This window comes from Phasianus colchicus, chromosome 3, assembly GCF_987193195.1.
Source record: "Phasianus colchicus chromosome 3, bPhaCol1.hap1.1, whole genome shotgun sequence".
Classification (NCBI taxonomy): Eukaryota; Metazoa; Chordata; class Aves; order Galliformes; family Phasianidae; genus Phasianus; species Phasianus colchicus.
This window is the reverse complement of record NC_143438.1, coordinates 46,333,867-46,405,955: the sequence shown is the minus strand read 5'-3', so window position 1 is coordinate 46,405,955 and position 72,089 is coordinate 46,333,867. Positions and strand designations below refer to the sequence as shown.

General features: G+C 39.3%; 1 protein-coding gene across 1 annotated transcript; it reads right to left on the bottom strand.

Moving 5' to 3' along the window:
- Positions 1-39,910: 39,910 nt before the first annotated feature.
- AKAIN1 (A-kinase anchor inhibitor 1) lies at positions 39,911-63,945 on the bottom strand. Its single transcript, XM_090137414.1, has 4 exons — positions 63,248-63,945; positions 46,838-48,681; positions 46,491-46,551; positions 39,911-40,501 (listed from the first exon to the last, which is right to left on the bottom strand). Exons 1-2 carry the CDS (start codon positions 63,261-63,263, stop codon positions 48,491-48,493), a joined length of 207 nt encoding a protein of 68 aa, XP_089993540.1. The 5' UTR covers positions 63,264-63,945; the 3' UTR covers positions 39,911-40,501; positions 46,491-46,551; positions 46,838-48,490.
- Between the last annotated feature and the right edge of the window lie 8,144 nt (positions 63,946-72,089).

Sequence of the window (72,089 nt, the reverse complement as noted above, 5' to 3'; positions counted from 1 at the left end):
AAACCATAAGCAAAATTTTGCTCTTTAAAAATGCATACATTCATGAACGGCTAAAAAAGCCAATTCCCCCATGGACATGCATCACTTATCAAGCATCTTGAAGAATCTGATCCCACAGTCCTTGTCATAAAACAGTCCCATTGAGGCCAGTAAGGTCAATCTCAGAGTTACAGAATCAGGTCTTCGCATCTGATACAACCTTAACAGGCAAAAAAACGTTTTGCAGACTACACTAAATCTACTGTCCTGAAATATCCTGAGCTTCCAGTGGTGATTCCTGGATAACCTCTCACTGCTGATCTGTCCTAACAATTTGGCAATAATCTCTACACTCAGAATTTCTAATCTACACTCAGAATTTCTAAACTACAAGTAGAGATTGGGAGGATCATCTGTCTCTCTGCAGCATGAGCATGATGTGTTCATCTCAGATAAAAAAAGCTCATCCTAAGAAAAGAGTACATCTAGGACAGCTAGGAAAGGAAGTCTAGTAGTCCTACCTCATCCACTTAGTTCTGGGTGCAATCTTTGTCTGGGGGTGAAAGTAGAAGGGGGGTAGAATTTTGTCCCTTCCTGTACATAAACAGTCTGGCACCAACCGAGATGTACTACTATCAGAATCAGAGGTTAACAAACTCTCTTTACCTCTTTCTTCTTTTTTGCACAGTCTTCTGTAGTCTATTGTATAATTTTATACAATTACATAAATATGCAAAACAGGTAGATTTAGGAATAATAAGCATTTTCTTTCTTGTTAATTCTTCAGGTACTTCTGAAAATGTCAACAACTACCCAGGCAGAACGTATTCAACCTAACAACTCTGAATGACCCAGTACTGGTCTTGAAAAAGACCAGTAAGGTAAACATGGTGAAACTTGGAGTTCTGAACAAGGTTGTGCTCTACTAGCCCTGTAGACCCTAGTGCTGAGCAGCTCTCCAGCATTCTTTCATAGAATCATAGAATCACAAGGTTGGAAACCTTGTGTAAGATCATCTAGTCCAACTGTCTTCTCATTACCATTGCTACCACAAGCACTAAACCATGTCTCACAGCTCCTCATCCAGACCCTCTTGAACACTGCCAGGGACGGCGACTCCACGACATCTCTGGGCAGGCCATTCCAGTGCCTCATGTCTAACCTAAACCTCCTCTGATACAACTTGCTGCTATTTCCCCGGGTCCTGTTCGTTGCCTGGGAGAAGAGGCCAAACCCCGCTTCACCACAACCTTTGTGGATGTCCTGGACACCCCACCACCACCCTGTCCTCAGAGGATTCCCAGCAGGAGCTGGGATAGGCAATGGCAGCAGACCCCTTCACATAGGGCAGGGACAGTAATCCAGACTCGTGAGGGTAGAGAACAGGGGGATAATCACCTCTCTTGCATTATTGGCCACACCTCTTTTGATACAGCCCAATACAGTGTTGATCTTCTGTGCTGCAAGGGCACACTGCTGGCTCGTGTTAAGTTTCTCATCCACCAGGACCCTGAAATCCTCAATAGGACTGCTCTCAAGGAGCTATTCTCACAGTCTGTAGTTATACCTGGGATTGTGCTGACCGAAGTGCAACACCAAAGTGCAACACCAAAGCACTTCGCCTTTGTTGAACCTTATTAAATTCACATGGGCCCACCTTTCAAGCTTGTTCATCCTCCCTTTGGAGATTCTTATTACTTCCTTTCGGCACATGAACTGCACCACTCAGCTTGGCATCACCCACTTGCTGAGGGAACGCTAGATCCCATCATCTATGCCACTAACAAAGATACCAAAGAGTAAAGAGTAACAGGACACACCCTTGGGATCATCACTTGTCACCAGCCTTCACCTGGACATAGAGTTATTGACCAAGTCATTTCCTGTGGAGCAGGTCTGCTGAAAGACTTCAATAGTCATAAATGATATCAAGTTGAACATGAGCCAGCAGCATGCCTCATCTACACAGAAGGTTATATAGCAATCCTAGGCCATATTATCAGGACCGCAATCAGTAGATCAAGAGAAACCATTATTCCTCTTTGCTAAGTATTCAGATTACTTAGAATGGTGTATAACAGTCCTGAGCTCCAGAGCAAGTTCAACTGAGAGCAATCAGAATGATCAGAGCTGAAGAGCCAGCCTTGTGAGGAGAGTTCGAGGAGAAGGGGACAGTTCAACTTGGAGATAAGACAGCTTCAAGGGCACTTAAAATCAGTACCTATGAGATTACTCTGTTAACAGAGAGATGTCAATCAAAGTAGCACATGGTAAGAAGATATGCATAAACAGAAACAAGATGCACAAACTGGATGTGAGGAAAATTTTTTTTTTTTTTTTTTTAATTGTGAGGACAGCCAAATGCTGAACCACATTCAGCAGGCTGTACAAGCTCTGTCCTTGGGCATTTTAAAGATCAGAAAGTCCTAAGCAACATGATCCAATGTCACAGTTCACTCTGCTTGGAGCAATATGCTGCATTAGAGACCTCCCAGTGTTTTTCCCAGGTATCCATTTCACTTCACCTTAAGCCCCTTCCCTGAACGTAGGTAGACATAAGCTAACTTCAAAAGACCATGTACTAGTTGCACTGCTTGCCCACTGCCAGCTCATTTTCCCTACAGGTGGGCAGACATGGCTCTAGCCTGATAACTGGGGCATTTCTTTGAGGCTAAGAACTGCAGATACAACAGCAGAAGGGTCTCCCACTTCCCAGACAAGAGGTGGGTAAAAACAACACAAACATCTCTGGCTGCCACCCCTCTTTTTGGGTATTTGAGGCAAATATCCTCAAATATCCTCATCGCAGCTGCTGCAAAGAGCAATTGGGTATAAGCTGGAAATGCAGGTCTCTGTGTTCAACAATGCAGAGCATCAAAGGTTGAGGAGAAGTCAACTCTGCCTCAAAAGCCAACCTATCTGTCAGAAACAAGTATGCCATAACTGAACAACCAGAGAACCTAAGCATTGAGGGCCACCTTCTTTTCCTGAAGGAGAGGCTCTGTTGAAGTTCAGAGGTCACCACTGGCAGATGTCACTCTACACAGGTTATCTGAGGAGCTTTCCTAGTCATAGGAGCCAACATTTCACCTAAGGTGGACCTATACCCCCTTGTAGGGGACCCATAGCTTTTGCTGAATTGAAATGGGGGAGCTGTCAGTATTCAGTGCTTATCGCACAGCAGAGCTCTCAGAAGAAAGAAAATCATAGGCTTATATTTAGCAAGTGAGCAATGAAGCAAAATGGCATAGCAAATGCTGACAGTAGTGGTGAGGCTGTGGGGGTGGGTGGGGGGGCGTGAAAACTGGCAAGAGTTTCAGGAGAGCGAGTTTTGGTATTTCAGTTTGAGAGGTAAGGACTAGATGCCTCTTACACCCTCTGCAGCAGGTACTGAAATTCCAGTGTTGCAGAAATTTAACACCACCATCTGAGATTTCTTCCATCTCCCACCCCTCTATCTTATTTGAAAAATATTTACAAGGAGATGAAAGGCCACCTTCAGACATGTGACCATAGCTGCATGCTGATGCTTTCTATAAATACAGTTTCGCTAACGCGCTAAGCTATGTTTTACTGCAGTGTGGCAGTATGGCTTCTGCATCACAAAAGCTGTTTCCTTCTCTTTTCAGACCTCTGCTACCCTTAGCATCCGGCTCTCAGCTACATGACTTTTGCCCTACTCTTCCAGGGCAGAGGAAAGCAAATATCCTCAAATATCCTCTTTGCAGCTGTTGCGAAGAACGAACTCAGGTTCTGTATCTCAGACCAACCTAATCGGCACAAATACAGCAGTGATTTAAGAAGTCTGATGATTCCAGTCTATATTTGGGGTGTTGCAAATCATTTTGTGTTTAGTCATCACTCATTCCGGTTTTCTGGTTGGATTCACACAGTTCTCTGATGTGTAATTCAGACAGTTCAGACAAAATGCACTCTCCTCATTTCCCTAACTTTCCCTTTGTATTTCCAACAGCCCTGTCACACGTATATGTTAGTAAGCCTATTTGAAACCTGCTTGCCCTTGCATACCAGCACAGATAAATTTGTGTGGCTGGCTATTCAGTGGTGGCAAGATGCTTTTAGGAGTTGCTTTTTTCCCTTCCCCCACTGCTCCATACTGTGAAGTAATTATGTTATAGAGATAGAAAATTTGTTACCGTAAAGGCAGAAAAAGGTTTGCACAAATGTGACAATTTGTATTTAACAGCACTAAGCTCAAAACAAAATATCGGAAACATCTAATAACAAATTTACAATCAGCAGACAGACAATGCTGTGCTGCCTTTTTGCATAATCTTCCTTCTTCCTCCATTTAGAAATCAAATAAAGTCAATAAAATGTGTTCAAGTGTTCTAAGAAGAAAGACAACCCAGTGAAAAACAAAACGCTCAAAGCAGAAGCCTTCCTATTCTTTCTTCTTGCTACTACTAAATATGCTGCTTTTCCTTTGCATTTTTTCTCCTTTGAAGTGAAAGAAGAATGTATGTACTTAGCTTAGTTTTATCTCTTAAAGAAAAAAAGCAACAACGAAAGCAGGTACAATTTCTTACTTATTTCATTTGGTTCATACACCATGAGTACAGAAGGCCTAGGCTGTTCATCATGAAGATTTCATTCAGACTATATGGGATTGCGTGATTCTGTCTGTACCCACTTACAAAATAACCTTACACCAGACCTAGCCACAAAATGACTTCCAAATTCTATTTGCTTGTTTTCACATCTGTGCAGACATGCACTGGTGGTCTGGCTAACAGCCAAGAAGGAGATAAGGTCTGTTTTATTTTAAATCACTGTCTCCAAACATCTGTTTTGGACACTGCTGGGAAGAAGCTTTGAGGCTAGATGGACCTCTGGTGTGGCTACTTTTACGCGTCATCTAAGGACTAGTACTCATGTAGTCTGTGAAAGACAGAGTTGGAAGACCTGCGCAAGAACTAACAAAGCACTGCAGATAGACACGTGAAAGGGACAGATGGAAAGAACAAAAGAAGACAATGAGAAAACAATGAATATTAGTTATTCTAAAAGTTCAGGATACAGATATTGAGAACAGATTTACTAATTGTATTCCCTTCCTTCCAGTATTTCGTTTTTAAATGTTATTCTAGCATACAATACTGGCTTCTAAAGATTAAAATGAAAGAAAGAAATGATGAAAACAATTCAGAAGCAAGAAACAGCTATACAAATCCAACCTTGAAATAAGCAGCATTTTACTAACTGCGAGGATAAATAGATACAGAAAGAGCTTATCCAGTACATAGTAGATTCCGCACAGACTGGAGCCTTTAAAGATTAGATATTTGAAGTGTCCTCAATCCAGTCAGGAGGAAAAAAAATAGTCACTGATTAGATGACCAGTGACTTCTGACCTTAGAATAAGTGAGTATATAGATATCCTTCTATCTTCCCTTATTCTCTAACCTTGTAGAGGAAAATTTCACAACCCAGCAAAGAGAAGAGTCATTCCCTTCTTCTGAGCTTTGAAATGCACTGCTAGATAGGAGCTCACCTGAGCCTCTGCAACCCCGTAGATAAATCTACCCTTGCTTCAGGCACCTCCATGCAGGGAACAGATAAAACTTGACCACTTGGTAACTGGATGGATATATTCTAGAGCTTTCATGTTATGTCTCATTTTCTGTCACTCTGCTCTGCTGAGACAACCAGCTGGCTGAAGGGTGGATCAGGTTGTCCAGTGCTTTGAAAAACTGCAAGAAACCACTTTCATAGGTGCCCAACTGAAGACCATGTCAAACAGCATGCATATTTTCTCCAGCTTCTCAGCCTCAGCCTTCTCAGAGGCTTTAGCCTCTGAGCAAAGGGGATTTTGTATTATCACTTATTGGCAGATTCCAGCATAATTCCCCTACTCACACAATCTGCACATCCCTGCACATGGAAGTTTTCCTGCCATTTCAGAAGTCCTACACCATAACAGTAGACATACTTTCTCCCTCCCTACAGCAGAGACTGAATTGTCCTGGACTAATGCAAGTCACTGGGCATAAATTAGGTCATTTAGGGGGAATCTGAATAGCTTGAAGCACAGAAGCATCCAGGTGAGCTGATGTAACTCTGGAAAGCCTATACAAGCTGCAGATTTGCTCTTAACTGCAGCTTTCTTACACATCAGAAGCAAAGCAGCAGAGGGAAAGCAGTGTGCTATTATGAGTCATTCCCCTGTTCTGCTGCATCTTTATTTGCATTTAACATATGACATTAAGGCCTTTTGAGAGCATCTAGAATCACAGAGCAAATTACGATAATGTCTTATCAAACAGTCTTCCAAGAATATCTTCAGTATCTTCTTTCATACGAGTCTTCCCATAGCATACATTTACACAGGTCACTATAAAGTAGTGCCTCCTGTGTATTTCCATGGAAACTACAAACAATACAAAGAGCATAAGAATTTGACATGTACCTGACAATGTGCTCTATTTTTTCATATCTCACCATCATTAGCTATGCATTTTCACCAGCCACGAACAAGAACTGCAAGCCATGCACACGAAAACCTGCACCAGTGGAGGTGACCTATTGTCACCACTGCTGAAGCACACCACCCACTGCCTCACTGTGCTCATAGCCACTGTTTGGTCTCCAGAAATGTTCAGCACAAGTCAAAAAATGTCAGCAAGTGCAATTTTTTTTCCCCCCCATGTGGAGGAATTCAGATCCCCCCCCAGTTTACCTCATATGCACTTCCATATCAGACATCATTCTGTCAGACCGCCTCCCTGCTGCCATCTGTCACATGGCAATGAAATGTAAGAGAGCACTGGTGGGAAGGTTCAACCTCTACTGCCATTTTACCAACATCCACCTCTGACTTTGTGGGCAAACATAATAACAAAAGAGATTAGTTTTGAGCAGCCCTCATACACAGCTTTAGAAAAAGCCTGTGACTATTTAACTGCCTCACAGCACTCCTGAAAACATTAAACGTCTATTCAAGACTCAGAAAAAATGTGTGTGAAAGATGAACATGTTGCAAAGCACCTGTTCTCCTGAAGCTACTGAGGACCTAAAGATATTTTTATCTTTTAAAATTTTCTTTTTCTTACTGTTTTTTCAGAAGGCCCATTGTCAGTTTCAGGTTTTCTGTTCTCACACACAGGCAGCAGTCACCACAGGGCTCTATTTTACTTTATTTTCAAGCTGTATCCCCTAGCATATCCAGTAGCAAGGGCAGAAGTTATCAAACGGTACAACTGACACACTTCATCTCAACAAGGCCTGACTATATGCAGCAAAATAGTTCTGTGCCAACAGTAAAAGAAAGCTCTTTTAAACAGAAACTAATTATTTTGCACCAACTGGTAAGTTACTTATGATTTAGTCATTTCTAACCTTAGACCATCTTAGTGCCTCACTGTTCAGCCCCTGTAGTCTCTCCATAGCAAGATGAAGCCTGGTGCAAGTGACCTGGTATTCTATTTCACACTGAGTAATTCAGTGCAAGAGCTCTTGAGACATGGTGCTCATCAAGAGCCCCACACAAGAGATCCTCCTGGTAAGCATGACTAAACACATGGAGAGGGGAAGGAGGACACTGTCACACTGAACAGGAGCTCCTGCTCTCCCACTCAGAGTAATTTGGCCAGGCACTGGTAAACCTCAATTTTCAGCCTCCAAGGACTGGCCAGCCCTCCACAATACGGCTTCAACACATCTTTTCCTCATTACCATTGTTTTTTTTTTTTAAAAACCCTTTGTTTATCAAGCTTACCTACACAAACTTCAAAAATCCAAACTCAAGCCTCCTTGGGCACTTTGTCTCCAGATCCAGGTGCATGCATCACAGCCTCGCAGAAGCAAAACATTAGCTGTTTTCTCTTCAAGAGCAACACGCACCATGATTGCCCACAAGATAAACATTAATACAAGTATTCACATAAGGGGAGGGAAGACATGGGGAAAAAAAGCATAAAATCCACATGGCAAATGTTAATGGGCTCTGCTGCCAGTGGCACAGCAGTAGGGCAGGCTGAACAGGTAAGGGCCCATTAGTTCGTATGATACCTATGCTCATCCCTGCAGATTTGTTTGGGCCTTGCATGGAGAATATGCAAAAGGTTTGATCATGGTTATCCTCCTCCAATATAACTGCAGTTTTTAGGTAAATGATACCCAGGAGATAGCCGAAAATACATTTTTACTAATAATACCAGAAAAAAAGAATAGAGCCTCTAGCATTTCAGACATTATAGCTGTGAGCTAGGCAGAAGATCTACACCTCTCACTTCTGTAGCTTACCCAGGAAAGATTTCCAACAATTTGGCAACTCTCAAAATCAATCTGTTACCGCAAAATGCTCAAAGAGCTCTGCCTGTCTCTGGTTTTAATGCAATATATAAAGTTTCTTACCTTCCTAAAAACAGAAGAGATTTCTATTTAATGACATCTGTTAATGAAAGTTTGGTACAAGTGAAATTAGAAGCAAAAGAAGAACGCACCAAAACAAAACTTAAGTGTTCGCTCATTTGCTTTTGTGACTTCAGAAGCTGTTCTAGAATATAGTTTCAGTTTAATCTCTTCTACTTCTTTAACTAGTGATGCAATGCTAGTGTCTCAAGACACAGGATGGTGCTATTTGGTACACCTTTATTCCATTATCAGAAGGCTCCTACTGATAGTTGTCCCACTTGCTGAATATGGATCTGGGGCCATTCATTACTTCTGTAGTGTTTTTTAAATGGCCACAGCCTGGCTCCTCAAGCGGTCTTGACCAGGTCAGTAGTTTTAATTCTGCTTTTTAATTCCCTGCAGTCACTGGGGCTTTGACACCTTATTCACTGTAAGCCTTAACACAGCTCCACAGCTTCCCGTGCACTCAGTACATTGGAACAATAAGGTCAAGGACTAGAATAGACTGAATTTGACATCCTGCTGCTGACCCAGGAGTTCAGAAGCTGCCCTTGTCAAGCCAGAAGGGAGCTGAAAGTAGCAAGTACAGCCACATCTCCCTGTTGCTTTGGGCAGGGGCTGCAGTGGTGTAACACAGCCACAGTTCAGCACCACGCAATTGATCACTCACTTCCTCCAGATGGGCTGGAAAGCACTCTTTCTTCTCTGGTTGACCAAGAACCTTCAGTCAGATGCCTGCCAACATTTTGCTGAATATTTATCTGTTAAAGGGAGATGCTGAAAGTCCTGGGAGAATGCATCAGAATAATCAGCTCTAACTACACTGTCTTTTAGATACTGATACATTTTGAATCGAGACATCTGTTTAGCAATATCTTGAGAGCTGACACCCTCCCATGGAAAAAAAAATTAAAGCAAGTGAAGACCTTTTGTACAAGTTATTCCAGCCAAAATATAGGAAAGAATAATTGAGATTTGTGATCTGCATTTCCCCCCCCCAAGTGAACATTAACAAGGCAAGGAAGATACACCAAATATCAGGTATTTTCCACCAAACTAAGTCACATTAAGTCACCCTAGTAGTTCTACATTAGCTGTATCCAGAAAATGGTGCCTGCCTTCATAAATACCTAAGTTTAAACGAAGGAGTGATTGGAAGGTGTTGATGTGACCACGGTATTCTCTAATCACAAATCCAAGATCTCTGCTGGTACACGTTCTTACTTAGCATGTGAAGTCAGTCCACACCACTTTCAAACACCCATTTCTGAAGTTTGCTTCATCTTATAATCAATATCAGCTGATGGAGAGCCTTCTAGAATTCCCTAGGAATTATGCCTTCCTTCAAATTCAGATCTCATACTTTGATTTGTATTTACTGACTTTCTGTATAGAAAAGATGGACCACCATTCCATTTCCTCTCAAGTTCCTATGTTAAAAAACTCAAATCTCCATTTCCTCCCCTTCCTTTACCCTCTTCCAACTCCTGATCATTTCTCTTCATGCTGTCTTCCATTGTTTATTGCACTCTAGCTCTGCTCCTTAGTGCAATAAAGCACTCCTTTTTGCAACCCTCTGGATTTTAGCACCTTAACTGCAGCTAGACATCAAATGAACAAAGCAGGGGAAGTGGGGTAGGATGAATAAACTAAAAACTGTGCCCTACTGTCTTCAGTCACAGAATTCTCCCTGCACCCTGAAGATGCAAATGGTCACATAAATTTTGATCAGCATGTAGGCACTGAGAGGGAGGAACAGTGGCTATTCACCAACAGCAGACAATACTCATCACACATAAGGACATATCCAAGGATATGCCAAAAAAACTTTTTTTTCCTTCAGGAATTTAACTAATTCAAGCAAAAACCTTCATTTCTTTTGAAGCCCTTTTTTTTTTTTTTGCCTTTCTTACTCAGAATCCTCTTAAAGGAATTATGAGCTCCTTCACAGAGGGGTGGGAAAAGGGAAACAAACAACAAACCAAAATCAACAACGTTCTGACTTACCTTTGCCTTTATCTAAGAGAATTCTGCTATTTCTCAAGATAACCAAAGTCAGTGTAAATCGGACAACTGGGAAGATCTTGAACAATTTAAAACTAGAAAAATAGTAAATAACTGAAAATATATCTTAAAATTAAAACTGCTGAGTATGCCCAATTGCCAGTGCACTGTCCAAGTATAATTCCAGTCATCACTGTGTCATCAAACAAAGATTTTACCATAGATAAATTCAAGCAACATAAGGTAACAAAGAGGAAAGTTGAGGCATGAGGTTTTGTTTGGTAATCATTCTTAGTATCCTACCTGGGAGGTCCATTTAAGTAGAGAGGAAAGATCCCTGCGATTTATTTCTGCTCTTCTGAACCAGAAAGTATAATTTATTCTCCCACCAAAAAGCATAACTGCATACATCAATCTCAGGTGCATTAGCAGGAAAAACATGTTTTGAAATGCAGGGAGGAAAAAAAAAAAAAGATGTAAATATGAATTAATCACCAAAACCCATAATCAGATGCTTTAGTGGTCACTCTTATAATTACACACAGTGCCCTGGAAGGCAGTCATACAGAAGTGAATACATTTTAGTACGTCATAGGGATAATATATTGCTAGCTCTAGCGAGAGCATTAGTCTATGATAAAAGTCAATATGAAGCATCTAAAGGTTTCTCTTTTTTTAAATCCTATGTACAGCTCTGATCAGAAATATTCTTCTTAGGCAAGACAGTCTTGCAACATACCAAGATTACTGCTGCCTAAAAATTCTTTTCAATCCCTTTTTACTAACAGCTTCTGGCCAAGCTAGTAACAGCCTTGTCACAAAGCAGTAGGTAAAACTGCAAGAATTAATTACATGTTATTTGTTTAACTTCTCTTGAAATCTGCCTCCAGCCCTTCTGTTTGAAAATTCATTGTTTCACCTAAATCATCTTTTCTTCATTTTTACTGTGCTACCTGGCCTCATAAGCGTATTAAGCATTTACCTCCTTTTGTTTAGGAAAGGAATGAATTTAAACAAACGGAAAACACTTAACATGTTTCTACTCCACTAAAACTTAATTCTGCTTTTAATCCTGGACCAGATTCCTGACAGATTCATTTCTGTTATTACTTTAAACTTGAGTCTCTTTCTTCCTCATGAGGCTAACAGGAAGATGCTACTCAGCACAAGCAGTGGTATCAATTTTTGCTCCTGCTATTTGATTCTACTTTATTAGACATACTCAAAGCTTTGTTTCATCTTGTAGCTTCCTTCTCAACTTCCTCTCTTTTGCTATACTGTCACAGCTCACACTTCTAACAATACACCATGGGAAAGCAATAACTACGAGATAAGTAACTTTGGAAGAAGAAAGTCAAAGGAGAGGCAGACAAGAAACACTTCTCTCTAATTAGAACACAGTTGACTGGCTTAAATATCGTTTCTGTCATGCCTAGTTATCCCTAACTAACTGTCAGATCCGACATACAGATCCAACCATTATTACTGATAGGCCACAACAATGATCCAACCAAAAATAAACAAAAATGGTCAATACGCCATGTTATGAAAAAAAAATGCCCAAGTATCTGTCAGCACACCTTAGCAACACTGCTTCCAGTCCCAATAAGATCATAAAAGCAACAAACATTCAGCCAAATCATGTTGTTTACTTAATTGTATAGCATTTAACTGGGTGGGTTTTTTTTCTTTTTTTTTGTATGTGTGTTTGTGGTGTTTTTTTTGTTTTGTTTGTTTGTTTTTTAAATGCTGCAATTCTTTTTCTAGGGCCCAATGTGACTTCAAAAAAATCTTATTTACTAATGACCTGCAAGAATCAACCCTTTCCTTCACACCTTTTAGCCACTGGATGAAGTCACCAGCAAATGAACCCTTTCCCTGTTGAATGAAAGCTGCACTCTGGGCAACCTCGCACTCAAGACTTTCTGCACTTGGCTCCCAGGGTGTTTGCTCTGAGATCACCAATGAGCATAACCCTTGTGTGCTCCCAGCCAGTCGAGCACTGTCCTCTTCCCGTGATTTTCTGCCATCCAGATAAAAAGTTGTTGTTTCTCTCGTTAAGGGTGGCATGCTGACAGTCAGGACAGCATCTAGCCTGCAAGGCAGGCAGCTGCTTCCACTGCTGCAGGAGCTGTGCATCAGAGCCTGTTCATCCCTGCTGACCCTGATGCTGCCTGCCTAATCCCAATAAATCACGGGCTCAGACAGCTCCTGCAAACAACCCCTGATGGGCACTAAAAGCAAGGATGAAGCAGAGCACAGATTTTTTTTTTTTTTATTTTTTTTATCTTTGTCATTCCTGCAGTTGTACCAGCTGAGTACTGCCTTACAATATTCACTCCTGCAAACACCCTCCCAAGAGGAACATGTGCCAGGGAAGATCAAGCTGTGCTTTCTGCTGAGCACAAAAGCCATGCAGGATGACCAGACCTTGACTGCCACACAACTTTCCTTTCAGCAATGTTTTTTCCAGGAAAAGCACAGTCTATTTTCTTCAGAGCTGCCCCATATAGCAATGGCCTGATGAAGTCAATGCTCTGAGCACCCTGTGACGGTGTTTCTTCTAGGTTGCCCCATGACACCTCAGGTGCTGACCAGGACTTATCTGTGCTTTGCTGCTCAAGAATGAGTGCAAGAAACATGCACTTCAGCTGTCCCAGAAGGACAAGCATTGTCTGGAGCTTTTACAGCATGTCTGCAACATTTAGTTAAGGGATCACCTGGGCATAGAAACACAAGGTGCTGCTTTCCCTCCAGATAGGAGATGGCAAAATTAAAGGGAATTAAGATAGATGAACTGTGGTCCTGCCAGTAGAAAGTTACCTGGATTTAAATTCTACCATTGATGCCTACTCTGTACCATATAAGATTTCTACTATTCTGTGTGACACACATAGAAGCAGCAACATACCCAAATACAGGCAAGTACTTGCAGGTCCAGCTTGTAGTCTCTTAGGCATGAGTAGCATACTTTACTCATAGGATAACACATGAATAAGCCCAAATGAGTCCAAAAACAGACTTCCTACACACCCACAAAGGCACTGAGATCCAGGTTTTGGGTTGGATTTAGATAACATAGCCCCATTGATCACTACTGCAGTATATACAAAATAATTTGCTTTTCCACTTTAGAATCATGACTGAGCCCATAATTATTTAGCACATGCCAACCTCCAAGTGAGTTAAAGATGAGGTGCATTCATCAGCACTGCCATTGGTCTGCTTGTTCAGAATCAATGCCAACCACACCACTACAGGCTGTGGGTCAGGCAATCTGCAACTCCTTAGCTGCAGGTTATACATAAAAAAGCATAGAAACATCTAAAACAACTATGAAAACAGGAGAGGGGAAAAATAGAACAATAAAAATAAAAGGAAAACCAGCACAATAATATTTGCTGGAAGCAACAGATTGTTTTGGGTCAGGATGATTTGTATAATAATTGCATTTTGAGCAAAATCTGCCAGCTGATATATGCAAAACATAAATCACAACTGACTGAACTTGTTCATCAGCATGGGAAGCTTCCTTCTTGGAGAGGGAAGAGAAGGAGAAGCCTCTCTGATAAAGAAGAATTAGAAGTATTTATTGCAGTATGCTCAAAATGCTATATTTCTTGAAAATCTTTCTATTAACACATTTTCTTTTGGATTCATAAGAGATCCATTCACTTCTGTAGTCCCTGCGTAAAACCTCAGCTTCTTTCCACTCTGTTCCCTGCAAATCCTTGAAGCCAGCATTATACCAGATACCAAGTAGCTGTTTGCTTTTAATTGCTATCAGCAGCGATCGAGACAGGAAAAAAAAAAGAGAATATTCACCAAGCTGCAGCCAGGATGCAGAGCAGGTAACTCTCAGCTGGTCAGGGTCCCTCCATGCTTCCTCCTTGCCCACAGAGGGCTGTTGGAGATGCATGCAGATGAACACCTTCATGGCAGCCTCACTTTGAGCACTGCGTGCACACTGGGGCACCGCAGAACAGAGAGAACATAAAACTGTTAGAGACTGTCCAAAGGAAAGCTACAGAGATGGTGAAACATCCAGAAGGCAAGACGAATGGGGAGCAGCAGAGATCCCTGGGTGTACTCAGCGCAGAGCAGAGGAGCTGAGGGGAGGCCTGATGGCGGCTGCAGCTCCTCACAGGGAGCAGAGGGGCAGCGCTGAGCTCTGCTCTGTCTGAAAGCGAGGGGCCTGAGGGAACAGCATGGAGCTGTGTCAGGGGAGGGCAGCTGGGGGTTAGGGACAGCTGCTGCACCACAGGGCGGTGGGCATGGAATGGGCTGCACAGGGCTGTGGGCAAGGAGCATCTGAACAGCACTATTGGAGCACATGTCTGAGATTTGGGTGGTGCTATGTGGAGGCAGAAGTTGGACTCAGTGGTCCTTATGCATCTCTTCCAACTCAGGGTATTCTATGATTTTCCTGAACGGCACAAAGTTAGTCATAGCTTGCCTGAATTCCAAGTGATGGTGTATTAACTTTACAAAACACCTGCAACTCCACAGAGAAAGGTTGGGGGGAAACATGTTCCAAGCATCTATCTCCAGGCTGTGAATTATCAGGAAAATTTGAACAGCTTGAACACTAATTCAAAAAGGTGAGCTGTTGTAACTTCACACAAAGAAGTTGAAGAGATTTCACTATAACATACTTTTATTTCAGTCGCTATAATTATTGAACCCTGTATTCAAACAAACTCTGCAGACAAACAATCCACAGACAAACGCCCAGGGTGATATTTGGAGGCAGGAGCTGTAAATAACACATAGGAGTAACAGCTGGAGTCTTTAGCAACACAAGGTGATTCAAGTCCCGTGTCCCCATGCTCTGAATTTGTCCTGCAGAATTCAATTGCAATTTCTGCACCAAGGTATTTGTGACACTTCACTGCCACCAAGAGCTTCCAAAGCCATATTGTGCTTTTTTTTTTTTTTTTAAGCATACCTTTTTCCTGACTTCAGGGGAGAAGACACTGAAGAATAACAAAGAGGAACTGCTACTTTAGTCTGAGTCATTCTTTTCTCACACCAATGCAAGTTTTCCTCTCTCCCAGCCTGTTTCACCTCAGCAGTCTGGGAGGGCAATGCTTTTCTCATGGGGATTCCTGTACTTGTTCAATGTCAGTGACTCCTACTGCTAGTGCAGAGATTCTTATGGTTGAAGTGAATCAGAAGTTCAGAAAACAAGCAGCAAAAACATAACTTATTTGTTCATAAGTAATGCTACAAAAAAAACGGATCATATTAATAAAATAATCAGAAGACAAAAGGCAAGTTTGCATTAAATTATATCAGGATGACCAGTAGTAGCTCATACCGAAAGTCAACAAGAGGACTCCTATCACAGATTGTAGAAGGCCATGACAAACTCTCATCCTAAGCACACATCCAGAAGTTTTTACAAGACGTAGTCATCACTTATCTACAGACGTAGCAGTCTCACATTCCTACCATAGCATAGCTCTAACATTGCACATGTGAAAGAGAAGGAAGTTGAATGTGCCCCAGAAGGTCTGCTCCCCTACTGCTGTCAGTGGTACCTCCAAGTCATAACATAAGTACACTAAGAGACAAGCAAATGACAAAGCACTACAGTTCCCTAAAAGCAAATCCATCTAAAGATGCGGACTTCAAATTTCATTATCAAATGAGCAAGTGCTCATTATTTGATAAGATGGAAAGTGTAATACTCAGCAAAATTATGATATATGGGTACACTTTGGCATTAAAAAGTACAGATAAATTCCCACACTTCAGTTTTTCTTCTAATCTTTCATTGGAATATGTGACTAGTGATATTTCAAATAGATAAATGCTGTTTTATTAAGAAACATTAGGCTTTTCAGAACTACAAAAAACAAGGATTAAAACAGCCACTAACACAGAGGCACTAAAATTAATATAAGGTTTGCTTTTGGTAGATACTATTGTTTCCCAAGAAAATCCCTCTTCTCCCTCCCGTGTAATAGGAGGCAATACACCACTTAGCAGCAGCCCTTAATTGTACATTTCCAGAAGTAGTAAACATTTGGATGATAATTTCCTTCTGTGTTTTTTTCCTTATTTGATTAATTCGTAATGATGGAATTAGAGATTTCCTCCTTGCTTAAGCTTGATGTAAGCCTCATTTACGGAACTTCAAGTTTAGGATAATTTGAATGATTCCATATTTCTGATGTTTTATAAACATAATGAGAGGAAACAACTTCATATGTTGTTTACTTCATTATCTAGAGGTCAAGTAGTTATTTGGTATAGAAGGGATAACAGTAATGAATTATAGAGTAAATGAAATAACATCATCATTGCTTATACATATTAAAACTATGCCTGAAGACAAGCTACTGTTCTGGCAACACACAAACAACCCAGCCCTTATCCATAAAGAACTGTTAAGTTTTAAATACCTGAGCCAGTAGAGGACAAGCACAGGAACAACAAGAAATAGAACAAGAAGAGTTATGGTGCTCAAGTATCAGGTTGTTAGTTCTTTTGTTTGTTTTGTTTTCTCCTTTTTAAGTCTTTGCTCTAGGGCTCACTTAGAAAAGTAAGAGAGAAAGCCTAATGAAAGGTAGGAAATCAAGGTGAATAACCAGAAGAAAGGAGTCAGCCCAGTTCACAAAAAAAAAAAAAAAAAAAAGTACATCAAAAATGCCCTATTCCCAAAAGACAGCATAGCCTCCACAACCACAGCAGGTACTCTAAGACCACTACCAACAACCACAGTACCTTTTCCTGGTGCCTGTGCTTTCCAGTCCTTAAGGTACAGCTTCTTCCTGAATTACCCCCAAGTTCTTACCAGCTAATCTAGCTGAGACAGAAATCATGGTTTACAACACTGCTCTCCTGCAGCTGAGAGTGGTAAGGAGATGAGTGGGCCCAGGTGGAGCTTGTTGCCCCCGCAGTGGCAAATGAGGTAGCACAATCTGCTTTCCCATCCTTTACAGGTTAACATAGAGCTCATCGTGTTTATTGAGGAAAATAGCCTGCATGACTCAGTAGATTCTTATCTAAAGATAAATGTTGTAACAGCAAAGATAAGTGATTAAGCTATGTTTAATTAGTATAAACGCATATAACATCCTTGTGAAACTCCTTATCTTTTTCTTCTTTGATGTCCTGATTGATAAGCTGCTGGAGTGTGCAAGCATATCAGAGGTTACTAGCAAGCCTAAAAGGGGCAAATAAATATAGAGAGGGATAGATATCACAGTAAATGCAGTAATAGTTTGCAGTACTGAAAACAGTATGAGGAAAACAAATGTGAGCCTTGAGCTCTGAACTGTGATTCTTCCACTTTCCAGCCCGAACAGTAAGAACCTTTTATAGCCATCTAAGTACAACAAGCACTAGCTCTACAAATTGCCTCAGTGCCCAGATATCACACCTATATGGTGTTTCTGTGCCTTTAACTTCATCTTGTACCAAATTTAAAGTGATATAACCCAAGGGAAACTTCTACATGATCCTTTCAGACCTTGGACAGGATCTCTAGAATGGTGGGAGGCATCTGAGATGGACTGTGCAGCACTGCAGTCACAACCATGCCACCCCCTGAGAGAGCAATAGGAGAAACATAAAGGGAGACTCGGAGATTAGAAGAAAAGTGCTCATGATGGTAGAAGACAGCTGAGGCAGAGCAATGGGTGCAATATACATGATGTGAGAGGGAAACTAGGCTTCATGTGGCCATTGTTGCTCTGAGGAAGCTCTAATTGTCATATAAATCACTTGGGCTTTCCTCTGGCTGAAATTCCACTCTCAGATGGTGATTACTTGCTGATAATGGACTGTAGCATCATTTGCTGTAAATCGAGGTGGCTCTACAAATGCCAAGGCAGTTAGTTAGACTGATTTAAACCAGCTGAGTATCTGGCCCTGAACATCATACAAACATGTAGCACAAAGGTGCCATCCGCTCAGTGGATTTACAGACATTCTCTGCTAGAATGGATGGGCTTGTCCTTACAATTCACTGCTTTCTATGTCACTGATGTTCTGAGTCCAGAGCTGGCACGGCCATGCTTATTCCACGCAGCTTGCAGGCTTGCTCTGGACCAGAATGCCTTGCTCACAATTTTGTTATACAGAGAGGCAGGGATGCTGCATCCTAATACCCAGACAGGATGTGCCTAAGGTGGAGACTCCATCCCAGGGCTGGGAATCTCCCTGCCTCCCTCCTTGATGCTCCTCCAGTGCCCTCATCCCATTGAGGAACACCCCTCATCCACTGCGTTTGGTCAGCACTGCAGCAGAAACCAAGGAGCTTGTGGGTCCACATGTAGAGCTGCCCAACATGTGAATCCCATCCCAGCAGTGCCATTAATGAGCATTAGAGAAGGAATTAGCTGCTGCTGGGAAATTACAGTTTTCCTGGCTATTTTTGTCTCAGGGTTCTCTGTGTAAAGCTAACTTGGCACCATGTCTCAGTGATGACTATTTACATAATTACAACTGGCTTCTGCTCTAACCCACCACCTTAGGAGTCCCAGGCTTTTTCACATGGATGAAGGAGAATGAAACATGCACATTGCTTTTGAAATCTGTCTCTGAAAATCTTTGATAGCAGCAAGCACTGATTGCATCACACAGACACGTTTTTCAATAAGGATTTCAGATTTCCTATTTCTAATTATTTATAGAAATGCCCTTTCCCTCTGATATAAATAATCTCCTCAAACCTTAGTGCTTGCTTGCTGTGAAAAATGATTCACACGGGGCTGCATGTATTGTGTTACTGTGTGTTTGTTCATTGCCATGCATTTGCTGATCCAGAAAACTGAGTCTGAAAATGGTTTCTGGGGAACGGCTCCCAATAAAAACAGTGCCAGTGGCCTCATCCAGCCTCCAAATCCTTGAGGTACTACTGAAATTAACGTGAATTGCATGCAGAAGTGTAAATGAATGTCTTTACATTTTTTCTATCAAATATTTATAGCATCTATTTTCTCTTCATTGCCAGATTTTGCAACAGATGTTTTAATGAGTTTACCCTCACGGAAGATTAGCTCTGTTAATTTACAGAGTTAATTGTAGTGCTGGATGAACCTGCCGTGATTTAAGCAGGCAGTTAAAATGAGAACTGGAGTTTAAACGTTTCTTTGAACTTTGACCAGATCAGTTTGGTCCATGAAACCAGACAGAAGCCAGGATTCCCATAGGACGCCATGGTCAAGATCCTGCCGATACATCATGGAGGTGCAAAGGAAAATAAGTGATGAGGAAGGAACTTAAGCACAGTTTTGGTGAACCTACAGGGTTACTGCAGGACTAGACCAACCTGCAGATAGACTGCAGAAAGATGTGCATAGCCTTCAGACTGCCCTTTTCCCCATTTCACCAAAATTTTTTTGCTCCTCTCAAGGGCTGAGCAAATGCCGGTGCCCAGCTGATGCAGGGATGCTTGTGTCATGTTGAAAGCTGATTCCCAGGGCCCCACTCTGATTTACTGACTTCCCATCAAGTGTACTACTACCCTGTAGCAACAAAGCAAAATCTGATTCTCAGTGATGCTGAGACAGCTCCTGCAGATCTCAGGAAGGCTGCACGCAGCAGAAGCCTCAGTGTGAGTTGGTGCTGTAGGGAGCTTTGCTGCCCTCTGTCACACACTCACTAATAATTTCCAGTGAAATTATCTACAGTATATTTTTAAAAGACCAATCGAATGTGAAAAATTCTAATGCCTAAGTGTTGCTTTCACCTTTTATAACAGACTGCTGAGAGAAATGTACTTTGTCACCAATGAAAAGTGTATTTTAAGAGACGGAATTGTTTGTTATGAGAAATCACTAAGGTGATCCATTTTGACATCTTAATTATCCTGCCCCTCGCTCGGCACTGATGAGACCTCACTGGAGCACTGCATCCAGATGTGGAGTCCTCAAAACAGAAGAGAGGATTGCATCCAAAGGAGGGCCACAGAAATGATCCATGGGATGGAAAGGACAGGCTGAGAGAGCTGTGCCTGTTCAGCCTGGAGAAGAGAAAGCTCTGAGATGACCTGATAGTGGCCTTCCAGTATCTAAAGGGAGAGTGTAGGAAAGAAGGGGACAGACTTTCTATCCTTGTGATAGGATAAAGGGAAATTATTTCCAACTAAAAGAGGGGAGATTCAGATTGGATATAAAGAAAAAGTTTTTTTTTTTTACCATAAGGGTAGCGAGGGGGTGGAACAGATTGCCCAGTTGTCCCTGGAAACACTCAAAGTCAGGCTGGACGGGGCTCTGAGCAAACCAATCTAGCTGTGCATTGCAGGGGAGTTGGGATAGATGACCTTTAAGGGTCCCTTTCAACTCAAACCACTGTATGATTCTTTGATGCAACAAGATTTCCACAGCAGCCTAAAAATAATGTTAACTTATTTGAGTAAGTTTTGAAAAAAAATGCTGAAGCACAGTAAATGGAACATGAAGCAGTAACGGAGCAGTTTGCTTTGTACATGCCATCCTAACCAGGGAGCAATGTAACCATGCAAAGAGCATTACACATGTCAGGTTGGAGCAGGAGAAGTTTTCCTTCTGTACTGGAGTTGGTCTGTAAAATCACAGCACTGTATAGACTGCAAAAAAGAGCACTGCTAGGCAGCTGGGATCTCATCAATAACTGAACTCATTAGCGGTATGTGGTGACTTGAACTGCCATTTACCTCAGTAGACTTAGAGGAGTGAATTGGTGTCTTTTCTTTCAAACATTGCTGCTGCTCTGTGTAAATACTTCTTCACAGGCAATTAAAAGACCAAAGACAGGAGCAGGAGTTAGAGAGACAACACTGTGTGTTAATTAGATTTTTTGCAAGTAATTGACCCAGTCATGGAAATGGATGTCTGAGATTTGTTACTGCTGTTGCTGTTTTATCTGAAATAGTTTTTCATTAAATTAACTTAAGGTTTCTTTACCAGACATGAAGACTTTCAATAACAAAAGATTTTGATCTTTCAGGTTTTGGGGGTGGGAAACAGGACTCACTTCTTGACTGCATCTAAAATTCACTCTAAAAAAATCTAAACCAAAATAATACTAATATTGTAATATTGTTCCATAGAATTAGAAGTATGAGGATGCAAATAACTATAAAAGTTATCTTCACAATGAATCAAACATTTAACATCCCAAAAATTTATTGTTGAAGCATACAATATTAAAAAATGAATATGGACATGAAAATCTTACCAGTTGGAATACCAAACAGTACTCTTATATCATTTGTTTTTATAAAATTAGCGAAGGGCACCAATAAAAAGAATAGCTTATTTCTTGAAACTATGTCTGTACCATTAAGTCATTTGTGTATCTGTTGCACTCCCATCTCTTCTTCTCTCACAGCTTCTGAAGGCTGCTGAGCAGCACTGGAGAGGTGACTAGCAGAGGAATGTGCCACGTCCAACAGAAGTTTCACTGGAACATAAAGCAAGATGTCTGACAAAAGAGAATTCTGATTAATGTTCACAGAAGAATGCTGAAGGGCAGGTTTCAGCATCTCTACAAACAGCAGGAGGTGCTGTGCTCACTCTGTGGTGGGCTCTCTGCTTCAGTGTGGAGCAACTTTACCCTGTGGGCAAGCTGAGGCATACTAACTGTATCTGAAATAATCACAGGAGAAAGTTTAGACAGTGCTGAAACATGCCAAAATGGAGGGTTTAGAGGGGGCGGTGGAGGAGGAGAGAAGATGTTTGTGTTGTGCTTTGTTTCCCTAATTTACTCTGCTAGCTGGGGCTTTGTTGATTTAGTCTTGTTCCCCAGCCAATGCCTCAAAACTTGCAGAAGCACTGCATGTTTAAGTATTCTGTAAATCTAGATTTGGATATCATCTTCTTCCACATATGTACAGGATTTATTTCAGCAACAGAAAATCTGTCTCTTACCCAAGCACTTCTTCCCTGCCATGCCACTAAATCCCACCTCCTTCTTTATCTGGAGGCCATTAATTCCCACCACGCCTGGAGACGTGTGACTTGTGGCCTGGCAATAAGGCTCTTTCATCTGTAAAAGGAGCCAGCTTTGTGTTAGCAGGGAGTGTGAGCAGAGAGGCTGGAGCATTAACAAGCAGAATTAGAGGGTTTGCCAGCAGCTATTTAGATGAGATTAAAGAAGGTGTTAGGAGAGATTAGGTGCGGATGGGTTTGGAGATAGTGATAGGGGTCAGTGGGGACATAAGGGAGCACACAGGGACAGCATCCCTGGCATCCCCTGGCTCAGGACAAGGTTTGTATCAGTGACAGGCAGTGGAGGTGGGACGGCAGGGCATGAAGTGACCATGTCCTGCAGGATCTGTATGAAAATTTCTATCCGCTCCTGTCCTAGCCCATGAATGGCTGGTCCAGCCCTAGAAATCATCTTTTCTCTGCTGCTCTTCCGTCTGTAAGTGATGGAAATGAGTTTTGAGAGCATACATCTGATTTGTTTATATTGATCCTTGTGGACAGAGGACTACTAAAGGTGCCCCCCACTTCTTCTTTTTTCCACAAGTTAATTAATAAGTTCATGCTTCCTGCCTCTGGATCCTCCCTCTCTACCCCTCCACCCCTCCCCTCACTTTTAAGCACGCCCAATGATTACAATAACGAGTTCCACAAAAGAATGAAAGAGAAACCCTGTCAGTTCTTAGTTTTTCCTTTTTCCCTACTGGCTTCGAGAAAGGCGAATGATGTGTTTGGGCTCATCCTTGCACTGCATAATACACCCTTGTCTCAAAATCCACCATTCCTAAAGGAACGGTGTAGTGTGGAATATACAAACTTCAGCAAAGGTTGCTGTGCAGATAGGATCCCCAAATCCAGAGATGGTATCCCTAAGCCATCTCAGGCAGGAGGAGGATGGAAGGTGGATGAAGGGCTCTCTGTATGGAGGGGGAAAAGTGATGAATTTTTAAAAAAATGCAGATGATGCAGTAAACATCTACATAGCTAAAGGGTCTCTTCACAGAACGACGTCGTGACTGAGGCAGGCAGGGCGCTCTGGGTCTCTCCGTTCTTAGCCCTCGTTACTCTACAGCCCCCTGCTGGCAGCGCCGCTCTCAGCCTGGCGCAGCCCCCCCTCAGGCGGGGGCAGGGAACAGGCTGCGGGCTGAGGCGGCGCGGAGCAGCGGAACGAGCGGAGCCAAGCGGGAGGAGGCGGCGGGAGGCCGCCAGATGGCGGCATTGCACCACCCGGGGAGCCCCGGCGGGGTTTCCTAGCCTTATTTCCGTAAAGCCGGTTTGTGATACCTTCACATCGCCCTCATCACCTGTCCAACGAGCTGTTTGCGCTGAGTATTTTATGAGGCTGGGCGCCCCGTCCTTTTCCTCCCCCACGGCTTGGTTGCCTGTGTTTTTCACCAAAGGGATTCAGTGCAACACCTCTGCAAAGAAATAATTATCTGGGTGTGGATTTATGCCACTTAGAATTGAATCATTAAGGTTGGAAAAGACCACTAGGGTCATCTAGTCCAACCACCAACCCATCACCACCATTAGGCTACCTCAAATCTTAAAGTCTCCAAGGTCTGCAAACCACAGCTTGCTGTGACAGGCAGAGTCCCACAGACCAAAAATGTGAATGTCTGATTTAGAAATCCCACCCTTGAAATAGATAATCATTTGAGGGAGAAAAATCCCAGAGCAAAACAAAAGATTACGTAATGCTTATAAATATGTAAAGGGTGCATGTCTAGAGGATGGAGCCAGGCTCTTCTCAGCGACATCCAGTGATAGGACAAGAAGCAATGGATGCAGGCTGGAACACAGGAGGTTCCACATAAATATAAGAAAAACCTTCTTTACGGTGTGGGTGACAGGACACTGGAATGGGCTGCACAGAGAGGTTGTGGAGTCTCCTTCTCTGGAGACATTCAAAATTTACCTGGACACACTCCAATTAAAGTATTCCTGCTCTGGCAGAGGGATTAGACTAGATGATCCTTCATGGTTCCTTGGAATCGCTGACATTCTGTGATCTGTGATTAAAGAAAAGGACAGCCACATTAACAACTTGCTAATATTTCCCAGCATCTTGCTAAAAGAAAGGAATACTTGGTACAGTTTTTATGAGAAATTTGTTTTTTCTTCTTCCGGAAGTAGAGATTGATGTGTGAGACACAAAATATTCACAATCGCAAATTAAAAGGCAGTTTGCTACCCGAACTGTTTTGCAAGCAGTGGGAATTCACTGGTCTGTGGTGTATCATATATCTTCTATCTCAGTGTGTCCACATAAATGAAGTGTGCAAAATAACTACTTTCTCCATGAATAAGCGCTTATTTACTAGTACAGACACTGACATGGATATAAAAACTCAATTTCTGAATGAGAGAAAAATCCACCTTTACTGGGAAACAACTGGGATGCTTCTGTTTTGTCAGACCAGTCAGCAACGCCCATAGAAGCTGGTGCATGAAGGTAGTTGAGATGAAACACATCACCAGACATGGCTGCACAGAGCTTGGTGGGCTTTGTCCTTCTGTATTTCATCTGATCTTCCTACACACTGCTTTGAGAAGCACTTCAAGGGGAAAAAATAACAATAATAAAAATAAGCGGGAGTTAAATTTTTTCTCTTTCAGTTTGTTTCTTTCTATAATTCAGGCATGTTTTCCACAGTTTTGTGAAATACAATTACCTACCACCATTTGCACCTAGCTCTTCCCTCTAAGATAAATGTTTCTGGACTGCTTTTCAAGGTAACTGTAGGAAAAGCCTTTTCAACAGAGGCTTGTGAGGATTTCCATGCTAGAACTAGGGATGATGTCCATGCTGGGGTATCCACACATTTGTATGGAGCTCTTGTTCATACAAATACTAGATGATGTTCGAAAATTCCTTTTCAGCTCCAGCCATTCTCTGTTTTTGTTTTTAAATAGCTTTTACTCTCCTAATTGGCTGTCCCTTTCTCATTGCTTTATTCTGCTACTTCTGTGTGCTGTTGTTTGTTCTCATTGCCTACTGAAATTGTTGGACTTGAATCATTCAGCACTGTCATTTCCAGGACTGAGTCCAAATATCTTCAACTAATCAAGTCCTGAACAGTTATTTCCCAGAAATGGTGCTGAAAACATCAGGTCTCAGACAGCCACAGTAGTAAGGCTTTGCAGTTGGACTGACCCCAAATGCCCAGGGCACACTCACTGTGTCTGCACCCACCCAGAGAGGATAACACCCCCTCTGCTGGAAATAAAGACCATATTTGTGAAACAGTTAGTAATCTCATCCTCTATCTATCTGTGTGTTCCTTGAAGTTTGTGACCTGGGACCCTAACAGAGACCTGTAAGGCTGGATATCTGGCCTTGGTGACCACACTGTGATGCTGCCCTGGGGAAGATCCAAGCACCAACACTGAATTTCAACATAAATTGAGGTGCCTCAGCTTTATGTTTAATAAACAGTAAGTAACCAGCATCAGCCTTGTTGAGCAGTATCCCTGCTCATTTAATGAAAGTTACAAATATTCACTAGCTTTCTATAGAGGAGTTAGCAAAGATTTATGCTCTGTGTTAAGCACATTGTAGAATGGCCTCTGTATTCACATAATCAGTAGCCCATAAAATGTTAAAGGGAATTTTTATCCCAGAGACTCATTTCTGTCTCTACCAGGGGGCCCAAGGCAATGTCATGGAGCTGAGTCAGGGAGGGCTCATGCTGGATATTAGGGAAAGTTTCCTCCTCAAGAAGATGGTCGGGCCTTGGAACAGGTTCTCCACGCCAGTTGTCACAGCCCCAAGCTGCTGGAATTCAAGCAGCATTTGAGCAACACTTTCAAATGTAGGGTTTGAATTTTGGGTTGTTCTGTGTGGAGCCAGGAGTTGGACTTGATGATCCTTGTGGATCACTTCCAACGTGGGATATTCTACGATTCTGTGTTTCTATGATTTAGTAATAAAGCTATGAGCAGGCTTTCATGAAGAACACATTTTTAACCAGAAAGAGTCTCTTAAAATATTTAGAGAAGGAAAAACTGGAAACCTCTGAAATGTCTTTCAGTTGAGCATTTAAAGGAATTTAAATGATGCCATTTGTGTGCAACAGCTAGATCACAAATTTGGTTTCTGATTAAATACTGGGGAGAAACTTCACATTACATGTCATTCTGCTTACAAACTTATCCATTGTGAGATGTGACCAAAGTTACTTGGAGATATGCCCCTTTCTCTTTCTCCATGGATACAACAACTATGAAACCTGTGGGAAAACAAAAGAAAGCAGAAAGATTTGCCATTGCATTGCCATGTGGAAAATACCAGTAGGATCAATTGTAATCACACAAGTCACGAATTTCTTTTGATGTTCTCCGCAGTCAGGTAATGTAAACATCAAGGTTTTACTGGAATTTCTCTCTCAAAGTAATTCAAATTCTGGCTATGGTCCCTGGATGAAGCCACCAGTGTTTGGTACCACATTAGTCCTTAGATAGTTAATGACATTCATTTTTACCTGACCAAATTCAGTCACACCATACTTCAAAAGAACACATGAGCAGCTTTCATTACCTTGTTACATAAGTTAAGGAGCAGATAATGCTAAGTTTTACTGGCAGCATTAAGGGACAATGCATGTTTAATAGTTACACAGTATTGTAGGTATAACTGTTTCTCTAAACATTAGACCTGAATAGCTGTCTCTGTTCCTAGGTATCTTTTATTACCTCCAGCTCTATAAACATCTCTTCCATTTCTTCAGCTAATGAAAACCCTACTATATTCCTTTCTGCAAAAGCAGCCCTACTTTTTTTTCTTCTGTTCTCTGTGTCCTCCCATGACATGGGTTCAAATTAAATGGTATTGTATACCTAAGCATTTTTTTCCAAGACAAGCCTTATGGATTCCCAAATGTTAACAGTCTACAGGGAGAAAAACAACATAAATTCCTTTCAGTCCATATGTTTGGCAATAATAATAACTGGGGAATCACCTGGTGCTATTTCTTGTGCTGCTTGGTTAAAGGAATGTGTTTCTCTGCTGACACCCAAATCATGAGGTTTTTCCCCTCTGTCATAGCATTAAAGGCTTGGAACTGGTCAACCAAGAGAGCACAGGGTGAGAAGGAGTACTGTGAACAAACAGCACAATCCCTGACACATTATCCCTCAGCTCCCTAATTGCAAGGAAATCACCACGTGCTGATGGCATTGCAGAATACTTTGACCTGAAAACCTAGCCTACAGCCTTCACTAGAGATAACTTGATAATCTTGCTAACAAATAAACCAAAGCACTGGTAACACAAATTATTCCCGCTGTGCTGAGTGATACCCAAATGCACTGTGAACTCAACTCTGTTTTTCTACCTAAAGCATTTGTGCCATCCCATGCCACCCCACAGGGTGTGTGAAATCAACTTACAAAGTCACAGTTTCATGCTGCTGAACACTACACTGTCCAGATGCTCTGCTTCGACCCTTTAGAAGGACTCTGTATAACATTTCACAATTACAATTTGATCTTCTCATGTGTCTATGGTTTATGCACAGATGAAGAATTTCAGTAGTTGCTATCCTTCCTTCCAGAAGCCAAGGAATTAAACTAGATTCCTCTTGTTCTGACCTGCAAGCATTAGAACACAGATGGTTGTTAATATTTAACTGTACCTTAATCTTTTGCTCATGAAAAATATTTACACATCTCATATTAGAGAAAGAGATACTTAAGGCAATCAGGATTTGGAAATTGTCCTGTATTTTTGTGTTTAAACAGCTGGTGTTGGAAGCCTTCTCAATCCCTTCCATATATTGTATCCTGATGTTCTAAAATTGAAAGTGTACAGTAGTCTCTTTCTACTATATTCATACACCTAGTAACAGACCAGTTTCTTGGAGATGATGCATATCCACTGCTTTGTGAATTTCCATAGAAGACGTAGGCAATTGTTGCCTACAGAAGAACCTCAGCTGGAGCTGAGGCAGCAGTCCAGTGTGGGAGTTTACCTGCTGGCAGCTACAGCAGTCTAAGTCCTGCCATATTCACAGATATTTTTCCTGTCTAACAGTCTTATCATTTTTTTCAGCACTTTTTAAAATTATTATTTCAATATGGACACAAACTAAAAATTCCAAAACGATGATTGAATCTGAGTGGCTCATTTGTCATTTCTCCAAGGCCTTTATTTTCAGAGGGTGGCTGGTCAACCTTTTGTGACTCTCAGATCACATTAAAACGTCACAAGCTAGATAAAATACATACTTTTATAATGCTTACTTATAAATGGCATTACTGGCAGAGCCAGAAATTAGATGAAGAGATTCTATCACCAGAAACATTTAGGAGGTTGCATCAAAAGAAATGTTCAGCTTAAGGCTTTTGTAAATGCGCGGTTAGGGAGCTTTCTGGTCTCTAGCCCTCAGAGAGAAATGGGAAGGTGAAGTCTTTTCAACAGAAGTATATATATATATATATATATATGTATGTATGTATGGACAAAACTGTGCAAGTTTTTAATAACTCAGGAAGCACGACTGGACAGGAGCGAGATTTCTTATTTATCCATGTCCAAATGTGGTGGGGTTTGGATCTGATTTCAAAGGCAGAGAGAGAAGTCTCTATTTAAATATTTTTTGAAGTTATGTTGAAGTCTCATAACTATCAAGTCTCCTGTCTGTTAACATACAGTTTTGACAAAGATCTATCAATTCCAGGCAAATTAAGCTCTCTCAAAGTCTGTGAAATAGTTGGCTGCATAGACTGTTCACATACCCCAGCTCAAGGAAAGACAGCAGTGGGAGCTCCTATATTAATGGACCCTGGGGAATCCACTTAGGAGAAAAATTACTTCACAAGCCATCATTCAGGGAAATACTTACTTCTTTAATACATCAGTCATAAGATATCAATTATGAAGACAATTACAGTAGCACTGTGCTTTCAGAACAAATTTTAATTTATGTTTTTACAGTACCTCAATTGTTTCAGACTTTTTTTCCTCCAGCAAGAGGCCCTTAGACAACTTCTGGGAAGTTCTGCTGGCCTCTGCTTGTAGGGGATGTTTTTTTCTTCTCAAGGGTAATGTAGCAACTTTCCTGACACCGTGAAAGTCACAAAAAAATGCAGATTTCAGGTCTTTAGAACATGCTAGATGGATGAAACACACCTCTCAAATGTCTCTCTTGCCATTTCCAGAGGTTCTCAGCTTCTACTAGAAATAGTGCAAGTGCATTGATTCGTTCACTGACTAAATTCCTGCCATTTTTTTCCCCAACTCTTTCTGTCCAGATATATATCATTGACTTGGGCACATAATTCTCACTAATGGTAGAGTAGTATCCTTCATCCTTATCACTGAAGGCTCTTTTCCCACTTGCTTTTTCCAATCTAGTTTCTAGGGTTTCCAAAACTGAAACAAAACAAAACCCACAAAATAAAATAAAACAAAACAAAACAATAACCATCTTTCACTTCTCAGTGAAACTTATAGATAAGGGTTGGAAACGGGGACCATTCCAGAGGATAGCTCAATTGTGTCAAAATGAATAAATAATTTAAAGTTTTGTTTGGGGAACACATTCATCTGGAAGATTTACAATTTTTTTGTATCTTTAGAACACATTAAAAATTCAAGATTGTGATAAATATTCAAAAGAAAAAAAATGATTCTAAATATCACATGGTATTTCAATATACAATGTCAAGGAGCAGAAAAGGTATTCCGATGTAGAAAATTCTTAATTAATATTCCAGAAAGTATTCTCTGGGTGCTCCCTCCCCTCCCCTACACTTACTGTGTAAGATTTTATTCTGTGTGCCATAAATCCTCAATCCACACAGGAAAATGCCTGTTATAGGGATAGGGTAATAGGGAGTGACCTGTAAGATCGACAGTTTCTCATTCTAATTGTGATGGGCACTATCAGCCTAACTACCAGCTATCAAACAATGGGGGGATACTTAGATCTTATTTGAAATGGATTTTAATTAAGCAGTAATTCCCCTGTAAGAAAAAGAAAAAAGCAAACAGATTTTCAGTCTCGGCAGCTGAGCATGTTGTCATCAATATCCTTAAGTATTCAAAGTGTTATTTCACCTGCAGATCAGATTCTCTAAAAGACAAAAGAATGTAGTTCTCAAATATCAAAAATACTTTATTTTATTTTAATAGGACTTGCAAATACCTTCTCTGTTTGTCAAATGATGGAGAAATCCTATTTTAACTGCTGAAAAGGGGACTGAACTCCAGTGAAACTCTGCATTTCTCCTTTTGACTTTCTATGCTAGCATAGGGATCCAGCTCATTTTGATATAAAAATGACAACAGTAGGTAAAGGATAGAAGTGGGGGATCTTCATTCTGTTTCTGGTTTGTTTCTTTTTTGTTCCTTTGTAAAACAGCAGACACCTGTCTGGTGATCAGGATTGCTACCTGCTGCTGGTTTCTTTTAAACTGCCTTTTGTTACCTCTCTTCCAGCTTCACAGCCCAACATTGAGGTTTCTGTGACAAAAAACTGCAGGTTCCAGAAACAAAACCAAGGTCACAAACACCAACCTGGGGCTGTCAGAGCAGGTTGTCAGAGATGGGATAGGTGGGAGGCTAAACTGCAGCTGTCAGAGCCAGGAGAGAGCTATACCTCTCTTCTCACTTCTGAGCCACTCGAACACTCCTTGTAGGAATCAGAGACAATTACAACTTCAAACACCTGTGTCTGTGAAGGTAAGTTAAGTGCCCTGGAAAAAAAAAAAAAAAAAAAAACAGAAAGAAAAGAAATAGCCTTTACGAGGAAGGTAAGATACTCAAGAATCATAGGAGAGATTCTTCTCCTTGCAAGACAGTCAACATTTGAATTGACTTGCCATATAAACTGAGGAGAACCTAAACTGATGATGATTTTGTGAAAAATGTGTAGTCCCGCACTGTTTGTAATACCTGAAAATGAAATTGAGGCCTATCATTCAAAACAACTGCTATAGCCTTCTAAAATCACAGCATTTTATCTTTGAAAAATCCATTCTTGTGGTTTTTTTCCTTTTCTGAAGAGAGGAAAATAGCAGGATTTGCAGTGGCATTCAGCTGGTACTTCAAGAAATATTATTATTATTGCCATTACAAGGTGGAAATCTATGTTTAAACAGACTATGAGCAGCACAGCTCTGCTTTCTCAGGCAAGCTGCTCAACGAGCAGTGAACTGAAGAGTTCACATCTGATGGCACACATCCGTTTCCCCAAGGATATCCCATCCTTTGTCCCACCTCTGCTGGGAGTTCCTCAGACTGATGTATGGCCACGTGAGTAGGGCTGACTGCAGTACTCTGCTTTTGCTGTCTTACACAACTGCTCTGTGATCCTTCCATTTGCTTATGAGCCAAGTGAAAGATTTTCAGATGAAAGATGCCTGGGAGAGGGAGAGCCCGGGGACCCCAAGGCAGTGCAGGCTTAAGCCATTAGAACTGTGCTGCAGTGCGATCCAGAATCCCACATTTTACACACTCCTGCAGAAATATAGGAGTAAGTTTTTAATTCTGTAGACCAGCCATAGGCTGCCAGTCAGAGGCTGGGCTAACTCCTCTGTCTGGGGTGTTGACCGAAAAATGCTGCAGCTTAGAAGGGTCAGGATATACTTGATTGATGCCTGCACCAAGCATTAGGAAATATCTGAGCTTTTTTACTCCTAAACCCAGCACACTCCCCTGATCACTGCGCACAATCCAAAACTCCTCCTTGTCTTTGGAATTGGAATCATCCTATTGAGAGTAGAAGGCAAACTTGCAGTTGGTACCATGCAGTTTTCAGACTGAGTCTCCAGCCTGCTGCTGTACTTTGCACAGAGCAGACTTTTGGCTACTGTGGATCAGCAAGCTGAGGAACAAGGCCAGGGCATGCTGCCACACAAGCACCTCAACATCATCTTAGAGACTCCTGCATTTTCAGATATTTTCAGTTCAGAGCATGTATGGGAAAAGCAGTTTATCCGCTCTAAATCTGGAGCCTCATGATGGCAGGATACTCAATCTAAATCTCCCCTCTTTTAGTTTGAAACCATTTCCCTTGCCCTATCACAACAGACCCTGCTAAAGTGCTTGGAATATCATCAGTGGCTTTACTGATTTCTTTTGCAGTGTTATTTTCATCTTGGAAAATGGTTCAGAAAATGCCAAGGCTTTAAGGGCAGCCTGGGCTTCAGCAGAGACCTTTCAGGATTGCTGAAAACAATGACCTTGGTCAGAGATGTGCTGACCAAATGAGCCCTTGCTGCTCCCTGCTCCATGAGTGCACCCATCCGACATCCCAGCTCCTCCTGAGGCAGATGGGCAATTAGTCCCAATTAGTCTTTAAACAGCTCTCACATAAACCAGACTGCAGTCATGTTTTAAAAAAATAATACATCTGTTTCTGGAACCTGACTGCAATCCAATTTCTTTAAAGGTTGCGTGATACAGATATCCCAGTAACAGCTCTGCAGCCGCAGGAGAGATTGATTCTATTTCTCTCTTTTGCCAGGGAATAGCCTTAGCAGAACTTTCAAATTGATGGTAATTCACTGGTTTCAAAGGGCAGATGAAATAAATCTTTAGTAAAGAGGTTTGCCCCAAGAAGAAACTGCCAGTTTAAAGAGCTTAGAGCTCCAAGTCGTCGGCCTGTGTGCTCTGTGTAATTTAATACTGGAGGATCTTGGCTAACTTCATTAAGAGGATGACAGTGAAATTGAGATAAATCATCCCATGAGGGGGAGGGACCAATATAGAAAAATAAAATAATCAGCAGGACAAGCTGGTTATGTTACCACACAGATAACTTACTTCTACATTAATGTTAAAGTGAATTTCATTAACATAAACTATACGTTTTTGCTTCAGAGCCTGTGATGTTGGGAAATAAGATATATTGTATAATTCATATACGTGCATCAGTAGTTGCTGGATCCTTATTATGTTAGTTCTGATTACTTTCATCCATAGAATCATAGAACTGTAGGGATTGGAAGGGACCTCCAGAGATCATCAAGTCCAATCCCCCTACGAAGCAGCTCCCTAAAGCAGGGTGCACAGGTAAGCAACTAGATGGGTCTTGAATATCTCCAGAGAAGGAGATTCCATAACCTCCCTGGGCAGCCTGTTACACTGCTCCATGAGTGAATTTTGTTCTTTTTTATAGTCATTTTTATATCTTCATTGCTTATTACGTCCAAAATATCTTCACAAACCAAGTAACTAAGGGTTAGCTTCTGATAATTAAAAATAATTCCCTTTTTTTTTAAAGTGTGGAAATATTCCCACACTCTACCACCTCTTAATATATTCATGCTAAGCAATGTGTAACAATGGTAAGAAAAAAAAAACAACACCACAATAAGAAAGCTAACTCCACTGTACAGAGCTGCAATTCTATCTTATAACTGCTGACCATATATATATATTCACTTGTAGGGAATATCAACCATTTGTGTAAAAACATTTCCTCCAGAAATCTGAGTCACTGGTTTTGTTTAACACATTCAGCATAAATTCTGCATTTAAATAATGCCTTTTCCTGCATTTTGGTAAAAGTAGCCCTGCATAACATTCAGTTCTTCCAAGCGAGCAAGATTTTAAATTCAGAAACTATTTCAGGCTTTGTATTTGCAGCTTTTCAACATGAGTCCTCCGCATTATCTCTCTCACTGATGTTTATTCCTTTTCAGAGGTATCATGCTGGATGCTGAGGGAGCAGCTGGTGGTTTAACCATTCTCTTACTTCAACTTTGGGCCATAATTGATGGTGCAAATCTGCAGGGTGGTCTTCGCTCTGTACTGGAGGTAGTGACTGAAGAGGAGCAGGCATGGGTTGTCACTCAAGTTTTGGATGAGCCTTGCCCTTCTCCTCTCATCTTCCCATCTCTGCCCTTACCATAGTCCCTTAGGATGGGAGTTTCTGTGGTTATCATTTTTCACTTTGGATAAATGTGGAGCACTATGCAATAGTGCTCCATCAGTCACTTCCAAAGGCTTCACTGCTGATTCCAACCTCAGCATGATTTACATGGTGGCCAGATGCATGAATGCCAGTGCAGAGACCTGCCAGTCACCTTGCATTGCAGGCAGTGGTTACAACTTTAGCTTGGTTGCTACAGCTAAGAAGATCACACACCACACTCTCTCGACTCTGCAATAGTGGATATATTAATTTCCTTAAACAAAAACCATAAATACTCCATATTTTATCATAAAAAATTATAGTGTTAGATTGAATGAAATCCAAGAGCCTTAGCTGAAACAGGAAATCTCTTCTTAATATTTTTATTCCATTTGCATTGACTTACAGTACATTTCCTTAGTAGACAGTACAGGAAAATGTTTTTATAACTGATTGACCAAAAAAGTTTCTGCTCTGCATCAGCCACAGGGAATGATACAGATCTGCAGTGACAGACAACCTACCTGACTTCGAAATAAGTGCACTAAGAAGCATTACTCACTGCAGTAACTGACCTGTCTCATCATCTGCTAAAAGGGACTTAAGCAGGGACTTACATCATGAATTACAGAGTGGATAATCGTTAGTTATATCTGATCCCTCGCTACCTCAATTTTGAAGGTTGATGAATGCTTTCTATACAGTTAGGGCAGTTACTGGTGCCCTGTGCATGCTTACCTGTTGCAAGCAGTTGCAATGGGCTGCTTTGCCTGCTTTTCAGTATCCTCCTCCTTTTTCAGCCCAAATTTCCACAGGTTTCTTTGTATGTATGTATTTAGTAACCCTAAATGGATTTCTACTTCATGTTTGTTCTCCCTCTTAAATCCATTAAACCTTTTACCAGCAGCCTAAGGAAACTTCTAATTCTCAGTAGGAGGTGAGCTCACATTCAGATCACCCACAGAGAGGGGTTATCATAAAGATCCCTCTACCACCTTTTTGCTTACTGTAAAGTATCCCTTACTCCATGGACAAAATTCCTGATTTTGTTCATTTCATATGAATATATAGCAAGTGAATCAACCAAATTTCACAGAATGGCAGCATGGCTGAGGTGGAAAGGGACACCTGGGTTCACCTGGCCCAACCCCTGCTCAAGCTGAGACACCCAGAGCAGTGCCCAATACCACATCCAGGTAGCTTCTGAAGATCTCTCTAGGATGCTTGTACCTATGCTCACTCGTTTTCACATACAGTGTACACAGCAACATTAAACAATCACAGAATAACGTAAAATAAATAAATAAATAAATAAAAATCTGGAAAGTTACTGGGAAGCTTTCTAGTACCATTCACAATACTAAGGCAGGAGCAACTATAATTGTATTAGTGTTGACAGGTATTTCTCTCATCTGTTCTCTAGGAATGTGGACTTTTTCTCCAAAAAAAAACTGAGATATTCACCTCACTTGGACTGTTTGGCTGCAACCATTAATTAAATAAACTTCTTTTCTAACATCCACAGACATTAGTTGCATATTCTGATAAGACAAAATTTCTTGCATTGCCAGCCACTCCCTAAGTGGAAAGGAAAGAATTCTTTAAGAAATATATATTTTTCTTCTGATGCCTCAGTTCACAGAAATATCAAATATTTCAAAGAGTTTTTGAAATATTCCTGAGTTACTGCTCATTAGAAGGGATAGTATTCTTCACCATCTGAATATTTCCACACAGCAGAGAAGAGGGATTAGGATAATTTGGAAATACAGAAATTGACTAGAGTAGCAAAAAGCCCACAGATAGCTGGTAATGTAAGAAACTGTTATAACAGGGGAAGATGTTTTGTATATGGGTCATCATTTCGATTTTCAATCATTTTTCAAGTGTTTCAGATTGCAAGGGATATTTCACTTGAACACGGAAAAATGCTGAAGAATAACTTGTTTTTTAAGCATGAAAAGAACTGAGGGAAACCTCCAGTGCATAAATGTATCATACCAATGTTTCTTTCACAGAATGAGGAGTTTCTTATTTAATAGTCTGAACGTTAAGAGCAATCAGAACTTACATTTGCTGCAGCTTTAATATGAAACATTCTCTGAAGAATATGCTGCAGTAGAGAGTAAGAAATATTTTCTCTGGTCATAAATAGATCTTTCAGCTAAAAGACATAATGGCAAAGGAGAAGGAAAGGAATTTGTTTTGTTGCACGAGCCAGCAGACACAAAAGCTGTTGGAAGGCACCAACACAGGCAGCTCAAGTGACCATGCAGACCTTTTTTTCTTAGGAAGTCAGGCAAGGAAAACTCCATTGCTGACCTCAGATGTTCATCACGGAAATGTGGTGGAACGACTCCCACAGCTGGAGTGCAGTGATGGAGGGCTACCGGGTTTTCAAGAGAGACAGGCTGGGTAGGAAAGGCAGTGGTGTAGCTCTCTATGTTAAAAAAGACTATGAATATGTAGAAATTAATAATGTTGATGATAGGGTTGAGAGCATATGGATCAGAATAAAAGCAAAGGCCAACAAGACTGACATTATTACGGGAGTCTGCTACAGGCCACCCACCCAGGATGAAGAGGTGGACGAGATGCTTTATAAACAGTTGGGTGAGGTCTCTAGGTCACTCCCTCTTGTTCTGGTGGGGGACTTCAACTGGATATCTGCTGGAACTATAATACAGCTGACAGGGAACAGTCCCAGAGGTTCCTAAAGTGTGTGGGAGATAACTTCCTGACACAGCTGGTGAGGGAGCCGACGAGGGGAAGCAATATCCTGGATCTGCTGTTTATTAACAGAAAAGGTCTGGTGGGGGATGTAAAGGTTGGAGGCCGTCTGGGGCAAAGTGATCATGAGATGCTAAATTTCTCTATCCTTGTTTAACCACAGAGGTGGAGAACTGCCACCTTGGACTTCCGGAGGGTGGACTTCAACATCCTTAGGAGGGTCCCTTGGGAGGTAGTTTTGGAGAGCGTGGGAGCCCAGGAAGGCTGGGAATATTTTAAGGAAATTATTTTAAAGGTGCAGGACCTGACTATCCCCATGTCATGGAAGACGGGCAAGGAGACCGGGCTGGCTGAACAGAGACTTTTGGCTGGAATTCAAGAACAAAAGGAAAGTTTATGGTCTCTGGAAGAGTGGGCAAATGACTTATGAGGATTACAGGTATATAGTGAAGCTGTGCAGGAAGAAAATTAGAAAAGCCAAAGCACAGTTAGAACTGAGCTTGGCCACTAAGGTAAAGGAAAACAGTAAACACATTTATAAACACATTAATAGTAAAAGGAAGGCTAGGGAGAATCTTCATCCCTTGTTGGATGCCGAGGGCAACATGGTCACCAAGGATAGGGATAAGGCTGAGGTACTTAATGCCTTCTTTGCCTCAGTCTTTAATAGTAAGACTTGTTACTCCCTGGGAACACAGCCCCCATGCTGGCAGATAGGGATGGGGAACAGAATAAGCCCTTCATGATTCATGATGAGATAGTTTTGGACCTGCTACGAAAGCTAGATGCTTATAAGTCCATGGGACCAGATGGATTGCACCCTAGAGTGCTGAGGGAGTTGGTGGATGTGATTGCCAAGCCACTGTCCATCATTTTTTGGCAGTCCTGGCTAACCGGGGATGTCCTGGTGGATTGGAGACTGGCAAATGTAACGCCCATCTTCAAAAAGGGCCGGAAAGATAATCCTGGTAGCTACAGGCCTATTAGTCTCACCTCGGTGCCCGGGAAGGTTATGGAACAAATAATCTTGGGAACCATCATGGACCAATTAAAGGTCAACCAGCGAATCAGGCCCTATCAGCATGGGTTTACGAATGGTAGATCTTGTCTGACAAACCTGATATCATTCTATGACAAGGTGACCCGCTTAGTGGATGAGGGTCAGGCTGTCGATGTGGTCTACCTGGACTTCCGTAAAGAATTTGACACTGTCCCCCATAACGTTCTGGTGGAGAAGCTGGCTGCCCATGGTCTGGATGAGCATACGCTCCGCTGGGTAAAGCACTGGCTGGATGGCTTGGCCCAAAGAGTCATGGTCAATGGAATTGAATCTAGTTGGCGGCTGGTCATAAGCAGTGTCCCCCAAGGCTCAGTACTGGGCCCGCTTCTGTTTAACATCTTCACTGATTATCTTGATGAGGGGATTGAGTGCACCCTCAGTAAGTTTGCAGACAACACCAAGCTGGGAGGGAGTGTTAATCTGCCAGAGGGGAGAAGGTCACTGCAGTGGGACCTGGACAGACTGGATCGATGGGCCAAGATTAACAGCATGAGTTTCAATAGGACCAAGTGTTGGGTCCTGCATTTTGGTCACAACAACCCCAGGCAACCCTACAGGCTTGGGGAGGTGTGGCTGGAAAGCTGCCTGGTGGAAAGGGACCTTGATGTTCTGATGGACAGTCAGGTGAACATGAGCCAGCAGTGTGCCTTGGTGGCCAAGAAGGCCAATAGCATCCTGGCTTGTATCAGGAATGGTGTGGTGAGCAGGACTAGGGAAGTCATCCTGGCCCTGTACTCAGCATTGGTGAGGCCTCACCTCTAGTGCTGTGTTCAGTTTTGGGCACCTCAGTACGGAAAGGATGCGAAGGTACTGGAGCAGATCTAGAGAAGGGCAGCAAGGCTAGCGAAGGGCTTGGAAAAATCAACCCTACAAGGAGAGGCTGAGGGAGCTGGGGCTGTTTAGTCTGTGGAAGAGGCAGCTGAAGGGAGACCTTATTACTCTCTTTCAATACCTGAAAGGTGCTTACAGTGAGTGCGGGGTAGGTCTCTTCTCACTGGTACAGGTGACAAGACAAGGGGAAATAGCCTCAAGCTGCACCAAGGCAAGTTTAGGTTGGATGTTAGGAAACACTTCTTTACAGAAAGGGTGGTTAAACATTGGAATAGGCTTCAATGAGGTGGTTGAGTCACCATCCCCGGATGTGTTTAAGAGCCATTTGGATGTAGTGGTTGGAGGTATGATTTAGAAGAGGGCTGTTAGAGTTAGGGTACTATGGTTAGGCTGCGGTTGGATTTGATGATCCTTGAGGTCCCTTCCAACCTGAGTAATTCTATGATTGTCTGAAATAAGTGAATAACCCAGGTTCATCTGAGCAATTTGTGCATTTTGCTCCATAAGGTCATATAGACTATGACTTGTATAACATGCAAGCAGCAGTTGCAGCTTTTAAACCAGTGTTACAAGTGTAATTGGGTAAAATCCAGCCTCTTTTGAGATTATGAGAATCCTGGCAAGAGCTTTTAGAAGCAAGCGCTCCAGTCAGTAACTGCAACCTGTTCTGCAATAGGGAGAACGCAGCTAAGATGTGCTCAGCTCCTAGAAAAGAATTCCTAGACCTCATTCAAAATATTGATTATTCTACATAACTCTTAAAATAATAATAATAGAGAACATGCTACAGATTTCATAACAGAAATAAGCTAAAGCCAGTCCTCTTCCAGGTATCATTCTCAGAGAAACATTGTGTACCTTCAACACAATTAAAATGTAAGCACATAATTTCTAAACCTCAGTCAGGGCCTGCTGCTTTTTTCCCCTCTCAATTTGCAGTGATTGGCATAGAATGATGCATAATGGCTCACTTGGCAGATTGCCTTTTTGCCAAAGTACAGGTAGACCTCATCTGTAAGAGAGAGAGTATAATAACGTTTTATCCCACTCGCTAGAAAATAATGATTCCCTCTTATTGATTTATCTCCAGGAGATGGATTTGTGAATATATGCAAAATTAGAAGCTGTTCACATGAATTAGAACCACTGTGGATGACAGAGTAAAATCATAAGTTCATTTATAAGCACATGGGAAAGGTTCTTGTTGAAAGCTAAGTCCACTGAATATTTATTACTTACTCTTGTTCTAACATGCTCCAGATTTCCTTGGAAATCATCTTTTTCTGAAGTTACTAATGTTTTCTGAACCTGTGATTGTACTAAACACACAGAGTGAGCTGCTTTTTCATCCCTTGATCTTCAGCTGCTGTCAGAAGAAGTTTTATCTATTAACAGGTAAGTTAATGGTTTTCACCTAACAGTAAAAGCAGTACTTTAGAAACAAGACAGATAACGGCATCAACCTGTCTCCCTCTCTCACAGGCACAAAAACGTACTCAGCAAAATAGAAACAAGAATAGCGTACAAGACTTGCGATGTAGGCTTGCAACAGTCTCTGAAAACAATGCTGACTGTCTGGCACCACTCTTCAGTTGCAGCTGTGTGTCACAAAACACTATATGCCTTTTGTTACTATGCAGACACTAGATTTCACCTGCAACAGGGCATCCTCCTCCAGATTCCTTTCTTCCTCAACACATAAAGTGATTAGCAGGCAGCAACAGAGCAGGGATGATCTGTTCAGCAAAGACAACATTTCATTTGGTAAGTAATTTACTTCAAGAAAGAGAACGCTCCTTCAGTTCACCTAGAAGAACATACTCTGCAAAAACATACTTTTAAGTGGTTTATGTTGTAGGGAATAAGGAGATCTAGGAAAAGACCAGGAAAAATCTGTAGGAAAATTGCTTCTTCAGAGCAACCCCACAGCTCTAGCACCATCCCAATTTGGACTTACACTTTCAGGGTCCTTTGGTGCCCGCTTGTGGCCTTTCATCCTATTCCTTTCTGCCATGGTGATCTCTTTGACAGACTTTAGTCATGAAGGTCATATACCAGAAGAGACAGTGGTACCCAAGACCTGTCCTTTCTACTATTGCTCTATAACTGTGTGCTAAAAGGACCGGGAAGGGGCATCACTTGTGATAAATAATTGCTAATTAACAACCCTTGCTACCAGATGTTGTTTTCTTCTCATCTGTACTTTTGGAGTTTCAGTCCAAGATGAAACAAGATGACAGCAAAAGAGATGTAATGTGTTCTCAGTCTGATGCACTGTTCCTCTAGAGACACATTCTGAAAGAAACTGGGTTTTGTTGTCATGCTGCAGAGCATTTGGTATCTTCTGGAGTACATTCTTTGTTACCAACAATCCAAAAAATTCATGTGGAAGTGTTTTTTTTTTCTTTTTTTTTGCTTTTGTGGAGATATGCACTTGGGTAAAATGAATGGATCGCAAAATAATAAGGAATGGAACAATTACGAGCAGAACTCATTTGTTAGCTGCTGTCAAACCTCAGCAGTAAAGGGAACACAGTCATACATGTGCCCTAATGAAATGTGACAGGTATTCAGAGACCAAAGGCTGACATTTACTGACAGCATTGCCATCTGCAAGGGAAAGCTGCTAGTATCTAGACATCATAATCTGTTCAGGACTGTTTATTATGGTACCTTTATACTGCAAGACACAACCTCAGGATCTTTGTATCTCATTAGCTCTGCATGCAGCCCCATTACTGCAGCTCAGATTTTAATTCTCAGTCACTCAGTGTGCTCCCTAGCTGCATGGTTAACTTTCCAAATCAAGTGTCCTAATAGTCTGAGATACTGATATTTGAAAGTAGGAAGAAAATACACACAAAATAAATACAGCACTCACACACACACACACCCCAACAAGCCTTCTAGCCTGCCAGCAGGCAGAATAGAAGTTAACCTAATTCTTACCAGGGCAGATGGAGTTATATAATCTGATTTATAAGAGTAAGGGGTTTTTCAAGGAAGTGAGGATTTAGCATATGTAGTTGTTTTGATAGCTTCAGAATCAAATCACAGCTTTAGTTTTTACAGTCCTAGCTCTACACACAATGCAAGTACAGGGAAAACAGTTTAAAAAAAAATGAAACATGCAGTAAAGGGCTTGCTTTGGTTTGGGTGGTGTTTTTTTTTTGGAACATATCAAGGAAAAGCATTACCTGAGTTATGCTGGAACACAGATTTAAACAGGGACAAGGGGACCAATTCTTTATTTTTTCCTCAGACTTTTTTTCTGAGCAAGGAAGGTGACCTTGAGAGATAAAGCACAGGTCAGCTGGAGTGAAAAAGAGCAGACAAAAAAAAAAGTTAACCTAATCCTGTAGGCTTCCATGTTTTCCTGAATTACAAGGAAGAAAAATCTAAAGGCATGCATCAAGTTACAGAAGATGTGCCAATTTTGGCCTAGAAGAAAGGTTTTTCCACACATCAGGTGTGCTGAAGGCTGGTCTGAATTCCTGACTTGCTTGCTAATGTGTTTTATTTCCTGCCTGACAGTGAACAAAGAACACCCAGGGGCTTGTTGCTAAAAACAAACAAACCAAACACTACAAAAGCAGACCAAGAGGGACTTGCTTAGCTGCTCAGCTCAGTTCAGGAACTTTTCTGGGCAGGTAGAAGGCCAGTGCTCTCTGCAGAGATCTGCTCATTGGAGCCTGGATCCCTACCTGTTCTCATCCAGGCAGCTCCTCTGAGGGTGATGATCATTCATCACCTGATGCGGGCACTGATCTTAATCAGCTTTAGCAAACAGAAGATAAAATCTGTTAACTTCGAGAGGAAACAGAGCTCTCAACTAGGTGGCACCCCATTGTTTTTATGTGCTGAGAAAACACCGGTATTGTTCTTTCATACAGTCACCAAAGGGGAGAATGATGCTGTGGTGATTCATTTAAATTTGAAAATGTTGCAGGAATGCACTGAATCCTCTCAAGAACCTCTCTTTTGTTGATTCCCTTGACTTCTTTTTTTTCCTGGAGATGAAAATATAGAAATAAAGAAATGTACAAGTCAAGAAAAGAGCTGCAGGGTCAACATGCATTGAGAGGGCCACTTCCCCAGGCATTGCAGCTTCTGTTGCTGCCTGCAGCTTTCAGCCAAAGATACTCCCTGTTCCCACCTAATGCTCAATAATTCAGTATATGGGAAATCAAATGTCAGATAGAGCTGGTCAACTCTCATAAGTCAGGGCAAACTGTTTCCCCAGAAGTATTAAAGATCCTGTGGGTACATCTGCAAGAAGCTAAGGATGCACTGGCTAACACAGTTCTCCTTGGAAACAAACCTGTACAATAAGCTGTGGGAAAGAGTCAATATCCCACCAGTGAAGCAAGTGAGGTTTATTATATTCACTTTCTTTGTTCTGGAAGCAGATCGTTCATTTTGTATCTGAGGCTTTTCAGAATGAGATGTCCTATGTGAAAGAAATGAAGGAAAACAGCATTAGTAAGAGATATGTTTACTAAGAAATTATAAATATATGGCAAGGACAACTACTCCAGCAACTGGAGCTTAATCTTCTGGGATGCTTATGCACACAAACGCAAAGAATAGTAGCTATTGACTCCCAAGGGCAGTAGCAAATGTTTCACTCTGCTAAAGGATGCTGTTTAAAATCTCCAACTGATGCAAGGAAGTTGCATTTAAGTCTTCAGAACAATACAGTAACGTTCATCTTCCACCTCAGATCACAAAGCATGCAATTAGAGACTTCACTGGCTGATGATCCTAAATGGATTTCAACTCTGAAAGCACTCATAGATCATTTTGCTTAAAACTACTAGGAGCATCTTACTTCAATGTTTTTAGAATCAAGTTAGGTGGTTTCTGCCTCCAGCTTGTACAGAAGGAAAATTAGCTCTCATGCAAGATCTACAGCCAGCTACTTTCACCACATATGTAAATGATTTATGATGATCTGAACTCTGTTGCCTTCTGCTATAGTCTATGGAGGAAAAACAAACAAAAAAGCCCACAACTTCCTTTCCTCTAGGACATTGCTTATTACCGCTATGCACCTTTAGTGAAAGAAAAAAACAACATGAAAGCCACATCACGGTGGAATACACAATTCCACAGAATCACTAGAAGTGAACTATTGTTGTTTTAATGTTAAAGCTTGCAAGCTCATATACAAAAACCAAGTAGCAAGCCACTGGAGAAAACATTAATAAAAAAAGATAAGCTGCCTATGTTAATTGAACAAAGAATCTGTCTAGCAGAAAAGAACAGCTTAGAAGCAAATGCATTTACACATCCATTTACTTCTTGGTGTTCCCCAGAGAACTCAGGCATAGCTGATGTGTGCTCATCCATCCTTCTGTGGAAGAAAGGAAATTGACTAAATCTGGCAGAGACGTAGGTGCCTTCAGAAGTCCATACACACTGATGTCCAGAAACTTTCATGAAAGTAGTTACAGAATTAGAGATAGAGTGACCTTGCTTTTACTCCCTTAGAATGGGTTACAGTTCAAATTCAAAACCAATAGGCCACAGAGAAGCCCTTTGTTCTGGAAAACCTAAAACAAGGCAGAAAGTTCTTTCAGCACTTATCTGATGGGGCCATGAGAAACCAACCCATTGGAAACGAGTAAGACTGCTTCTTATTCTGGTGACTGGAAGAAAGACATTATCAATAGCTCAGTTTTCCTCTTCACTTCTACATACTCTTATAACAATTTAATTAATGCGGTGCAGGAACCAACTGAGAGAAATTAGGCTATGCCTATATATAGATCTTCACTGATTTCATTTTTTTCCTCAGCCCCAAAAAGGTAAGCAAGTGAAAGAGGGTGAATCCTATATTCTTTCAATAATATATTTTATTTCCCCATGTCCTTTTCTGAAATTTAGATTAAGCACCGTCAGAAAGAGCCTTTGGTAATGACTCCTTAACTACTGCACTTGACATTACCACTCATGTAAAGACAACCACAGCATATTTCACGGTAGTCATACTGAGAACAGCTACACTGCTATTTTGTATTCTTATTATTGTAGATACATTACAGTCAGACATGCATAAGAATACTGCCCCCCCTCCTGCCCCTCCCTCCCCCCCAAAAAAATCAGCTGATAACATTAAAGACTTTAATTAAAATTTTTAGATGCATCATTTACTGTTGATTATACATTCAAGATTTTCCAGTTCTTAGTGATAATGTTACCACAGATAACTTTTATTTTTCTAAGACGTTAAACTGAAAATGTTAGTTTCCAAGCTACGCTGTCATTTTATAGTAAGGATTTCCAGTGTAACTGCCCAGAGCTACCAACTTTATGAACAGTGCTATTTAGTAATCTCTTACAACATTTTGCTGCGTCTATGCAAATTTTCATTTAGGTACTGCTGCTTTATGAACAGTGCCTGATTACATTACAAAGAACACAAGCACAGCAATAAAACCATGATAATCAACCTAAATGAAAATAAAGCAAGTGCAGCAGCAGGATAGATACAGATGCCTGATTCTACTTCATGAGAAGAGACGCAGTAAGTCTACTTTCATATTTGTGCATCCTTCTACTTATTGACAAGTGCTAAAATGTGTTTAATTTGTTTTAAGTATTTTTAGATACCATTCTGATTGTCTTGCATTTTTAAGATAGAAATTATTGTGGTGGATAACTGTCAGTACCACAAACTTCCCAAGCACACTGTTCTTCTTGAAAGACTTCCTACATAATCTGAACATTTTTACCCTTTTTTTGACGAGGAACCAGTCACGTAAGGTGTTGAAGTTTCTTTATTTGTAATCTGATCTGCATCACATCTATAATAATTTATAGTCTGTATTTTTCTCCCAGAAATATGATCTACCCATGAATTTACTAAAATTACCCGCTTCCTCACATGCAATATAGGTCTCAACTACGTACATCAGATGCAAATAGTGTGCAGAAAATCCTTTGTCAACAGATAGGAGATACTAAATGCGTGCTTTAATTTAGAGACATATAGTATAGACAGGAAATGCATTATTTGGGTCTCAAGGAAAAGTACACTATTTATGCAAGAGTATTTGTTTTTCTTTGATAGTCTTTGATATCAAACCACCTCACAGCTCTGTGAGGCTTCCTATCATTCTTCTTTCTCCATGATGTTAGACTTATGACAGCACTGAAATGAAGGGCACAAGGTACTGGTTGAGTAACAGTGTGTCTAAAAGGGCTAGGATAGTAAAGAGATAATACAGAAGAGCACAGTGGAAGGAATAGGTTCATATGAAGTAACAGTAAAAAGCCTAGATCCACTGGTTTTTTGTAGTTCTTATTTGCATAACATAGAGATTAAGAAGAAAATATGGACATGTAAGTTTCCAGACAACAAAAGGTGCAAGTACCAGAAAGATATAAAAATACACATCCTGCAAGCTTCTGTAGAAAAAAAGAAAGTAGAATAATCCTAAATAAGTTATGTTTTTTGTTGTCCTGTAGTTCTCCCTCATACATCGCTGTAGGCAAACACCATTTAGCATCACAGAGCCTCCTCAGGAGGCTTGCTTTCCCTCATCCACTCCTCTTGCCTACTCCTCAGCCTCAGAATTGAACCTTGACTCACAGACAGCTTTCTTTGGCCCTCAAAAAGCAAAGACACAATCAGCGTTCAGAGAAGAGCTATCACCTACCTAAAGGACAGTTGATGAAAAAGCTAATACTAAAAATATGACTATTACAACAAACACTCACATGCACAGATGAAATATTTCCTTCTTTCAAAGCTTGCTTGGCTGAGGATTCCAGCCAGAGCCTAGAGAAACAAAGTAAGCACATACTTGCAATATAGTTCAGTTTTAATTATTAGAAGATTTTTAACAGCTTCACGTTGAATTTATCTTAGCATTTTTAAATGAAATAAAGAGTGAGCTAGAGCATTTTCTGGTATAACTCAATGCTGTTAAAAGAAACAACACAAACTGTGATGTTAATACAATGGAAAACATAAGAATAACGACATAGTAGCAAATCCCTAGACTATAGCAGGTGAGATAAGCTCAAACGCAGCAGCTATAGACACAAAGAAAGAATCTACTTACTCTTAGAAGGCTTCAGGTAGGTAAAAACCTCCAGCAAGTGATACCTCTACTCCCACCACCAACCCATAAATGAGGTCTGGGAAGGGGTGGATCCTGGTTCCACCCCTACTTTTCACTCAGGGGCATTGAATGCACCTGAGCTCCCCTAGCTTGACCCTGCCTTCCCACCAGGTGTTCAGTCACTGGTTCAAGCTGTGACTTAGCATTTCCACTACAGAAGCAGATTTAAGAGGCTTAATATTACAGTATGTGGCTATTTGTGACTAAGCCCCTAGCCATGAGAAAGAATCCTGAAATTGATAACACAGGTAGTAGAACGTAGTAAGTAATAGCCAATTACTTAAATCAAACAGTCGCTATGAGACACATCTTGCTGAGTAGAAAAGCAATTATGAAAGTTCGTATCTTACTTTGCAGATTCTTTGCACCTGCTTCTAGTATATTTCTAGGTATATTACTACAAGAATTCAGGTAAAGTAGAGCTACAAGCCGTTTCCAGAATGAAATAAACTATTATTAATTTTAAGCTGTATAATAGTGCAATCATCATTACAGTAAGGGAGCATAAAAGTCAAAGATACATTTATTTAATGTGTATTTTCAGAAATATCATGGATTTCTTCAGCTATATAGAGTAGTTAAAGGATAAGTTCTGCATTACCAGCTTAAAGCAGTGCTATCTGAGGTCAATCTATGTGACAATTGCAAATATCTAACGTCACTTTATGCCCAGCAAGTGAGGAACCTCTACCATGAGAGAATTCAGACACAGTGTATTTTCATTCTTCTAATATTAATAAAGTCAAAATCTTTTTTTGTGAAGCCACTTCAGTATTCATTTCTGTTAATCAAGTCACAGCAAACTTTCAAAACTGGCATAGCTAGCAAACTCTGTATCAGCACATCTGTTTCTCTTCTTTCAATATCAAGAAAATTAAAAGGAGTGGTTGAGGCACAAGTGATTTTTGTACAGAAGTTCAGAAGGTACTTCAAATGAGTGGACCAAAACTTCAGTACTTATTTCAACTTCTTACAAAAAGAGACAAAGATCACAGATCTGTGATCACAGTCATAGAACATAGTTGCTGCAAAGTCATAGTGGATGCTTTTCTTTTTTCCAGGATGGAAAAAAAAAGAGAATGGTTCTTGAAACTCGCCAAATCCATTTTACACATCCATGATTAATCCATGGTTAATCAAATTAATGACAATCTCATATCTCAAAGCAGCCTGAGAGCAGTCTGCTACACTCAGTAGTAAACTGTTTCTTCTGTGAAGACAGCTTCAGTGAACCCGGTAAGACAGAGTCTAGCCAGCTGGCCTGGCAGCAACATTGCACGTAGAACTGACAGGGAAGTGCACTGACAACAAGCTTTGGAAAATACGTCCACGCCATAAGACCTTGTGCTTGAAACTACCTTTACAACTATGGTTATTGTTTCTTTTATGAGGCACTGCATAAATAAGGAGTTAGTCATCTAATGCACTTAATATTTTTCAGCCGAGGACGATTGCAGCTTTACTCTATGTCTAGGTGTTGATTATACTTTGGTTTGCTTCACAACAGTAACATGGCGCTAGCAGTACAGCTGATACTAAAGAGAAGGCTGAAATCATGGCAGACGGAAGGATCGATACAAACAAGCTGCTCCTTTACTTTTTTTCATGCTTCTTGGTTAACTTCCCTCTTTCTAGCTGGAGGCTCATGCTGCTGTTTGTTCGCTTCTCCTTTTGTTGGTTCTCCCGAGAAACTTGCTGCACAGCTTGGAGGATAGCGGTCTGCACTATCTGCTTGCTGGCATTCTGCAGCTTAACCTCATCTTGCTCTGGTCCTGGTTTCTCACCTGTCAGAACCAAATGACAAACAAACAAGGTGATTTAAGCATTTGTGGCTACTCTGTGAATGCATGAAGGATAGAAATAGAGAAGGGGGTAGGGAGGGTGGGAGATAGGAGTACTTGGGAACAGCTTATGACATAGAGAACCACAGAAGATGCTGTAGTAGAGTACAAAATGCCTGCTGCATGCTCAGGATTATCTGAATGAAGAGGGAGACTGAGTCATAGACCTCAGCTACCCACTTCCCAGCCCCAGGACAGCTGTGTGTTTGCAGCTGAAACAAGTACCGTTCTATTTTACAGCATGAGAGGGAAAGTGTTTTTTTTTTCCCTCATCTATCTCTGAATCATATCCTTTTTGATTAGATGTGAGCTTCTCTATGGGGATTTTGACTTCATTTTGCAGTTCTGATGCATCTTCATGACCATAAAAGGAAAAAGTTTTCATTAAGGTTTCTATTTACTTAAAATCAAAAGCCTTCACCCATTGAATTCCAATTGGCTTAAATGCAAACATTTTCTTAAGTGTAAGTTCATTAATCCTTAGCTACATTTTCAAAAGCATTTGAAAAACATTAAGAAATGCTCAGATTGCTACAGTTAAAGTAGGAAAACAAATAAACAAAACTCCACTACCAACAGCAACCTAAAAAAACCATACAATTTTTATGTGATAGTTTCTTGTTTCATCAAAATGCTAAAACCTGGAGGAAAAAGTAATGTTCTGTGACAACTAAAGTGGAAACGAAGAAAAGTAGATTAGAGACTACTTTGTTTCCTAGCAGAAAAGATGACTTGGTAGGACAACAAGGAATGCTGTAAAATGGTCAATGTCCACCTACAGGAATTTAGGAAAACACACTTGCTAATGGAAATGCTTAGGGTAGGTGCTTAATTGTATTACTAGATTTGATTTTAAAGGCTTTTGAGATAATCTTCTCAGTTCTTTCTTAACCAATCGTGTTATACTCACATAGTTCATGAAATGGGATTTGTACTTCACTGTCTGGTTTGAAGGCATTTATTAAGAATTATGTCCTGAGAGAAGTAAAACAGAGTGAATGAAAGATCAGATGCTCTCATAAGACGTCCACATTTGGAGTTGTGAGACACACTGTTCCTTAAGAAATAGTTGGAAGAAAATTTTAGATAGAAACAAAAAGTAAAGTAAAATCACCAGTTTATCCTATGGAAGACACTACAAAGATTTGTGAGACCAAATCAACCAATAGCAAAATAATTAAACCTTATTCTGTAAGAACTAAACAATTCATTATCTCCAAAATTTCTTTGAAAGAAGTTCAAAAATATACTTTTCTTTTTTATATCCATGATATACATATTATACAATTTCTGGCTAAAAGTAAAAATGTAAGCATGTTTTTTTTCTATCGAAATAAAATATATGAAATTTAAAAACAACATGCAACTGTATCAAGATTACTAGCTTTAGTAACTTAGTGGGTAATAATGGTAATAGTAATGGTGATGGGGGGACGGTTGAATTAGATGAGCTTGTAGGTCTTTTTCAACCTTGTGATTCTATGATTCTATTTAACAGTAATGTACAGATACTACTCTACTGCTCAAATATGAACTCATATTATTACACAATGAACTAGTCTTGCTGGGCTGAAAAGTATCAGCCAACTCAGTGTTCGGAAGATATATTACCAAAAGTATGGATAAATATGAAATTCTCAATGTGAGTGAATCAGTAAATACAAATGAGTATGCTGGATTGGGGTACAAGGGTATGTGAAATGTGATCAATTTACCAAGCCTCATGACCAAAAAAAATCAGATTTTATTTTTAAAAGCATACTATCTGCAATGGTGTTGCTGCTGAAAATTACTGATTTTTCTTTCTTTTGGAGCACTTCATGTTTTATTTTATTCTTCTTACTGTAAAAAATCTGAATTATATATATAAATATATATTAGTATGGTTACCTGTGTTTTTCAGTTATTTGTCATGGAGCAAAGCCGATATTTAAATACAATTCATTTAAGTGAGACCTTGATTACATCTGCTTGTTAGACAGTGTTGGTGTGTGCCAGGAAAATGAAGCAGATGATAGAAACCTCTGAACTACTTCTGATAGTTTAGGTATGCACAGAAAAGGAATAAAGAAGCACAATCAAACATGTAACAACTTTCCATCAATTTAACATAGGATGATAGTAGCCCAGATTAAAAAAAAACCTAAATGGCCTTGGTTATGAAAAAAGTCAAAGATGCTGGATGTTGTAAGTAATGGGGCCACTGAGAGTTTATGCTGACCAACTACATTTGAAATTAGAAGTCAGAAAATAAGAAAGGCTTTAGAGAAGACACAGAAAACTACAGATCTGTTAGTTTACCAACAGTACTTGGAAAAATTATAGAGATTATCCTAGATGTTACTGAAAGGCATTTAAAGAACAAAGCCATTATCATGCATAGTCAACATGGGTTCATGTAGGGAAAATTCTGTCTTAGTAATTTGACCGTATATGATACGATAATCCAGTCAGTGGCTGTAATATTTCTAGATTTTAGTAAGGCTTTTGATGCTGCCTCTCACAGCATCCTACTAGACAAATTGCCCAGTTGTAGCATGAGCTTATCCTTTTCTTTCCTCTTTTCCTTTCACCTTTTGAGTTGGATATCAGACACAGTGCAGATGTCTGACCCTATAGAGTGACTACCGTATGTAGGATCTGGACTGACAGCCAAGATCCATACATGTCAGTCTGTCACATATGAAGTTCCTCTTGGACTGTAGTGTCTGTCACAGCTGGCCCAGAGGAGCAAGAAATTAGTTTGGTGTGTGTTCTCAATAAAATATAGGAAGCCATTGTCAGACATAACCTTTACAATACAAAACACTATCCACTTACTATGCCCATTCTGCTTAAAAAATGTTCTAAAATTTATGGTCACTGTGTGGCATAGTCCAGTCCTTGTGGCTACCACACCCTAAATTCCTCCATGGTGCTACTAAATCTTAATTAAGAGGATACATGCCTTTCTCAGTCTTCCTCTATCCTCTTCTCTCTTGATACTATTTTATGTAGAGGTCTGGATGGGGGGATGTTGTCATTTATTAGAAGGAATTAGAAAATTCAAGGTAAAAGATGGGATTGTGAATACAACAAATAGGACATCTATAATACACATTAAGCAAAATGGAAATTGAGAGGGTGTTGGGCATGAAGAGAAGCCCATACTTTAAACTGGGAAGTAAGGTCTGAAATCCCAGCTGCCTCTCAGAACAGTGGCTCTGCTCAAGAAGATTTCTAGGACCTAGAGCTATGTGACACATTTTTTTTCTTTAAATCTAGAATAGGGCTTTCATTGTATTTTTGTTTCCAATCATGGCTGATAAATGAGGATAAATGCATGTGGGTATTTGTTTGTTTGTTTTTTTCTGACCTTACCTTACCTCTTCTTGTATGGCTTAAGCTTTCAATCATAGCTAATGTCATCTTCTGGCTAAAGACAGTCAAAATTTTAACTTTTTTTTTCAAATGTCAGAGTTATAGCGTACTTTCAAAAGGATCATCTTTCAGTCCATTTGTGAAACTAGGTTATTTTGCCCTAACTCAGATCAAGAATCTTTCACAATTTGTGAAGCCCTAAGAATTTCAGGTATTGGAGTTGCTGTAAAAGGACTCCTCTTCAAGAGGATTACAAAAACAGAAATTTCTTCACTTTTTCTTCTTATCTCTCATCAGATAATGAAGGGCTTAATAAAGCTGAACATAGGAAAATCCAGCAGTAATTCACCTGAGAAATCTGGATTCAGCTGCCTTCTTGTTTCCAGCATGTGAAAGTAGGAGATCCTTCCCCTGTCCTCAGCACTGGTGATACCACTTCTGGGGTACTGTATCCAGTTCTGCCTCACCCTTCCTCATGAAATAGAGACATAAACACATAGGATTGAGTCCAGCGAAGGGCCAAAAAGATGATGAAGGACTGAAGCTTCTCTTAAGGAGAAAGTTGAGAGGCTGAAAGCTGGAACTCTCTGGCCTGGAGGAGGCTCAGCGGGATCTCAAAAATGTCTATATAAACGCCTGGAGAGTGAAAATAGGATGAAGGCTCTTTCCAGTGGTGCCCAGTGACAAAACAAGAGGCAATGGACACAAAATGGCACACAGGAGGCTCACTCCAAACACCAGGAAGCACTTCTGTGCTCTGTGAGTGATAAAGCACCGGCAAAGGCTGCCCAGAGAGGCTATGGAATTTTTTCCCAGAGAGATCATCAAAAGCTGCCTAGACGTGGGCCTGGGCACCCTGATCTGGGTGGCCTGCTTGAAGGGGCTGTTGGATCAGATGACCTCCACTAGTCATTTCCAACCTCAACCATTCTGTGATTTTATGACTCCGTCTGGTGAGGCTGCCATAAAACTCAACTTTTTCACTTCCTGAAGGAGTAAACTGCAGTATCTAGAAGGCTGTTCCCATTATTCCCTCTTTCTTCCAGCTATTCGTTTCAAAGGAAACAGCTAGCACAAAGCTGTTTTTTGAGAAGGTCACTTCTTTATTGATATTCTGTACTTAGAAGAGAGTGACTGACTAAGGAAAACAGCAATGACTCATGCAAGTATCCCAAAGGGACTGAACTGGAAAATGTCTATCAAACTGCTCCACTTTGCTAAGATACAAACTGCTGTGGACACGAATAAAGGTAGAACTTTGAGTGCCTATAGAATTAATAAGGCATTGTAAGGATCATATACTAATACCATTACCAATAAGGTAAGATATCTCCCCTGCTGTCTAAGCATTTAGTATTTAAGATTTGAAGAATAATTTTAATAAAAATTCTATGACAAAATTTCAGTTGAACTGTTTGCTGGTAAAACATTACATTATAGCAGAAATAGCATTCTGCTTATAAGTCTCCTTTGTCTAATGGCCACATCAAGACGAAAAATCCCCTTCGTGTTTTCTAGTTATTCTCTGCAGTTATACTGCAGTTATACTGCAAACTCCACTTTGGTTCTGCAATCGAAAATACAATTTGAAAGATGTGCAAAACTTCAAAGTCTTAGAATGGCTTTGAGAATCAGTCACATATTCTACTTTCATGTAAGATTAGTGCCATATATTAGTATCTAAAAATTTCCTTGGCTTCTGAAAATGAAATATGCTTCAGAAGCCATACCTTGTGTGGGGAGATCTTATACTCTGCTGTTTCTAGGCTATGGAATATACCTAGAAAAGTAAACATTGAAATCAGTAACTATAGAGAAAGAGTGCTGAACACAGATAAAGTCTTGAAGAACTTCCATCTGGTAACACATGGACCTTTTTCTCATTTACTCACTTTCCTTTCTTCAGAGCACCAAGATTCACTTCCTTTCCAGCCTGAGATCAAAGCAGTCTCTTGTGCCTTCTCCCTTTCAGTTTACTGCTTGTTAAATTTAATAAGATTTATAAACATTCTTACTAAATAATACTTAGCAACACATCATTTATGTGAATCAGCAGTTCAAAAAGTTATCCACCATATATTTTCATAGAACTGTTGGGGATACTGTCAGGAAGCTATGCAACCACAGACCCTGTTCTTGCAAAGATTTAAGTCCATCCCAGATCACCAGATTATGGTGGGGGAACAAGGTATCTTTCAGTGAATGAAGTATCAATATTTTAAAAGGAAACAGAAGTAAAATTTTTCACACGGAATTAGAGCAGGGGCAAAATGGTGAATGAGCTGTGGTAGGAAAGAACTTCAGACTCTTGGAAAGCATAGGCTACAAATAATTTATCACATACTTTTTGAGAAGGCATTAGTCACATGTGAGCATGAATGACCATATATGAACATCCTACCTCTGTAATCTCAACAAATTTTTACTATCTCTTTTATCTCGGTTATCTTTTTTGCTTTTTAGGCATGCTTATTGTTTTTCCTAGAACTAAAATACTGTCTTTTAATTTAAATCCATTTTTCTCAAAACTTGTGACACATATGCATCTCATATCTTCCTGCAGGTTAGGTCTCATTTGGCCTTGAGACACAATACAAACCTGCATTTGAAGAGAAAAACTTAACTCTTCCATCAGGTTCTGTAAATCCCAAGGGCCATGCATCAGAGATTAAAATAAGTTCTGCTTCACAGGAATAACAAATGTAGTTTAATTCTAGCAAGTGAATCCTCTAAAGCTGTTCTCCTAGAAAAAAAGGAATTTTTTTTTTTTTTTTGAAACAGCTTTGAGTTCAACCATTTTTAAATACAGTGAAACCATATTTCTCTAAGCAAGCATCAGAACAATTTAGAATTCAGTTACCCAAAATATATTCCCATTAGCTACAAGTTTGATTTATACAAAATTTCTCAATTTGAAAGAGATATGAAGCAACAATTATCTCTCAGTGTTTTGCAAGAGATTATGTAAACACATCTCTTAACTAGAAACAATTGCCATTTGTTTTAAGAATATATTACTTTGGTTTGGAATAGTTAACCATTATAATTTTTTTCTGCAGCTCTGCAATATTAGAATTTTTTTCCCTTGTGATTAATAAACATAATAACAATCCAACAAAAATACCACTCCCTGGTATGTCTACTTCAATTCCATTGAAAAATACTACTGGTAGTTTTACAAACAAACAGTACTGGTGACATTTAAATTGCAATGAAAGTACATATAAACAAGATCATGATGATAAAATTTTATCATAGGGTCAAGTATATATTTATCAGAAAAGTTACAGGACATCAGCTAATTTTTGTTTATAAACTGTAATTCTCACAAAAAATGTGAAGATTCTGGAAAGTTTGCAAATAACATAAAGTGTACATGTGGTAGTAATTAACTACATTGGTCTTGCATCATTGCATCAACACTGGTCTTCTACTGCAAAGAAGAGTTAAAATCTGTTCTTTAACCTCCTGACTTTAGGCAGTGGCATATCTCTCAATTTTCCTAATCACAGAATGGAAATTACAGGTGAGAATCTATTGGGGAATATTTTATAACTTGTAAATCACAATGGTTAAAAATCTCCTTCTCTGCACTGCTTAATTGGTTTGTGCTAGGTTTTCAGCACTGGAATCCATAATTGGCAAAAGGGATATAAAAGATGAGGCTGCACATCATCCATCATCAGGAAACGTTGATGAGTCATATTAATTACATCCAAAATGAATGAACACATCAGTTAGCCAGAGCTATAGACTTTCGAACATGTGCACAAAACCAACTTTATGCATGTGCCATTAAGGATTAGAGATCCAATTTATACCAATATCAGTAATGATGCCAGTTCAGATCTCATGAAAAGGTCCTAGACTGAAGCATTAAGGAGGGGAAAGCATAAAACAAAAGAGAGAAAAAAAGAAAGAGAAAAAAAACAAAAAGAAAAAAGAAACCCTGCATATGCATTCTTCACTTCAAAATTAGTTCTGTCCAGTACCGTTACTCATGCCTCAAAATGGAGCTCTATGAGTTTCTGAATGACAGCTGTCAGGTTTCTAAGGGCACTCAGCTGCCCTGGTTACTCGAGGAAGGAGGAAGTAAACTGAAGGACTAGTATTAGATACTTAGTAGATTAGATAGAAGTTGGTGGCCCTGCCTGTGACAGGGGCTTGGAGCTTGTTGATCATTGAGGTCCTTTCCAACCCAAGCCATTCTATGATTCTGTGATTCTAAGATATCAGAAATGCTTTCATGTAGGACTACCAGGTTTTTCCAGTTCCCTAACCTGTAGTGGTCAGAAGATTTTTAACACTCCCTCGCTTACACCAGAAAAGTTATAGTTCAGTTACATTTCCTGTCCTTAAAAATATCACAGAATCACAGAATGGCCAGGGTTGGAAGGGACCTCAAGGATCAAGAATCTCCGACCCCCCTGCCACACGCAGGGCCACCAAACTTCCCATTTAATATTGAATTCAGATTTAATATCTCCAAAGTAATACTTTATAGCCATATCACCTTTTCATAATTTTTTGTCCACTGTGCATTTCTCTTTAGGAGAAAGGCATAGATCTAAGTACCATAGTTTTTGGTTTAGTTTTATATATCAATATTGTTTTTTATAAGTCACTGGTGAGTTAATCCATAATACTTGAAATATGCTAGCCAATATGAAGCTTTCAACATCTTTCAGATTAAGAAGTTGTTGAGATCTACAGATATTTAAGCTGTTCTTAAGAATTTTTCAACGTTTTATAAGATTTATTGCTGTACTTTAATAAGATTAACTAAAACATATTATAAACTTCAGTTTATACATTTACTCAGTATTTTCATGTATAGCAACGGTTTCGTTGTTTAAGGACTACGTGTTCACAGCTTTGAAGACTGGATGCAGTTCAAAGTAGTAGTCACTGAATATTCTGCCATGCATAAATCTATTAGCATGATACTCAGATTTTGTTGTTAGAAGAAAAATTTCTTGAACTAACACTACAGGTCAACATTAACTTATGAGAGTTCTTTCTTTTATTTTGTTTTTCTACTCCTAAGGTAGAGCTCAGTGTATTTAGAATAAGATACTTTGTAAAAAATATGTGGGACCAGTTTCTCTAAAATTAAAAAAATTGAATTATCTTAATCTGCACAATTTTGCTATTTCTTTTAGGAGACAAGCTTCAAATACAAAGAAAGAATAATCTCTGCAGCAAATGGTGTGCTTCTCCATGTGAAGGTGAAGTCTAATGTTACAGATACAGGTAGATCATGTGCCATTACACTTCTATTTTCTATTGCTTATGTGCTCAGAGGTTACTAGCCAAAAAATAACATTTTAGGCACAGAAAGTGATATCTCACATTCAGGTCTTCTAATTCTGTACCAAAAAATATCATTCGTGGGCTCACATAGAGCCTTGCTGAATCCCCCCCCTACCTTTCCTAGGTGTTAAAAGGCTTTTACTTCCATCACTATGTAGCACGGGTGAAAGTTTTCAAAGGTGCCATGCTCCACTGTTAGCTGTTGTGTTCATATTTCTGCAGTGCCACACAGTTTTTGGTCTTCCGCTCTGTACAGCTTAATCAAAATTTGCAGTATCTCACTCTGCATTTTTTTTTGCTTTGTTTGTTTTTCAATTTTAATGTAAAGAAAATAAGGAAGAGGCTATGTAATTTGTCAAAAGCCAGCAAATCAGTGATAACATTCTGCAAGCTGTAATAACTGTATAGGAAAAGTGTCCTGCTTAATTCAGAATGTGAACAGAGTTTGAAAGCTGTATATTAAGGCTATTAAAAATTGTGGCTGAATATATATATATATACATATATATATATATGTATGTATGTGTATATGCAAAGTTACAAGACAAAGTGTATAAAAGATTATATAAATTTAGAGTGCGCCTTCGAAGAGGTCCATTTTCACAGCTGTAATCTGACAGTGTCCCTATATATACATGCTGCAAGAAACAGGATGCAATTGGAATGCTGTTTTCCTCTCTTGGATCAAAATCCCCAGAGAAGTATTTCCCCCTCTAAAGAGAAAGCTTACTTCGAGACAGAAGGTAAGGTTAATCTGATTATTTAACAAATGTAGTAATGGATATGCACAACCTTCATACTGATAAATGGTAAGTTGATTCCCTGATCAAAGTAAGAAAACAGTGTCATTATATCAAATATGCATACTACAAAGCGAAGCAAATGAAAGTAATCCACAGGAGATTACACTTGCCTTACCATTACAGAAATATCTGCATGGCTCAACTTACTTCTTCAGGCAGAAAATTTCAGACACTCTTTAAGAAAGAAGACAGCATCTTCTGACAACATGACTACAAGCATTTGCCGGGTCAGATGACAGCAGCACAGAGCTCACCTGCATTGACTTCCCTGGCAAGGCATTCTATAGGAATGTTACGACTATTCAGGTCATCTTCTCATTTCTGTTAACATCAATAAAGATTCTGCTCCAATTGCAACTCCTTAAAAAATAATAAATCTTATTCTTGCAAATAATAATAGTAGTAATAAAATCTTATTCTTGCAAAATATTAGGGAAGGAACATAACTGCAAATGGCTAACCTCTCAGATAATTTCAGAAGGCCTATAAAGAAATTATATACATTGCTTGCAAAGAGCTTATGCTTAACTTCTTATGTGTAAACATGATACATTAAGTCCTTAATAAAATACCTGATGTATAAGATTGAAGATACAGGGAGAAATCCAAAGCTTTGCTGTATTCTACGGTATTTAATTTCCATTATCATGTTAAAGCTTACAAGGTTTGAATCATATTATTTATGTCTGTGAGAACTACGACAGAGCAATTCATATGGAAGAGTAACAGTCTGGAGGAAGAAACTTTACAGGTCAGTGTAACTCATTCCCATTGCACATTCACAATTTGGCTTTTGGAAAACAGTGCTAGTAAGGATTTTAGTAATGACTGTATGACTTATTATTACCAACTCTTAGCTATGAACAATTCTTTTAATATAAGCCACTACTCAGCCACTGTGAAGACTGTGCTTGTGAAGAGCTAGCTGAAAAGCTGTTTGAATTGCTGTTGCAGAAGAAAGGTTGAGCAGTGAACGTTCTGACTTCTGTAGTGTTTAAATATCTTTAAACTTCAAGTGTTTTCACACATCTTTTTTACACAAAAATATTGATTAAAAAATTGATTTTACTACCTCTTCCTCCTTCGTGAGCAAAGCCAATGAGTTTTTGGATTTAGGTAAGAAGAAATCTTCAAAATTACGCTGAAAAATAACAAGAATCAACTGAAGGATGGAATTGCACAATTCAAAGTGATACTTAAAGGATAGAAATGTTCTGATAAGCTGCCAATATAAATGTTGTAATCTTTCTTGACATATCCAGATCAAAACAAATTCTTTTCTGAAAAAAATATACAAATTCATATTTAACAAAACATAGCATGGTACAGTATTGATTTGGTGAAACAGTAATAACCTGCCATGTGATTCTAATTTGGCAGTATCCTATAGTGTTACATTATAAAGTAAAAATCTCAGTAGATACTATAATAATCTTTTAAGTGATGTCCTAGTGAGAGAGTTGCTTAGGAAACCTATTTGGTAGCATATACCTTTAACAAGATTCCAAGCTAGTTTTGAAAATGCAGGCAACCTTAGTGCTTTATCAGTGCAGACATGCAGAGGGTAGAAGGTTAAGGCAAAAGTGTTGGAGTGATTCATGGGCAAAATAGCATTAGAAAAAATCCTGGGAGAATGACAAAATTCTTTTGTATCCCCCTTGTTCAGTTGAATCAGAAAAAGCCCACTTTTTTTCCATTTTTATTTTAATGTTCCATATGAAAAGTTTTGGGGTCTTGAATAAGCAGGGAGTATGCCCAAGACCTTCTGTTTTTTGGTTTGTTTTTTATTATCATTATCATTATCATTATCATTATCATTATTATTATTATTATTATTATTATTTTGAAAAGTAACTGTAAGTAATTTGAAAAGAAAGTAGCATAATGTTGATTAGGAACATTTAAAATGATTGATAGATATTGATATTATGGATAGATGGTCTGATATTGGAAGTGACCTCTTCTTTCCAAACTAATGATAGAGCTTGTTTGCTGCATTCAAAAGTCATCTCTTCATGATTTTTCCCGGTGCTTTAGAAAAAAAAATGTTTTAAAAACTCTTCATTTATTACCTTGCAATCAGTTGCAGAATTTACAAATATCAATCTTTTGTATGCTAATAGGACAATTTTTTTTTATTTAAAGTTCAGAATCTATTATCTTCTGAAGTCTCCTAAGAAAACCTTTCACTTCAACAACTTCTTTATGGCCTAAACCAAAAACTGGAAATGTCATGTTTCCATTCGGCAGTCCTGTGCACATCTCCATCCTTACATTTGATGATAAGTCTTCCTTGTCTACTTCTGCTTGAAGCAACTAAATTCAGGAAAAGTAAACAAGCTAAACATTGCAAAGTAATTGTTTGTCTACATTTCCATTACATGGATCATCTCCTATTATAACAATAGCATTATAAACAGCTGTATCATCTGGGAATCCTTTAGGTAGAATGATCTCCCAGACATCTAGTGTTGGCATTTCATTTCCTATACCAACCTACCATAAGTTAACCTCCACAAGAAAGTACAATGAAGCTCCAGTCAGATTAAATCATACAAGGAAAAATGTTCTTCTCAGTTCTTATCTCCAGCAGACTATATAGCAATTTAAGCCAAGAGTCAAAGTTTGTGAAAATTGGGTGTGAAGGAAGATCAGATATGAATAGTAGCTTTTTGCACACCTGTAAGCAGCAACATAGTTGCCAGAACAACATGGAATGAGCAATAATGTCTTTTTTTCTTTAGTAAAATAATCATCTTTATGTATTTTTTTTTTTTACAAATCCATTTCAATAACAATGAAGCCTGTGGTTTTGGTTTATTTTGGTCTAAAGTTTTAGGATTTGTTATTGTTGTTGCTTTTTAGCAGCTGGTTGTAAGATCTAGGAAAAAGAGTTGAAGATTAAAAGTAAAATCTCTATTCCGTCAATAGGTAGTTGTCTTCACCTTTAAAAACATATGTTTTCATTTGGTAGACTTTTTCTACTTACTAGTTTATGAACATAACACATTAAGCAAGTGCTCTTCAATAATGAAAGGTCTCATCTTGTTGACATAGAAATAATTACCTTTGTCTTCAGCTAAACAAACTTCTCCTTGACGAGATTTTTTTTAGTTTGTTTTCTTTGTGTGCATGTGTGTGTGTTTGTGTGTCTGTGTTTTTCCCCTTCTTGAAGCATGTTTATCATTTTGAGCCTAAGGATATAATGTACAACCATTTATAAATAGACAAATCTTTTTCTCCTTCACCCTCTCCCCCCCCCCCTCCATTCCCCAGACCATGAGAAACAAATACATGAAATTGAAATCAGGTCATTCATCACAATACAATAAAATCAGAAAGTTAAGACAAGAAAATGAAACTCAACTTCTTAGTAAATGTACAGAGTTCCTACATGATATAGCCACATCTATATGAAGCTACTATGAAGATGTTAAAGATGTACAAAACTCTGATTTTTAAAATATACACATATGGAGACAAGAGAGAATGCCAGGGTAAAGCTGACTGACAGTGAAGAAAAGCGATCAGCAAAAATGTAATCTACTCAGGCTTGCTCTGTAGATTGTCAAACCTCTCTGATTGTTTTATCATCTCTTCTACAAATTCATATTTAGTTACCCTATGTACATTATGACATTTGCAAGGAAACCAAGGACTTTTCTTTATGTAAAAATAGGCTGAGAAGAATGATTATACAAGACAGATTTTTTTTCTTTATGGATTAGGGTTGTGAAAAGAACAATTTATGCGGCTATACTGAGATCTGGTTTTTAATAATTGTCAGTCTTTGGGTATGACAAAAAACAATGTGTTTACATTATTTTAGAGGTAATCTCATCCTGCAGTACTCCAGTCCCATAGTGCATTTAAAAAATGAGTTCAGTTAGTGGTGACAGACTGTCAGATAAAAGGAATTCAGAAAAAAGCCACTAATACTGAAAGGTGTACTACATAAAACAGTGACTGGTTCTATTGAGATAAACAACTTGATCCCAACTTCAGGGCAGTCTTTATGGGAAAGCAGTATATTAGTCCACAACTTGGCAGTATGAGAGACAAAATCAACTTCTGATTATTGAAGAGAGATATTTATCTCCCAAAAGGTTAGCCTTTCAGTTGTTCAGTTAGGAAAATGAACCCCAATATATTTTTTATTTAATGAGGGTGTAAAAGTTTTGGATTCTTACCCCTTCACAGATGAGACATGAAATTTCAAAGAAAAGCAAAACTTCTGTAAGCTTTGCAAAACAAAGGTTTCTATAATTGTTCATTGTCAAGTTGCAGCATTCACTTTCCCTTTTCTATTGACCCACTATTTTACTGACAGCTATGCATTTTTAAAGAAATGAATTGCAAGTCATTTCACTACAGAAAATGTTATGCATGACTATAATATCTGAGAGCTACTAGGCCTCTCATCCATTTCGGAACAACAAATTGCCGACTTGCAAGCAGAATGTATTACACCCAATGCAGGTTCTCTGCAGTTTCTTTCTAGTGTAGTATAGTTATACCATCTAGCAAAACTCCCTTATGGAGCGAAGTGTCACATGAGATTCTGCTGAAGTCTTCAATTTTGTTCCAGTAACAACTGGCCTGAACAAACTTTCTGTACTCTTCTATTCTAATACTTTGAGGGGAGTAAGGGAGAGGGGGGAGTGGTGATGGTAGAATTTTGTAAAATAACTCCAGAGATTCAGAACTTGTTTCATTGACAGCCACCAGTGTGAGTGCTGGGGGCACTCACTCCCGAGACACTGCAAGGCTCCATTCCCCTTCCTGGCCCTTCTGTAGTCTAATGTGCAGAGCCCCTTGCATGTGTAAGGTTCCTGCCCCTGATGGAAACCACAGGGGTGACCCTTATAGCCTTCAGCTGAATCCCTCCCTATGAAACTGCCTATCTTTGCCCAGCAGTAGCACTGGTTCAGCTGGTACACCCTCCCCCATAGACCCCAGAGCAGACTCTCCGGCATGGCCAGGGCCTTCCCGCTGGTCTCCCTGGGGTAGGCACCCGAAGCGGCTGTCCTTACCTGGAGCAAACACCATGATGCCGCCCGGGCGCGGCGCTGCTCAGCACCTCGGACAGCTGCAAGTCCCGCACGGCTCAGCACCTCGGACAGCTCTGGGTCCCGCACGGCTCAGCACCTCGGACAGCTGCCGGCCCCGCACAGCGGCGGAGGCGGCTGCGGGCCGCGGTCCCTCCCTCCACAATGCGGCGGGGCGGGGAGGGGGCCGGGGCGCAGCGCGCCCGTACGGACACACACACACACGCACACACACGCACTCTGAGAAGCATCGCTGCCACAACTCGCTTCTCTGCAACGACAGCAGGGGGAAGGGTACGGAAGAGAAAGGTAATAGCGATCTGCCCAGCAGGGAGACCTGCTAATTGCTCCTAATTAGCTCTCGGCAATAGCCCTGCTGCCTGACATTTCGGGGTGCGCTGCTTTCAGCACAAGCTAGCTGCCCTGCTAATAGGCTCCAGCATGCTGGACGTTGTCACAATATTTTAGCTTTCAAAGAGAAAGCGGAGGAATTTCTCCCCTGATTTCACAGGCCTGTTAGCCCATCTCTAGTGACAGAAACACTTGGAATTAATAGGAAACATTAGCATTTGAAAATAGGACATATGACAAGGCCAAAAGGTAAATCAATAAATGAATAAATAACTAAATAAGGAAGAGGAGGACAAACCGTGGGAGATGACGAAACTTAAAAATCTCCTTAAGTTTTGTACTGCTTGTTTAATTTGCTTTTATTTATAAAACCCATGCTCAGATTTCCTGCGGGCTGAGAACTTCTGCAATATTAGTGAGAAGTTCAGACAACAGTCGGATGAGACACAGTTTAAGAAAATATCTGTTCTGTTTAAACCTACACAAGCAAGCGTCAATTTGAAAAACAATGATTAAGCTCTACAAATTAGAAAAAGTAGATTAAAACAATTTTTTTTGTGTGAAAGTTTGCGTGTAAATTTGCAATATATTTTCCATTCATATGTTTACAATAAACATATATTTGTACTTCATTTTTAATTATCAAGAATTTCACACAACTTTCCAATTCAATTTGGAGTATTTCAGCTCTCAAATAAGGCCTTAAAATATAGATATAGAAAAGCACTGACCTGCTTAAATACTTCTGGCTATATTCTCCAGCAATAACTCAAGAATAGCATCACTTCCAAAGTCAAACTAATCATCTGCTGACAGGTTTTATTATTTTTGAAACACCTTATAAGATCATTTCTCCTTGGGAAGGCCTTCAAGATTCATCTTCACATATGAGTTTCACTTATCTCACACAGCAACTGAATTAACGAACTTAAACATTACACTCTCAAATGCTCTGAAATATTGTCCCCTTTAAGAATGTTACTTAATAAACTCAATTATAAAAGAACTATAGTATACGTAAAATACATAAAATACAGGAATAAAACAACAACAGTCACAAGTAATCAGCACTCTTATGAGAAAGATCATATTATCCTATAATCTTTAGAAAATTGTGACTTTTGGAAAGACACTAGGAAAATTCAGTGGTGTTCTTTATGATATCCTTATTACATGGCCCCTACCTTCTTCATTAATGTGTTTAATGGAGAATTAGCCTTCATGGGGAGCAATAAAAATGTTAACTCACTTTTCTAATACATATATATATATATATGTATGTATATATTTACATAAATACATCCTGTATATGTATATATGTATATATATATGATATATATATAATATATATCTTATATATATATATATAAGAACACCACTGAATATACATATACAGGATGTATTTCTATTACATACATCTTCAAAGGAAATTAGATTTATACATCTAAGAGAGTGGGTTTCAAGATGATGGTAGAGCTTGTTATAAAACATTTAAAATATCAAGTATGTTTCAGTGATCAAAAAGTCTGTAATCTACCTGTAAAACTCTAAGTGGACTTCTCAAACTTGATAACAGAACCTACAACTTCTTGTCGAAAAAACACAGACTGTTAACTATAATGTTCTACACAGATCTTATTTAAATGCTATCTAATAACTTACTCAAAACAGGGACACTTTAGAGTTTTTAGTTTCTCTTGTCAAGTTAAAACCTACCAGCAATTAATATTTTCTGCCTGAAGAAAAATGCTATCCAAAATGATATTGGGCTTCAGTTTTTTTAACTCCATTTTTAAAAAAAATCTGTCATCTAATAGAATTATTTTCAAATTCCAGACTTGGTCACAAGTTCAGAAGTACAAAAATAACTGAATTAATTGCACAGCACATAGTTCTGTATTAAATTGTTAAGTCAAAAAGTCTGTTAATGGAGGTAAAATTTTCTTTCAATTCATAAAATCTTGGAAGGAATATACTAAGGAAATGTGCAGATAATGCAATACAATAATGAAAACAGTGTAATAATAATTACAACTTCAGATCAGTGGACAAGATTAGTTATGCCCCATCACTCAAAAAAAAAAAAAAAAAGAAAAAGAAAAAAAAAAAAACCCTTGACAATAAACCATCTTAAAAATGAGGTAATATAATCAAAATACAATACACACCCTTATTTCTTTTAATAACTTGTATGAAAGGGGAAATATGAAAAGACAAAGAAATATCTCTATATTTTTACTGTTAATTATATAGTTCCCCCTTATCTACCATTTAAACCCTTACCGGTTGAGTGAAGAGCTAATAGTCTCTGTATAACATCAGGACACTGAAAAAAATTTCATGTATATATTTTCAAATATTTTAAAAAAAGTTTTGGCTTATTTAGAGAGCACTATGTTAAGAACATCAACATTTGTAACCAGATAGTCACAAAAAAAAAAACAAAAAAACCCACAACTGTGGACTGATAAGCTGAGTTACATCACTTTAAACCACCTATTTTTGCACTTTTATAATTGACATAAACCCTTTATTCTAATGGGGTGGAACACAATCACATGGGTGCATAGATTCAGCAGCTTAGTAAACATGTTTTAAGGAAAAAGAAATTTTTACCTGAAGATGTTCAATGTTTCAACATTTTGTTCACAATAATGTACAGCTAATATTCTACAGGAAGGCATCTGAATGTTTCTAGAAAAAACAGTTTATAGAAAGAACAGTTGATTCAAATCACTCAAATATAAATTAAAACATTTTGTAATATAATATTATAAAGAAATAAAGAGATAATATGGAAAATGTTGTATATCCATATCAAATGCTAGGAAGAGTTTTATATTTTATTAAAAGTTTCCAGTACAACTTTGAGAACAAGCTAACCCTAAGCCACTTCTATTTCTTCACACACCTTAGCATTTACAAGGGCTACTCCAAAAGAAAAACTTCCTATTTTAACACACTGGCACACAAGCCGGAGGTGGATGTTGTTGGGTATGGCAGTAGAGGTTGAACCTTCCTGCAAAATTATGTTTTGTGACTGTGCGATAGATGGAAGCAGAGGGGCAGTCTAACAGAATGGCATCTGACATGGAAGTGTGCATGAAGCAAAAGCGTGGAACTGAATTTCTCCATGAATAAAAAATGGCATCCACTAACATTCACTGACATATATGGAGACCAACCAGTGGCTGTAAGCACAGTGAGGCAGTGGCAATGACAACAGTGACAGCAGGTCACCTCTGCTGGTGCAGAGTTTTATGAGCACAGCATGCAGGCTCTTGTTCACTGCTGGCAATAATGCACAGCTAATGGTGGTGACCATTCTGAAAAACTGCATTTTGAAGCTGAGAATTTGGTCTATCAAATAGAGTTATTGCGTTCTTTGTACTGGGTGTAGGAATTTCATGGAAAGAAATAGGAGGCATCACTTTTGAAGCAACCTATGTATAATCAAATCATTATACAGCAGGGATCATAATTTTCAGTGTCCTAGATTTAAACTAGAACAATTAATGCCTCTGTGATTAATAGGTTTGTAACAATCAGATGTAAGGAATAAACACAGTAGGAAAAAGAAAAATCCAATTATCTTTCCACCAGTACTCCAGAAAAACAGCAATGCACAGCCTTCAAGCAGCCGAACACATGAGATCTTAAAAGCTAGCAACAAGAACATGCAATATTTTCAGAGACAGGAGAAAGTGAACACCATTAAAGGCAAATGCGCCCATTAGAGTTTTAGTGCATTAGTCTATTCATTTTTCTTAATTAATTTGATAAATGACATATTAGTCCAGGCTCAAGATTTACAAGCATGGTTAAATTTTAAAGTCTAGGAGTAACAGAAGTCAAGTTTCACTTTTTTGTTGTTATTTAAACATCAGAAAACCCTAGGACATTTTACAGGTAGTAAAGGGATCCCCAAAGCAAATTTTCTATCCAAAGAGTCTCTGTAGCGTCTATAGATTCTCCATCTAGGAAATCTGATACATAGCCACAAACACAGCATGCCTCACACTTGTTAAGGTTTTAAACTCCTACAGTCCCATCAGAGGTTAAATTGGTATCTGTATGGTATAGATGGGAGTAAAAATCACAGAGAAGCTGAACCCAAAGCAAAAGCCATCCAGTAAGGAACAAAGACCTAGATAAATATAGAAGGTCTAAATATGAAACTGAATGATTCACCTAAAGCATCACCACACAAGCAACTGTGAAAAAATCAACCAAGTCAAAGTAATTGCTGCTCCTACATGCCACACCTTTGTATACAATTGAGCTGTCCACTGACACTGATGAGTGAGTCACAGTTCAAAAACTAGAGCCTTTAGATCATATTAGAATTATGTTCTACAGCAATTAATTCAGTCCAGTCAAGTTCTGGCCTAAAGGATCTAGCAGAGGCATCATAAAGCATAGGAAGAGACTTTAAAAAACCTCACATATAATTCCTGACATGCACAAGACCATACCATTCTGCATCATGCTAAAGACTTGTTGGATAGTAGTGAAACTTTTTTGTTTATTTCATTTCAGATCAAGAAATCCTGAGACAGTCAGAATGCATTTGTTTTTAAAAAATCAAGTCATTTTATTAGCAGAGTATAAGGCTTCATGTACTTCACTCCACAGAGTTTATGTCTTAAAGTCTTGGTTTACATTCTGTAGTATATTTTAAGAGCAAAAATGCATAGCCATAATTGGTACATATATTACTGGAAAAAAAATGAAAATCTTCCTGGATAAACAAAAAAGTAAAGTATTACTGGCTAACATAACAAAACAATAATAGCAGTGATATCAAAACAGAAAATATTTAAATGTTAGCACTTCAGATGTGGACAAAATAACTTGTTGAAAGTAAAGAAGATAAAATTGTGAGAAAAATCACAGAACATAACTCATTTCTAGGGAAGAACTTTTCACTGAAAGAAGGCAACTCTGGACAAATAAAGCCTTGTGCAGCATCAGCTACACAGCTGAAGAATTACATTTAAAAGTCCTTAATATGATGCACCAAATGAAAACACATAAACATATATAATTTTTATATTCAGGCCTTCAAATGAACTCATACTTACTTCTACCTGGAAGGAAATCAAAGCCACTCATTTTTAAAACTTCAAGTTTGCCAGAGAAGCCTAAATTAGGAAGACAAAAAATAAATTTTAGCATGAAATCAGCTGATATCACCTGATGAAATAGAGAATCCATTGCTATATACTTCATTTTTATTATTGGCAATAGCTAAATTGATTGCTTGATTTTATATTATTTGCAAAAGTATGAGACATCTCAAAAGAAAAAAAAAAAAAAGAAAAAAAGAAAAAGGAACAACACAGCACAAGCCTCCAAATTATGTTATTCCCAATTTTGTCCCCAAAACAACAAAACCAGTAATAAAGCACATACATATCTCTCTTCAAAATTCCCCAAGTTTGCCACCAGAGGTTTCTGTGTAGAGGATGTGGATGTATCTGGTCCTTTCTGTTGCCTGATTGCCTCTCACAACAAGTGCTGTGCCTTATCCCCTTGCACTGAATGTGATGCCAAAGTTGGCTAAGTCCTGTCCCATTCTTCCCCCTGACTAGCTATATGCTCCTGCCACTTGGATCAAATCTAAGGAATTACTTCGACCACATAGGCCAACTTAAAGCTAACTCACTGAAGCACTAAATTACTGCATTACAGAAACTCATACAGTTGGTTTATCCTAAAGCCAAAAGAACCATTAAATCTGAGGCAAACAAGAGAGAGGAAACAGGTGCACTACAAGAAAAGGGAGAGGACAGGAGAGGAGAGGACAAGAGACGAGAAAATGGAATTATCCCTCTTAGCAAAAATTTGCAGTTTTTCTATGGCAGGCTAAGCGTAAAGCTGCTATCCTACGTGGCAGTTCCACAGTGCCTAAATTCAATCTAAATCGGAGCTGCTCTTCCATTGGCCCTAGCACTGAGGCAAACATGGAGTGCTGTAGTTCAGGGAGCTAACAAGCCTAAGAAAAAAATCATCTCAATACAGTTATTAGTTTTCAAGCGGTTCAGCTCTCCATAATGCAGTTCATTGAGACCTTGCAAGAGTGGTACTGCCAGAGCAGCAGTAAATTGCAGCAACCACAACTTAGGCTGTCTTCAATCTCCATCTGAAGATCTGAAACTTCAACCTCCTCTAAGTTTTTTCCTTAACTCACACACAGGGAAACATCTCATGATTTAGCTCTGCTTTGGACATGAGGCCTTGTGCATTACCTCTCTTTGTTATCATCTACAGATGATAAAAATATTTGAGTTAAAGAGTACTAGGCCTGTTCCTATGCTTTTTGAAAATGAGAACAGATTTTCTATGGATCCAAAGTGATAGCCACTAGTTGATTACAAAAAAAAAAAAAAAAAAAAAGCACAGAGAATCCAATATATTATCTTTATGAAAACTGTAGACATAGTAAACTCTACCTAGAGAAACAGGTGAAATGTCATTCAGCCTCACTGAAAAGACTTCAGCAAGAAAAAATAACTTAGGAATGGGATTTGTCCAGATAAAAAAAAGGAGGTGGTTAGGAGCAAGCTGTCATCCATTTCACTACAGTTGAAATGAGAAGGTCCTGCTCCTTCCCCTTCCTTTCCCCTCATCCTCATCCCTGCCCAAATACCTTCCCCACTTGCACTTGCACTGATACAAAAGTTCACTACACCTCTGTGAGCAGAAAAGGAAGGGAGAAGAAACAAGACTCCCACTTTAAGCAGAATTAATCTTTACCACACAAAATCTGTTTTGCTATGCTGTGGGGAAACTGTTAGGTCATGACTTGAACTGGTGATTGAGTACCTACCTAGAGAAGGAGTGTGGCTGACCCATGTGGCATCTGCCATATGATGGGCTCATGTAAGGGCCAGCCACTGAAAGGAGAACATCTTTTGGACCTATGCTGCTTCCTGATGAGTGCTGTACAGCCAGAGATCCCCTTTACCAGTTGGGTGAGTTCCATTCTTCTTTCTGTATATGACTATTGGCCTACCTGTGAACTGTTTACCTGGAATCACCAAGAAGTTGTCAGAAGCAAGTTCTTCATAAGCAGAAAACTATGCCTTTAGAAGACTGTCTTCTCAAAAAATGAAGTTTAAAGTAGAAAAGGAAAAAAAAAAAAAAAAAACAGTGCTAAAGTTCTGAAAGAAACATAGAGAAACATTCCATTGCAAATTTCCTTTCTAAACAGCAAAAGCCACTTTCTATTCACTTTACCTCTTAACAAAGTAATCAGCATCTGAGGGGAAAAAAAAAAATAATAATGCCCTAAGCACAGCTCAGGAAAACTTTAATTTTTTTGAAAAGGAAATGGGAATGGGGTAATGATAATGGGCTTATTTAGGACATAAGGAAAAGAGATTCCCTAGCATACAAAAAACAGGATTAAATGCTGCTTAGACATAGACAGTCAATACCACTAGACACTTCTACTGTGATAGATATATATCAAAAGATACTCCATGGTTCTCACACTCAGGACAAAAAATCTGTATGTAGATTCTAAATGTTGGAGGTTAATACAACAAACACAAAACAACAAGCATTATCTGAGGCTACTGACTTTGTAAGCAAATTAAAATTTCTTCTTAAACATAACTGTATTTACATACAGCAAATACAAATACTCATTTTGTTTGTACTAGAGCTGAATAAATGTAAGTTTGAGAATATTTTTCACAGTATATTCTTGCTTTTACTTCAACTCTTCTCCTGTGCTTTGCCTATGCAACCTTAAACACAACAGAAACACATTAACAAGCTTTGACAGTATGCCAAGTAGGAAAAATATCTTCATCTGAAGACACACAGTCCTGAAAACTCTACTCTGTAAACTACAATTATGCTGATGACAAGTATACAATAACCAAAAATCTGCAGATAATTGACAATCTCCCCCAAAGAGGAATCCTGCCTGAAGCTACATGGTATTTTGTGTTTTTTTTTTTTTTAATTTCAATTTCTAAAGCAAAAGGAAAAAATGAATTTTTCATCTTAGAGTGGAATTCCAGCAGATGACATCCTCTTGCCTGAGTACTCTGCAACGCCACTGCAAGGATTTGTTCATATAAGCACTGCTTCTGGTATCTATGACCTTGAAAAAAAATCAGGAGCTTCATTAGTGAAGAATGAAAACTTCAGTATTTTTGTCTCTAACATATTCTAAAAATTGAGCTTCCCCGCAGCTAACTTGCTTGTACATGTAGATTTACCCAAATGTATAAATAGCCTACTGGGAGGAAGTCAGAAAACCACAGAAGTAAGCAGTGTGCTTTGTTGTTGTCATGATGTTTTTTTGCTTTTTTTGTGTGTGTCTTTAAATTAAAAAAAAAAAAAGTGCCTCAGAAAATGTATTTTTTTCTAAAACAGAAGAGTTGAAATTATCATTTATCATAATTCTCCTCATAATTTTATGATTCCACTAAGACCATCTATATTCAGTGCATGCTTC